At 44.7% G+C, this 72,089-nt stretch overlaps 1 protein-coding gene and 1 pseudogene across 2 annotated transcripts; one reads left to right on the top strand and one right to left on the bottom strand.

Moving 5' to 3' along the window:
* Positions 1–33,779: 33,779 nt before the first annotated feature.
* On the bottom strand, positions 33,780–55,869 carry MAPK6 (mitogen-activated protein kinase 6). Its single transcript, XM_082256675.1, has 6 exons — positions 55,729–55,869; positions 46,866–48,061; positions 43,836–43,980; positions 39,904–40,068; positions 39,604–39,805; positions 33,780–35,328 (listed from the first exon to the last, which is right to left on the bottom strand). The coding sequence occupies exons 2-6, from the start codon at positions 47,418–47,420 to the stop codon at positions 34,236–34,238; spliced, it is 2,160 nt and encodes a 719-aa protein (XP_082112801.1). The 5' UTR covers positions 47,421–48,061; positions 55,729–55,869; the 3' UTR covers positions 33,780–34,235.
* LOC309552526 (dynein regulatory complex subunit 4-like) lies at positions 50,728–51,686 on the top strand (annotated as a pseudogene). The gene has a single exon. The product of its transcript is annotated as a dynein regulatory complex subunit 4-like (transcript).
* Positions 55,870–72,089: the final 16,220 nt, after the last annotated feature.

Genomic DNA, 72,089 nt, shown 5'->3' with positions numbered 1-72,089 from the left:
AATGCTTTTTTATAGCTGTGTGAATGTGGCCCCCAGAAGAGGATGAAGAAGAATTTTATGCATGTGTATGCGCTCTATGCAAGGTCTTTCCAGAACATTTTACTCAGGATCTTTTCTGTCAACAAGATCCTGAGTATAACCATCAGTAAATTCTTCCATCTTTGTGCAAGAGGCCTAATAGAATCTTTATTTGCCTTGCACACACAAACACATATCCCCATTTATTATATATTAAGAGTTGTATACAGGTACAAGTTATGAGTCCACACAAAACTGAGCCATCAGCTGTATGTTTAACCACTTCCCGACCAGCCGCCGCAGTTTTACTGCGGCAGGGTGGCTCTCCTGCGCAAACCGACATAGACCTACGTCGGTCGTGCGCCAGAAAGCTAGGGAGAGAGCGCGGCAGCGGGGAAGCCGATGCACGGGTCAGGTGGCTCTGATTGCCGCCTGACACCTGCAATCGTTCCCCGCTGAGAGAGAACGACGGCCAGCTTTTTTAAACCCAGCCGACCGTTCTTCTCCCTCAAATGATCACAGAGCTCATGTGATCCTTCTATATAGGATCACAGGTCTCTATGGTCATTTCACAAGCCACGCCCCCCACAGTTAGAATCACTCCCCTAGGCTCACATTTAACCCATTGATCACCCATAGGGTTAACGCCTTCCCTGTCAGTGTCATTATTACAGTAACAGTGCATATTTTTAGCACTGATTACTGTAGTAATGTCACTGGTACCCCCAAAAGTGTCAAAAATGTCAGTTAGGGGTCTGATCTGTCTGCCGCAATGTCGCAGTCCCGCAAAAAATCGCAGATCCCCACCATTACTAGTAAAAAAAACAAACAATAAAAATGACATAAATCTTTCCCGTAGTTAGTAGTATAACTTTTGCACAAACCAATCAAAATACGCTTATTGCAAATTTTTTTTACCAAAAATATGTAGCAGAATACAAATTGGGCTAAAATGTTAAATTTTGATTTTTGAATTTTTGTTTTTGAGAATGTCCTATAGCAGAATGTGAAAAATATAGTTTTTTTTTTTTTTTCAAAATTGTCGCTCTTTTTTGGTTATAGTGCAAAAAATAAAAATTGCACAGGTGATCAAATATCACCAAACGAAATCTCTATTTGTGGGAAAAAAGGACATCAACTTAATTTGGATACAGCGTCGCACAACCACGCAATTGTCCGTTAAGGTAACGCAGAGCCGAATCGCAAAATAGGGCCTAGTCAGGAAGGGGGCAAATCCTTCCGGTCTTAAAGTGGTTAATCAACATTTGGCTTTTGACTCCACTGGATCCTCCATACTTTCTTCAATCTAAGCCTAAAAATTACTTTTTGCCTGTATTTAGCTGAAGCATGTTTTCCCAGAGCCCTTCAAATGTACAGGAAGCCACCATTGTGCCATCATCCACAAAAAAACTATAGTTTTTGGTGCCATTTTGTAGAAAAATTCCAGCCTGAATGAAAAATTGCCATAAACTTTCATAATATCAGGTTGCTTATTTGTGTACTTTTTTGCAGATTTTTCTTTCCTTTTTCCTGGTGATTCGGAGAATAAGTCTGTTATTTTTCAGCTTCCTTTAACCACTTTAGGACCAGGCCTTTTATGACATGTTTCATCACATTTAAAAACTAGTATTTTTTGTTAGAAAATTACTTAGAATCCTCAAACATTGCATATTTTTAAAACAGAGGCCCTAAAAAATAAAATGGTTGGTTTACTATTTTTTTTAGGTCACACAGTATTTGCAAAGTGGTTTTTCAAATGAAATTTTTTTGTTTTGGGAAAAAAAAAAAGGTTTAATGAATTGTATTGCACACAAGCATGATATAATACTCGTTTTTTTTTCTTAAAATATTAAAGATGGTATTACACCGAGTAAATAGGTACCAAACGTGTCACGCTTTACAATTAAAGCGGAGTTACACCCAAAAGTGGAACTTCCGCTTTAGGGAGTCCTGACCCCCCGACATGCCACATTTGGCATGTCATTTTTTGGGGGGGGGGGAGCGGGTACCTAGTTTTGACAGGTACCCGCTCCCACTTCCGCTCGGAGCGCCGCGGCGCCCTGAGCGGAAGTTCTCCTCTCCCCCTCCCTCCCTGCAATCTTCTGGGACACGTCAGAGGTCCCAGAAGATTGCCGGCCAATCACGGCGCGCAGCGCGACTCGCGCATGCGCAGTGGGTACCCGGCTGTGAAGCCGCAAACTGTAACAGCCGGGTGCCCACAGCAGTGATGCCGGCGCCGAGGGAGAGGATCGAGGCTTCCGGCGGCCGCATCGCTGGACCGTTGGACAGGTGAGTAAATGGCTGGAACTCCGCTTTAAGTATGCTTGTGGAATGGCACCAAACTACCCTATGGCAGTTAGAGTGTTGATACAAATCAGTTAACACTGAAGGGATGCTAACAATGATCAGCTTTTATTCATTTATGCAAAACCTTTATCCCATAAGGAAGTTCAAGTCTATTCAAGTCTATCTAAATTTGCTAGTCTAACACTTCCCTCTCCACAGATTGACAAGGGTGTCTGTTGTTAAATCTGAATAGAAGGGGCTTATTCATTATAATCATCTGATGTATTCTCTCTGGAGAATAAAGTGGTTATAAAGTCTAAACATTTTGCCTTATTGCATTCCTTGCATTAACCACTTCTGGACCGGAAGGATTTGCCCCTTTAATGACCAGGCCATTTTTTGTGATTCGTGTGACAGCTCACATCCATCTCTTTGCCTGCACAGTCATTACACTACATGATCAAAGCCTCCAGTGTTAACAACCCTCTTCCTCCCTCCCAGTCGGAGCTAAGCAGGGGAGCAGGAATGAGCAGAAAGATCACAACATACGGCACAGTATGCACCCCTTTGGTTATTTAGGAGCGGCATCTGCTTCACTGTTTAGAAGAGTGGTGCAAGCTTGTGCTTACCTTACTATTCATGATGAGAAAAGTTGCAGTGTCTGCAACACTTTAAAAGAAATCCCTCCAAAAAATGAAATTTCTGTTGGAGAAGATGCCTAAAATTGTATTTGTATCTTAATGTAGACTTTCAGGAGAATCGTTGAACCAATCACACAACAGGAAATTACATTTTGGAGGTGTTCTGTGCCCCAACAATGCACAGAGCACCTCTAGGTTGCCATTTGAAATTGAATTTTATAGAATATTACAGCGCTGCAGATTGAAATGGAAAGGTCATTTTTAAAAATAATAAATTACAATATGGCTTATGTAACAATTGTACTGTATATGTTTTTTTTTCTATTCTCTATTTTTTTCCCATGAAAGTAGAGTTACCCTTTAATAGTTACTGCAAATGAAATAAGACACGGACAGTATTCAACTGTGTTAATCCAGTAGAGCAAAACGTGCCAATCTGTAGCAATCAATCAGAAATCAATCAAAGCTTATTATTTTTTTATAGGTTTTTGCAGATTTAACATAACTGCTCTGTGCAACTATTAAAAAAAAAAAAAAAAAAAAAACGACTTATGTTGGGCAACATTATAGTTTTAGGGTTTTCTTTTTCCATAGATATCAATGCAAATGCCCAAAATGGAACTCTAATTATGTCTCCCAGGAAACCATATACAACATAATCATAGACAAAGTGTTAAAGTTTTACAATCTTTTATTGTAAAGAGTTAAAAACACTGAAAGAATTTACTTTCAACTAGTAAAAACTCACATGATTTAAATGGAATAGATATTGTAACGATGTGTGTCCCAACAATAAATTATCATACATGTTTCACGGGCATAGCTGCTTCCTCAGGACTTTAGATGCAGCACCATATACAGTATGTTTTCAATGTCTCACAGGCCGGGGGGGTCCCTGTTTTGGTTATGTTTTTACACAGAAGCTTGAGAATAAGAGCCCATTCACATTAGTGCGACTTGTCAGCCTGACAAGTCGCGCTCGGTCGCGGTCCATTGATTAGCACAGGACCCGTTCTAATAGGAGCGACACAAGTCGCTCCGACTTAGAAAAAGGGTCCTGTATTACTTTGGGGCGACCTCGGAGCGACTTGCATAGACTTCCATTATGTGAAGTCTCTGCAAGTCGCGCCGAAGTCGCGGTGCACACGACTTCACAGGTTGCCCCCCAAAGTCGTGTCGCGCTAGTCTGAATGGGCTCTAAGTCTTGGAATTGCATCCAAAGTCCTGAGGAAGCAGCTGTGTCCATGAAAAGCATAAACAGATATGACAATTTATTGTCAGGACATACACCATTACAAAATCTATGCCACATAAATATGCGGTTTTATATAGGTTTCAGTTTTTTTTAGCCTAATATTATACAGTATTTAGTTAGCACCAACAGTTTGCGCAGTGCTTTACACTGTTAGGGCAAACCGTGCAGTTACAATACAATTCTATTGGTATATATGATTTCCTGGGAGACATAATTAGATTTCCATTTTGGGCATTTGCATTGGTATTTATGGAAAATGAAAACCCTAAAACTTCTTTCAGTGTTTTTTTAACTGGTTTATGTGCAATGAGATTGTAAAATTTGAATTCTTTGTTTGTCTATGGTTATCCATTATTATTTTTATTATCCGTGCCCCGAACTATGCCACGGGTGACTAAATGAGTGGGGCGGAGCAGCATGCTGACGTCATTGCGTGTTCCAGGAAGTGCGGGACGCTTCTTTGCTATTAGCTGATCGGCATTTTTTATTTATGCGATTTATGGTACCTCTTGATGTAAGTGCAACCTTTACTTTTAATAAAATGTTTTGAAGAGTTTTACATTATGTGTAGCTTCTCCTTTCATGTTTAATTACGGTCATATCGGGATGCCATTGAGATGAACAATATAGTCTTCATCCTTGAGTGGATCCTGTAGGAGAGCCTAGGAATTCCCCAGGCCAGGGTGCATGGCCACATGCCCATCTGACTTCTCTTTTTAGAGGGTCCACTGAATTTGGTAAGCCTACATCTTCACTGAGGTGGTGGTGTCCCAATTTGGGAGACCTAAATGATGATGGATGCTCACTACTTACATAACTCCATAATTTGAAGAGAATCATTTCTAATCTTCATAAACTTCATATTTTAGACTTTTTATATCTTCACCTTTTCAATTTTTACTCCCTTATTATTTGATCCCCTGCAGACTTTGTAAGTTTGCCCACTTACAAAGAAATTAAAGGGTCTATCATTTTTTATCATAGCTATAACTTAAATGAAAGCTACAGAATATCAACCAAAAATCCAGAAAAAACACATAAAAAATGCTATAAGTTGGAGTTCAGTAAGTAAAATAAGTATTTGATCCCTAAAGAAAACATAGTGGAGAATCCCTTGTTGGCAAGCACAGAGATAAGACCAGGTTTGCACACATCTCAGGAGGGATTTTGGTCCAGTCTTCTTTACAGATCTTCTCTAAATCCTTAACCACTTACCGCATTCTAACGCACCGGTACGTCGGGTAACTTTGCGGGGTTATACCGGGATGATGCCTCTAGTTAGAGGCATCATCCCGGTACCGTGGTTTGAAGCCGACGGTCGGCTTTCCGTCGGTAATGACCGATGCGGCTCGGGAGCTGCTCGATCGTTACCCGGGGGGCGGGAGGGGACGTCCCCCCCTCCCGCCACCTTCCGTGGCTTTGCTCTGGGCTTCCGTCCCACCGGGAGCCCCGAGCACCCAGCCGGCATGTCCGCCGGCTGGATGGAGTCCCGATGAATGCCGGAAACGGCATCGATCGGGTCTCCGATGACGTAACCCGGAGGCGGCGTCCATGACGTCACTTCCGGGTTACTGTGCTGCAAAAGGCGGCAAATTTGAAAAACGGCTGTATGCAAAAATGCAGTTTTCGGCGTTTTGCATACAAGGAAGTGTAGTGAAGGGGTCTAGGGTCTTTTAGACCCTCGATCCCTCCATAAAGTGTACCTGTCACACATATTGGTGTCACAAGGGATGTTTACATTGCTTGTGACAGCAATAAAAGTGATCAGATTTTTTTTTTTTTTAAAAAAACCTGTAATAAAGTTTAAAAAAAATAAAAAATAAATAGGAAAAAAAAAAAAAACTTTAGCCGCCCCCGTCACCGTTAGCTCGCGCACAAAAAAAAACGTATACGCAAGTCGAGACGCGAATTAAATCGCTGTTCAAACCCCACATGTGAGGTATCGCCGCGATCGCCAGAGCGTGGGCAATAATTTTAAAAAAAGAGCTACACTCTACCTCTAAACTGGTAACCGTTAAATAAATTTAAAGCGTCGCAGATTGAGATCTCTATTGACCGTAGTTTGTCGCCATCCCACGGGGGGGGGGCGCAATTTTAAACCGTAACATGTTGGGTATCTATTTACTCGGCGTAACATCATCTTTCACAATATACAAAAAAAATGGGATAACTTTACTGTTTAGTATTTTTTAAATGCAGTGAAATGTGATTTTTCTAATTTTTTCCAAAAAAATGGCGTTTTAAAGACCGCTGCGCAAATACCGCGTGACCAAAAATTTTGCAATGACAGTACATTTTATTTTCCAGAGTCTTTGCTAAAAAAATATATATAATGTTTGGGGGTTCTAAGTAGTTTTCTAGGAAAAAATACTGGTTTTAACGTGTAAACAAAAAGTGTCCGAAATAGGGCTGGGGCTTAAGTGGTTAAAGTTTCTTAGCTGTTGTTTGGCAACGCAAAGTTTCAGCTCCCTCCAAAATCCCTTGCCGTGTTTGGAGGAAGAAACATGCTGACTATGACCCTAAGAACACCATCCCTACAGTCAATGCCGAAGAGGGAAACAGGATGCTTTGGGGCTGTTTCTCTGCTAAAGGTACATGCCGATTTTGCTGCATTAAAGTGGAGTTCCACCCAAAAGTGGAACTTCCGCTTTAGGGAGTCCTGACCCCCCGACATGCCACATTTGGCATGTTATTTTTTGGGGGGGGGGAGCGGGTACCTAGTTTTGACAGGTCCCACTTCCGCTCGGAGCGCCGCGGCGCCCTGAGCGGAAGTTCTCCTCTCCCCCTCCCTCCCTGCAATCTTCTGGGACACATCAGAGGTCCCAGAAGATTGCCGGCCAATCACGGCGTGCAGCGCGACTCGCGCATGCGCAGTGGGTACCCGGCTGTGAAGCCGCAAACTGTAACAGCCGGATGCCCACAGCAGTGATGCCGGCGCCGAGGGAGAGGATCGAGGCTTCCAGCGGCCGCATCGCTGGACCGTTGGACAGGTGAGTAAATGGCTGGAACTCCGCTTTAAGGGGCCAATGGATGAGGTCATGTACTGTAAAATCTTGGGTGAGAATTTTTTCCCTGAACACTGAATATGAGTCGTGGATGGGTGTTCCAGCATGACAATGACTCAAAACATACCGCCAAGGCAACAAAGGAGTGGCTCAAAAAGAAGCACATTAAGGTCATGGAGTGGCCCAGTCAGTCTCCAGACCTTAATCTTATAAAACATTCATGGAGGGAGCTGAAACTTCGAGTTGCCAAGAAACCTTAAAGGTTTAGAGAAGATCTGTAAAGAATAGTGGACCAAAATCCCCCCCGAGATGTGTGCAAACCTGGTCACCAACCACAAGAAATGTCTTACCTCTGTGCTTGCCAAAAAGGGTTTCTCTACCAAGTACAAAAGTCATGTTTTGCTTGGGGATCAAATACTTATTTTTCTCACTGAACTGCAACCTAATTTATAGCATTTGTTTTTTTCTGGAATTGTGGTTGATATTCTGTCTCTATCATTTAAAATACACCTATGATAAAAAAATATAGACACTTCATTTCTTTGTAAGTGGGCAAACTTACAAAATCTTTAGGGGATCAAATAATTATCTTCCCCACTGTATGCACTTTATTGCTGTATCTGTCTTTGGACATTGGTGTACACAGGTGTTATACAATAGATTGAACGATACTTTCCCTATCATTGTATCACTTAAACAAAAGTATATATTTCTACACAGAGGTTGCCCAGGGAAATTGGAAAGTGTGGAAAAGGTGGCTGGACACTTTTTTATTTAGCAGATACCCCCACCAATTAGAAAGAGGGGATAGTGGATTGGAGGAATATAATGGAAGTAAAGGGGGGGGGGGGGTGTTTTGGGTGGGGGGTTGGTTGGTTTGTTTTCTCTCCCTCTCTCGTTCTCTCAGAATATTTACTTATTATCATGTGTAATAATATGTACATGAGTTGTATGTGTGTTTTGTATGGATTGTGAACAAAATGAATAATAAAAAAAAAGGATATGATTAAAAAGCATTGTATCACTAAATTTACACTTAAAGCGGAGTTCCGGCCTATTTTGCAACTTTACACCGTTACTTAGATTAATATAACCTGAAAAAGAATTGGATAATTATATTTTTTTTTTGTTTCACTTACCTTATTTTTTCTGAAAATGAACTTACTTTCCTTTCACTTCCTCCCTCTGCGGCCGCAGTCCCCGACGTCACTTCCTCCTTTGCATTGACTCCTGGGAGATGAGCGTCATCAATCCCAGGAGTCAGTGCACCTGCACCGGTGTCCCTCGTTACTTCTGGTGCAAGCGCGTCCTTCTCTGCCGATGAATGGAGAACAGCTTCTGGACATGCGCAGAACCAGCTGTGGGATGACGCGCCTGCACCGGAAGTGACGAGCATGGCAATCTGGGACTCCGACATCCAGGAAGAGGGACGCTCCGGCTTCAGCTGCCCACACCGAAGATGGCAGCGCTGGAAAATAAATTTTCAAGGTAAGTTTTTCTTCTTACAGGTATGCTAAACAGGGGACAGTTCAGAGGCTGTCGTTGCTTAAATGCACTAGCCCTGATTGTCCCAGGGGTATTTTTATACCAAAAAAGGTTTTTGCCCGGAACTCCGCTTTAATTTTGATATATATGTTTTGATTATCACTGTTTATAGCGCAGCTCTTTTTGATATATATTATTATTATTATACAGGATTTCTACAGCGCCAACAGTTTACGCAGTGCTTTACAAATATAAGGGCAGACAGCATAATTACTATACAGTTTAATACATTAGAAATCAGGTGGCACTGAGCTTACAATCTAAGGCTCCATGTACACGGGACGTTGTTAAAAGTCCCTATGAATGCTGGAATTTTTAGGACGTTTGAAACGTCCGTTCGGTCGCGTTTGTACCCGCGTTTAGCGGGCGTTTAGCAGCGTTTGCGGGCGTTTGCGTTTAGAAGCGTTCCTAGAGGTCAAAAAAATTATTCCCCTTTAAAATGGAAAAACGCGAACGCTAAACGCGGGTCATCGCGTCCAGACGCGTTCGGACGCGTTCAGACGCGTTCGGACGCGTTTGTGCGTTTGAAACGCCGGGAAACACACGTTCGAACGCAAATAATTGCGTTCTAAAAACAGTCCCTGAACGCAACTGCCTGCAAATGACTGTAAACGACCTGGTATACATGGACAGATAAGATAAAATGTAAATGGGTTCAGGGGCTTCTGAAAAAAATGCCCAACTGCTCCTAAACGGCCATTTCCAGCGTCCCGTGTACATGGAGCCTAAGAGGAAAGGTCAAGAGATATAAAGGTCACACCTGTGGGTGATAAGCTAATGGAGAAGGTGGAAATACGATTATTAGGTGGGGACAGGGTAGGTCCCTCTGAAGAGAAGGGTTTTCAGGGATCGTCTTAAAGTGGACAGATTAGGAGATAGCCGGACAGATTGGGGTAGGGAGTTCCAGAGGATGGGAGAAGTATGATTTCCTTGGAGGCATAATTATAGTCCCATTTTAGGCTAATGCTTTAGAATTTATATATTTCAGGATGATGCCCCTAGGATATTATTATGGCTACATTTTCTAATTCCACCAGTTATTGAGATCTAGGTTTTCATTTTCCAGTGTCTCAAAATTGTCAAATTAAACCAACATTTTTGTAGAGAAATCTGAATCACCCGAAGATAAAATTTCACAAGTAATATTGCCCATGTCATGAAAAACAATCATTAATGAAGACTAACAGGAAAGGTTACAACAGTAAAACAACATGGCAATAATTCACAATGCAGTCTCTATATGAGAGAAAGCATCATTTCTATTCCATGTCTGTTGGCTGTTTGAATTCCACAGACCACGCCAGACATTAGTCACTTCCTGCATACTAAGCATTCTGATTCATACTGTGTGCAATCTTATCGGGGTTATCTTGAATTTTAAAAATATACAACAGTGACTTCTCAGCTGTACACAGCTTTTACTAGATGATCTCAGAAAAAAATGACCTTACACTGGATAGGATAAAACCAAGTGAGACATTCAAAACATCAGGTGATAAATGGGAGGCAGTGTGCAGATTCTGCAGCAATATGACTTTGATAAATGAGTCGGTGGCTAGTTTTTCTCACATTGGATATGGGTGCTGATACAATGAGCTTTTACTGGAACACGCTGTACGTTCTCACTTTTATAGTGCTGCCTCTAGTTCTTCTTGTACGAAATATGAATCATAAGCACAAGGTATTCAGTGAGTATTTAACCACTTAAGCCCCGGAAGATTTTACCCCCTTCCTGACCAGGGCCTATTTTGCGATTCGGCACTGCGTGACTTTAACGGACAATTGCGCGGTCTTGCGACGCTGTACCTAATCGAATTCGACATCCCTTTTTTCCCACAAACAGAGCTTTCTTTTGGTGGTATTTGATCACCTGTGCGATTTTTTGATCATGCGCTATAAACAAAAAAAGAGCGTCAATTTTGCAAAAATAACAATATTTTTCACATTTTTTTATATGAAATTCCCCCCAAAAAAATGTAAAAATCTAAATTTTTCAACATTTTAGGCCAATTTGTTTTATGCTACGTATGTTTGGTAAAAAAAATAGCAAGAAGCGTATTTTGATTGGTTTGCGCAAAAGTTATTGCGTTTACTATCTAAGGGAAAGAGTTTTGTCATTTTTGTTTTTTTTAACGCGTAATGGCGGCGATCTGCGATTTTTTTTGCGGTACTGCGACATTGCGGCGGACAGATCGGACCCTTGACTGACATTTTTTACACTTTTGGGGTTACCAGTGACATTACTACAGTAATTAGTGATACACATATGCACTGTTACTGTAAAATGACACTGGCAGTTAAGGGGTTAACTTTTTTTCAGAGGGAGGGGTTATGTGTGTCCCTAGGGGCGTGATTCTAAATGTGATTGGCTGTGGCTTGAGGTGTAGGAACAGTGATCAACGGTCCTACATAGTAGAACCGTATGATCACTATTCATACACAGGGGAGAATGACAGGCGGCTTGTTTACATCAGCCGCCTGCCTTTCTCCTGCTCTAATGGATGATTGCGAGTGACCGGCGGACATCGGGTCCACCGGGCACACGCGCGGGGGGGTCCGTGACCGCGCGGGAGCGCGCCTCCGGCGGCGTGCGCTCGCTCCCTAGACCCTCACAGGCTAACGACGTAGCCCTACGTCACATTGCCTGTGAGGGGCTGACCTCCACAGTAAATAGTCGTGCGGCGGTCGGCAAGCGGTTAAAGCTGAAAGTGTTCCTAAACCCAGGAGCCTGCATTCACTATGTCTGATCTCCCACAGTACATGGAAATGAAATTATTTAAAAAAAATATAATCTGCTTTGTCATCAGCAGTATATAGCAGTCTTGTGACTTCTATCAGTGTCTGGTTAAAGCTTGTAGGAGGATTTTTTATTCTTCACTAGGGGGAGAACCACAAGCACTAATTTAAGTGTAGCAGTGAAACACTTTAATACAGGATAAAAACATTCTTACTCACAAGAGTAATGTAAATGGAGCGTGGGATTATAGCAATCAATGGTCCTGTGCATCAGGCATCAAGGGGGTCACCGCTGTGCTAGGGAATGAAGGTCTCCTGTGTACTGGCAGGAGGCTCCCCTGGTCCGTAGACTACCAAGGCTCCGTCCCTCCAAGGCCCGTGACGTCACTTCCTAGAGGCTCAGCTGTAGACTAACAGGGACGCGTTGCGGCGCATATGCTGCTCCTTCAGATGGCCTGAAGAAGGAGCGCATGCTCCGCAACCCGTCGCCTTTAGTCTACAGCTCAGCATCAAGGAAGTGACGTCACGGCCCTTGGACAGGCGGAGCCTCGGTAGTCTACGGACCAGGGAAGTCTCCTGCCAGTACACAGGAGGCCTCCATTCCCTAGCAAAGCGGTGACCATAACCAGAGGGACCCCCTTGATGCCTGATGCCCAGGACCATTGATTACTATCATCCCACGCTGAATTTACATTACTCTTGTGAGTAGGAATGTTTTTATCCTGTATTAAAGTGTTTCACTGCTACACTTAGTTTGGCGCTTGTGGGTCACTCCCTTTTGTTTTGATGACAGAGCCGCTTCTCTGTTCACCGCCAGCAGCCGCCACAGTGTGCAGATTTCCCATTGGAACTTTTCTTGCCTTTTCCTTCCCCTCCACTTCTAATTGATTTACCACGGACTGCCTGAGAATTATTGTTCATCTGTCTTGCACCAATAGCCATTTGTCTGTTCATTCTGCACTGACTGTCCTATAAGGATGCAGGACCCCTGACTCTCTGTCTGGACAGTGCTGATAACATGCACCACAAGAAAAAAAAGAAAGTATCTAGCAATACACACCAAACTGAGCATGTGCAGCCTGTCCCCTGGCTCCGTATTATCAGGAAATATATTGGGGACAGTGGAAGGAGGAGAGGATCAGAGAAGACAGGATCAAACATCATTTTTATGCAATGCACACATTTAGAGAAAAGGGTTTTACGGTGAGTACAAAAATTTAATTTTTACACAATGCGGAGGATTAACCCCTTAGGCTCAACAGTGAGTATAACTAGCATGCTTTACTGCACATACAGACTGATTTTACTGTTGTGCGTTTAGTAACACTTGAACACGGGGCACAAAAACATTCATCTAAATACATTCCCCAACAGCCACAAACCATGTAAATCTACTTTGTGTGCACCCAATGCCTTTACAAACTCAAATATTAACTTGTAAAAAGTGACATCATCACTGGGCTGTACATTGCTTGTGCAGAGAGCAGAGCTGTGGGAGGGACCCAGCAGGCTCCACCCAGAAAACTACAGGAGGGGGTGGAGACATGACCAGTCTCCCTGCACAAGGAGAGAGAGCAGCAGTGACCGGTCTGCATTACAGGAAGCTCCTGCACAGAGGGAAAGTTTCACATTCTATTTCTGCACAGATATGGAAGAAATACACAAAGCACACCTAGGGTGAGATTTACTAAAACTGGTACACACAGAAACTGGTGCAGCTGTGTATGGTAGCCTTCTAACTTAGGCAGGCCATAGACGATTCAAATTTCGTTCGAAAATCGTAAATGGCAGTGTTATCGAACGATTTTCGTATCGTTAGTGTGGTATGTAAAACTTTCGATTTTCGTACGACAGCAAAAATTCACATATCCAACATGTTGGGTTTTTTTGCGAAAATCGGCCGAATTTCGTATCATTAGTGGGGGAGTTGTATGATTTCGCCTAACAAAACACAGAACAGTAGGGAGTGTGTAGAGATGTGGTTAAAAGGCACAAAAAATAGTGTTTTGTCGTACGATTTTCGGCTCACATTGATGGTACACTCGATGATGTGCACGAGTGCCGCTTTCGTTTATCGAACGATAAATCGTACAAAATTCGAATCGTCTATGGCCTGCTTTAGGCTTGGTCAATTAAGCTTTGACAATAAAACCTGGAAGCTGATTGGTTTCTATGCAGAGCTGCAACAGATTTTGCACTCTCCAGTGTTAGTAAATCTCCCCCCAAGAGACAAGCAAGATTACACCCTCTTGTATTTAGACAATATTTGCTTATCCTAGAGTTCAGCTTTAACAATGTATTGGAACTCCTCTCACATAATACAGGCAATTTAAGAAAAAGGGGAAAAATAGCTTTCCAATAAGCTCACTTTCTTTATTAGGCTATTATCCATTCATAAAAGCTGTACTATAGCTTCCATGAATGAAAAGCGATCTATGAATGGAGGAAGCAGACTTTTCATTCATCCTCCCATCCTCTATTCATGGATCATTTTTCATTCATGCATGCTAGAGCTACAACATCAGCTTCTATGAATGGAGGAGGGGGGGAGAAAGGGCGGGTATAGTCTGCACCAGACTTGTATAAAGTACTCGAAATTTCTACTTGAGTAAAAGTACAAGTGCTCGATCAAAAAGTGACTTGAGTAGAAGTGGAAGTGCTCGCAGAAAAAGTTACTTAAGTAGAAGTACTAAAGTATTCAACATTTTTTTTACTTAAGTATTGCAAGTAGTTTTTTCAAAAAATTTGCTACTTAAGTACTAAAAGTAAAAAGTACCAGTAGTTTTGAAAAAAAAATTCTACTCAAGTACTGAAAGTAGAAGTACAAGTACTGTGTTATGTAGTTATTAAAGAAAGAAGTCAAAAGTTTGAACATCATATTGTTTTTTATTATTTCAAATGATTTATTCAAATGATTAACCTGTGTTTGTTAGTAGTTTCTTGATGCACTTTAAGCGCTGTAGCACCATTTATTTGTTTGTTTCATATTTTCTTTTTATTGGAAAGATTTGGTATAGCAGCTTTTATTATACACAGCCTTTATTTTCGTATGAGCTGATTTACAAATGACATTATACACATTTTTTTGAGCTTTATGCAACCTGCCATCTACTGTTCTGGCAGTGGTAATTTTTTTAAAAGTAACGAGTAACTATGCAGCACAAAAAAAAAATACTTGAGTAGAAGTATCGAAATCATCGAAAAAATGTAGTGAAGTAAAAGTAGAAGTAGGAGAAAAAAATTCTACTCTAGGAAAGTACAGATACCGCATTTCGGTACTTAAGTACAGTACTTAAGTAGTTCTACTTCGTTACTATACATCTCTGGTCTGCACTCTTTATGAGTGCATGTCTTACAGAGTATGGGGGATGACACCATGACAGCCAGCATCAGCGCATGGGAAACTTTGCAGTAAAGGTAAGTAAAGTCCCTTGTGCTGATTTTTTAAATGTTTTACTTAACACCTTCCCGAAGGCGCTATTGCAAAATGATGGCTACAGTGCCATCGTCCAGTTTTGGAAGAGCGTCCATGGACAACCTCCCAGAACCCGGCCCTCTGCTCATCTCCTGCGGTATGCCCATCAGTGCCAACCATCAGTGCCCATCAGCGCAGCCTTATCAGCGAACATCAGTGAAGAAGAAAAATGAATGACTTATTGGCAAAATTGTATTGCAGAAACTAAGAGAAATCTTTTTTTTTTTTTTTCGGCCTTTCTTCCTTTATTTAAAAAAGAAAAAAAAAAGAACCAGCAGTAATTAAATACCACCAAAAGAAAGCTATATCTTTTTTTAAAAAAAAATGGTAAAAATTTGAGTACAGTGTTGCATGACTGCACAACTGTCATTCAAAGAATAACAGCGCTGAAAGCTGAAAATTGGCCTGGGTAGGAAGGGTGGCGGGGAAGTGCCCAGCATTGAAATGGTTAAACTTTATAGTAAGAATCTTCAACAGAAAGAAACAAGTTCCACCTCAGTTATTCAGGATTAGTCATTGCAATTAAAGCCAAACTTCAAGCAGTTGGCAGGTTCAATCGATCTCACGTGTGCAGTATATGTCATGTATGAAATTAGATAAAGGATTTGCATCTCTGTCCATCAAGTCTTGAGATTTACACAGCCATGCCACATAACATAGTCTGCTTTCTCCTCCTATCAGGATTTCCCTTGCTAGCACATGAACACTGCTGTACAACTAAATGGCTCCCTGAGGTGTTTCTCCCTCTTCTATTCTGAGCTCTACTTTACAGGGGATTCCTAGAGGCATATACCAAATCCCCGTAGTGATATATTCATATAGAGCTGCATTAATGTGCGTTTTTGATATCTGTCTGGAGTTATGCTTTAACATGAATGCTTCAAGCTGAACTCCTGGTAAATAGCTGAATACACATTTGAAAAACATCAATGGAAGCTGCTTTTCATATTTTTATATTTCTGTCCAACCACTCAGAAGATTTGGACAGCAGAGCTGGATTAGTGACCTGACTTTCCTCTACTGCAGTTAGCAATACAGATAGGTCATGTCCCTACCTCCAGCCTGTGATTGGACAGTGAAAGAGCAACAGGAGACTGAGAAGCACATCCTTTTGCTCTCTTAAGCTGGATACACACTATCCAACTTTTGTGGTTAGGCTGGCCATACACTATACAATTTTCTTGTTCAACTTTCCTTTAGATTTACCAAAACCATATAATATAAGTTCAAACCTGAACACTTTCAATTTGTATGCAATCAGGCAGGCCCTTGCACTACATAGTTGAAGGTAAATCTAAAGGAAATTGAATAAGAAAATTTTATGGTGTATGGTTAGCCTAATAAGATTTCCTTCAGATTTACCTTTTCTATGTAGTGCAAGGGCCTGCCAGATTGCATACAAATTGAAAGTGTTTAGGTTTGACCTCATATTATATGGTTTTGGTAAGTCTAAAGGAAAAAGTCTTCAGAAAATCTTATAGTGTGTATGGCCCATTACCCTGTCAGCCTGTTCTTTTTCACTTCATATGCATGTAGCATACCTGCTTGGATTCAAGTGCTTTTCCACATGGGATGTGATATCAACTCAAACTCAGGGACTTACGCCAGTTGCATAAAAAAAATACAACCCTAATTCCAATAAAAATTGTGTCCATTTTACACCACGTGCCAACATTTTAGGAATTGGGGTTGAAAATTGAAGGCCTATTTACACCACGGAGTGTGCTCTAGGCACACGTAAACAAAGTGTTGACTTGCATGCTGTATTGCACTGCATTTTAAAATGCGCTGCAATACTTTACTTTTTTTTTTTTTTAATTTTACTAAGCTTCATTGTAAAGGAAACTTCAATCAACTGTTTTGACTGTTGCATTTATGCGCTTTGTGGTGTGCTTACATGTGCTTCCAATATTGCATTGTATTGTGCTGAAAAAGTAGGGCATGTTCTACTTTTTTTTTTTTAACTTTGAGCAACACAAAACACTGATGTGAACCGCTTCTACTGAAACGTATTGGTTTTACAAAGTACAATTAGGTCCATATATATTTGGACACAGGCGCAATTTTAGTTTTTTCAGGTATTTACCAAAACATATTCAAGCTATAGTTATATAATGGATATTGTGTGAAAGTGCTGAAAGTGTACACTCTCAAGCTTAATTTGAGGGTATGTACATCCAAATCGGAGAAAGGGTTTAGGAATTACAGCTCTTTAGAATGCACCAGAAGTAATTGGACAACTGAATCCAAAGCTGTTTCATGGCCAGGTGTGGGCTACTCCTTCGTTACTTCATCAATTAAGCAGGTAAAAGGTCTGGAGTTGATTCTAATGCCTCGTACACACGCATCGATAGTTGGCCGTGAATTTTCGATTTTCGGCTTGTTAGTATGATGCTTTCGATAACCGACTCCGACTTTTCAGCCGAACAAAATCTGGTGTGCAGGCTATAAAATTTTTGTTGGCCGTCAACAGAACGACCGATTTTTCCGTCAGTCAGTACAGATTTCGGTAGACAAAAATCTGATGAGCAAGACTGGGCATGCTCAGAGAAGAAAAAACACATGGAAAGTAAACCAGCACATGACATCACTTCTGAAGTAGATTTTTGTTGGCCGAGAAAATTCGTGTGCAGTCTAGGCACATTCCAACCAACAAAACACCACTCTGGACAAAAGTCGGACGATCGGTCGGCTGATAATCGTTGCGTGTGTATGAGGCATTAGGCCCCTTTCACACATGCGGACCGTTTGTCCATTTTTCATCTATCCATTGACGGATGAAAAACGGACATCAATGCATTCCAATGGAAAAACGAATGACAGCAGATGATCATCCGTTTACATCCGCTTCCGTCCATATCTGTTTTTTGAACGGATGAAAGCCCTATTTTTCTTCCGTTAAACAGACAAACGGTCTGTTTTTTATCCATTTTTGCATTGGTAGTGGATGTAAAAAAACCGGATGAAAAACTGATTAATACTTCATCCATTTTGACGTGACTGAACTGATGAAATGAACGGTCCGTATGTGTGAAAGGGGCCTAAGGGTGGTATTTGCATTTGGGATCTATCACTGTGAACTTACACGAGCCTCAACTGCATTCAAAGGAGCTGTCCATGCAAGTAAAACAGGCCATTGTAAGCCCTAAAAAAACAAACCAAACCATCAGAGAGATAGCAGCAACATTAGGAGTGGCCAAAGCAACAGTTTGGTACATTTTGAGGAAAGAAGAATGCACTGGTGAGCTCAGAAACATAAAAAGGCCTGGATGGCCACAGAAGACAACAGTGGTGGATGATCGCAGGATCCTCCCTATGGAAAAGAAAAACCTATTGGCAACATCCAGACAAGTGAAGGCCACTCTCCAGGAGGTGGGCGTATAATTGTTAAAGTCAACAATCAAGAGAAGACTTCACGAGAGCAAATACAGAGGGTTCACTACAAGGTGCAAACCATTTATAAGCCTGAAGAATAGAAAAGCCAGATTAGACTTTGCCCAAAAAAAAAACATTTAAAAAAAAAACAGACCAGTTCTGGAAAAGCATTCTTTGGACAGATGATACTAGGAATAATCTGTACCAGAATCATGGGAAGAAAAAAGTGTGGAGAAGGCTTGGAACAGCTCATGATCCAAAGCACACAATGGCATCTGTAAAACATGGTGGAGGCAGTGTGATGGCATGGGCAAGCATGGCTTCCAGTGGCACTGGGTCATTGGTGTTTGTTGATGATGTGACAGAAGCAGCCGGATGAATTCTGCAGTGTTTAGAGATATACTGTCAGCCCAGATTCAGCCAAATGCAGCAAAGTTGATTGGAAGGTGCTTCACAGTACAGATGGACAATGATCTAAAACACACTGCCAAAGCAACCCAGGAACTTTTAAAGGAAAAGAAGTGGAATACTCTGCAATGGCTGAGTCAATTACCTGATCTCAACCCAATTGAGCATGCATTTCACTTGCTGAAGGCAAAACTAAAGGCAGAAAGACCCACAAAGAACAACTGAAGACAGCTGTAGTTAGAGCCTGCCAAAGCATCAGAAAGGCGGAAACCCAGTCTTATAATGTCCACGGGTTCCAGACTTTGGGCAGTCATTGTCAGTAAAGGATTCTCAACAAAGTATTAAAAAACTAACATTTTATTTATGATTTTATTCATTTGTCCAATTACATTTGAGTCCCTGAAAATGGGGGGACTGTGTATAAAAATGGTTACAGTTTTGTACACAGTTATTTGTACTTGATATTTATGTTCAACCCCTTGAATTAAAGCTGAAAGTCTGCACTTCAAATTCATTTAGATGGTTTCGTTTTATTTCTATTCTGGTGGCATACAGAGCCAAAAGTATTAAAGATGTGCCTGAGTCCAAATATATATGGACCTAACTGTATATATACGCTGGCATGTGTTGATTAACGCAATGCCAGCACATCTGCTGTGAATGAACCCTCAATGATTTATTAATGCATACTGTATATATAAGGCCCCTTTCACAATAACAGCAGTGTTAACTATACCCCCCCATTCCAAAGGTGTGCGCCTGCCTATTGCATTAGGGTGTGCATTCCAAAGCTCAAACACACATGCTTCAGGAAGAATGGTGAAACATCCCCATAGACCTTCTCCTAAACCTTGTGGACAGCCTTCCCAGAAGAGTTGAAGCTGTTATAGCTGGAAAGGGTGGGCCAACTCAATATTGAACCCTACAGACTAAGACTGGGATGCCATTAAAGTTCATGTGTGTGTAAATACTTTCAGTAATATAGTGTATGTGTGTGTGTGTGTATATATATATATATATACACACACATATACATATATACACACACATATATACACACACTAGGGATGCACCGAAATGAAAATTCTGGGCCGAAACCGAAAATGCAGGATGCCTCTGGTCGAAAACCGAAACCGAAAATGACTTTTTTCCCCCAAATGATTTTAAAATAGATAGAACAGGGGCATAAACCAAAAACAGGCAGGCGTACACCTGTAGCTGCCACCCTGTCGCAGTATAGTGGTTAATTTAATTACCAATGGTATTTGTATTATGCAGCATGAGGGGGTTAATGTATTGCCACTGCTGGTCACTGCTGCATTAGTGACCGACCAGTTGCAGTTAATTAACCCCTTTGTGCTGCATTAGTGCAACCAGTACCAGTGTTAATTAACACTAATGCAGCCTCAGCGCCCCTCCCCCCCCCACTGCCTCAGCGTCCCTCACCATCCCAATGCAATCTCCTTACTTTCACTCGGCTCCTCCTGTGTCCTTCCTTTCAAAAGACCTCTGGCCGTCGGCCCGCCTCCCGGTGATGTCACTACTACTACTATGATGTGCATGAATGAACTAACACACCGGGCGGGCGGGCGAGCGGCCACTAATAGCTATAACTATGTGAGCGCTTCGCTGTCAGCGGAGATACCCGCCTGATAGGGAAGTGAAGCGCTCACATAGTTACAGCTATTAGTGGCCGCTCGCCCGCCCGCCCGGTGTGTTAGTTCATTCATGCACATCGTAGTAGTAGTAGTGACATCACCGAGAGGCGGGCCGTCGGCCAGAGGCGGGTCTTTTGAAACCTGCGCCATCTTTAGTATCGGCATCTTTAACCCATTTTCGGCCGAAATGGAATAAGCCCATTTTCGGCCAAAATTTCAGTGCACCACTAACACACACACTATTATAGATAAATGTAAACAAACATTTTAAAGCGTATTAAAACATGGATGGTGTCAGTAGGGCAGTGGACATGTAAGTAGCACAGAGGATGGTGGCAGTAGTATTTTATTTTTATTCTTTAATTTTTTTTTTTTTTTTACGTTTTACATAATTTTAAAATAATATTTTTATTATTCTTTATTTTTTTACAATTCCTTAGGAGCCCTATTTGGGGGCTTTGGTAAAATATCAGGGGCCTAAACAGGGATCCCCAGTCCCTTTCTCTGCAGCCTCATCTACACTGGAGAGTGAATGAATGGGAAGTGCTCCGTGCTGAGCGCCATCCTGTTCAAATGAAAGCATAGTAAACACAGTTTACTATGCTTCAGCCATGAATGAACACAGTGAGCGATCGCTACGGATTCATTCAGACAAGGAAGAAGAGTCCTTCCCCACTCTCCTGAAACATCCCTGTGTGCCCGCAACAGAAGTCAGCAGCACTGCGGGATGGGGGGGGAGCACAGGCAGCAGGGGGAATTAGCGCTGCAAGTGCCCCCCTCCCCAAAAAGTGATGTGCAGTGGATCGCTTTTCAGAGACTGTGAAAGGAGGTTTGCAGTGTACGAAGCGATATAGCCACTTCCTAATGAATGTTTTTTCGTCTTTTTTTTTTTATTACACTTTGCATTGCAGGACCAGACAAACTGCAAGACAAGCATTTCGCACACAGTTGTAGTGTGGTCCCATTCACTTACATGGGAAAATCTGACAGGTGGTACTGCTTGTCAAACTCTACAGGTGAAGTTAAAATTGTCACAATGCAAAGCATTGGGGGCTGGGCAATTATTATTATACAGGATTTATATAGCGCCATGACTTTACGCAGTGCTTTGTGTATTTGCTTAAGCAGCACCGAGTCTGCTTGTATGTGGTTTTAGGATCCCCTGGCAGCCTATACAAAAGGAGCCAAAGGATTACATTATCATATGCAGATGAAATTGTATACAGAAATAGAATTAACCTGAACTAATTATCTAGCCATCTGGACAGAAACAATATGCGAGTTCATTAACAATGAACAATGGGACAGACAGGATTGACAGAAGACACATACCACCTCAATACACAGACAATAAGAAAAGAATGCCAGTGACAGACTGCCTGTCTCTGACATTGAAGTACAATACACATTATCATAAGTGTAAACACAGAACCCATTTGAAGCAATCCAAACCATATCCTCAGTGCCCATTCAGTATCTGTCTTTCACTCCCAGTGACGGTGAGTACCGTCACAGCGGTATCTGCTAGTTTTTTTTTTTTTAATATTTGAAGAAAAAAAAAAAAAAAACTTCTCGTCTATGGTCAGCTTAAGGCCTCTTTCACACGGAGCGGACTGTATTGCGATCTGCTCCGGCACTTTTTTTTTTTTTTACAGACACGGATGACACTTGTGTCATCCGGTCCGTATATCCGCATATCATCCTATCTGTTTGCGGATGATATACGGACATAATGTATGTCTATGGGATTGCGGATGTCAGCGGATGAAACCGCTGACATCCGATTTTGCGTCCTTTCCGTTTTTTTAACGGAAGAAAAAATAGGGTTCTGTTCCATTCCAAAAAATGGAACAGAACTGAAAGGACGCAAATCGGATGTCATCGGATGGTCATCCACTGACATCCGCAATCCCATTGACGTGCATTATGTCCGTATATGACCCGCAAACGTATGGGATGATATACGGACATACGGAACGCCCGTGTGAAAGAGGCCTAACTGGGTCAGTTCTGTTTTTTTGTAAATCTGCTTGTAGTTTAGCTTTAACTAGTCTCTGTGACTTATTATTGACAAAATTGCACATACTTTGAATTAAACAGGTGAGCAGGCACTTGCAAGCTATTGACTTTCATGGCCCAGAAAGTACATTTTTCGCATTGCTGCTAAGCCTGGTTAAACCCGCAGCTGTCATCAGGTTTCTTTAGTGTGCAGGGCACACGGCCCACATTGACAGCGATACAAGGCTTTTGATCTAGGACGCTCAGATAAGTGTTTGAAAATGATGGCTTATCAATCCAAATTAGTCAGCTTTGACTTTTGTCAGGTATCTAGTCATCATGACCTTTGCTAAACAACTTGATCTGCGTCATCTTTTGCTCAATCATTAATGCAGCGTATAAAACTCTATATAGTTTGAAAAGTTTATAGGGAATTACAGACTTTTTATGAAGCAACTTGTTATCTAGGACACTCTACAAACCAGCGCTGAGCACTGACCTACATAACACAACTCTTTCTTCATGAAAAAAAGCAGCTCTGCTATGTTTTCCTAACCAGCATGTGTCTGCAGCAAGTTTAGTCTGGAATAAGAACATAGACATGGTTTTAGGAACAGGGGGAAAGAAGTGGAAACTATTGTCCATAGCAACCAATCAAAGACCTGCTTTTATTTATCTATCCTGCACTAAATAAATTAAAAGAGAAAATTTGGAGTCCGACAAGTTGGAATAACCTCGTTTTTGTAAATCAGCTTTCCACTGTTGCAGCAAATTAATGTTTTACTTTTTTGGAGTTTCTCCTATTATTGCACAGGATTTACATAGCACCAACATTTTGCACAGCGCTTTACAAATTGAAGGCAGATTGTAACTGTACTATTTGTATCACTAGATCAGCCTTTTTCTTTGAGGCTTCTTCAGGGGTGCCTTGGCAAAATGCCCACGAATTGATCAAAATTACATATATACAAGCCAGCTGGTGGATGAAGCCTGCCTTTTAGTTATACAAAGCCAAAGGTTTTCTTGGGCACCACTATGACTTTCTAGACACTGGCATCCTAACAACCAATGTTGTCATCAGTTGATAAGGAGGATGTCAGTCGCCTCAACACTGTCCACAGCATCCTTGTTTGACCCTTCTCTGCCTCTCTCCCTCAGCACTGGGGTCACATTAGCTTACTGATGGAGAGAAATTGAGGGAGAAGAGAAACATTGGAATACAAGTCAGTACTAGTGTGCAAAAGTGTATTTGCTTTGGAAGGAAAAAAAAAAACACGCCAACGTTGGGTGTCCTACAGGTGTGGATGTTTCTGCATGTATTAGAATAGTTTTAAAGCGGAGTTCCAGCCTAACACACTCACCTGTCCAACGGTCCAGCGATGCGGCCGCCCGAAGCCTCGCTCTTCTCCCTCTCTGCTCTCCGGCACCCGGCTGTGACAGCACTGCGAATGCGCGAGTTGCGCTATGCGTCGTGATTGGCCGGCAATCTTCTGGGACCTCTGACATGTCCCAGAAGATTGCAGGGAGGGAGGGGGAGAGGATAACTTCCGCTCAGGACGCCGCGGCGCTCCGAGCGGAAGTGGGAGCGGGTACCTGTCAAAACTAGGTACACGCCCCCCCCCCCCCAAAAATGACATGCCAAATGTAGCATATCAGGGGGTTAGCACTACCTAAAGCGGAAGTTCCACTTTTGGGTGGAACTCCGCTTTAATATATTTTAGTAAAGGATGCCTTGAGATTCTCTATAATTTTAAAGGGTGCCTTGAGACTGTCCATAATTTTAAAGAGTGCCTTGACTGACGAAAGGTTGAAAAACATTGCACTAGATGGTAGAGGGCAGGGATCACACACTGCAAAGCATACGGAGGAGTAAGCTAAGACCTGAGTGGACAGAATGGACACACGCTTATAGGGAAATACACACAGCTGTCAATCACCTGCTGTGTGTGGGGTGGGGGTGGCAGAGCTGTCTCCTGATTGTCTAGTGTTCAGTTAGACTGTTAGAAGTGACTCATGCAGATAGTAGAGGAAGGAGACCGCTAGAAGGGGCATATCATGCAGATGTTCGAGTACAAAGCACCAAGATTTGGACAGTGATTGGATGATGTGGGGCTGAAAGGAGAATTCAGAGTCCAGGATTACCTCTAACATCATGGCATCTGGGGATGGACAGATAGTTGTGCCATCAATCTCGAAATAGAAGTTAGAGGAAAGGGCAAGTGAAGGAGGAAATAACTGGATTTTTGACTTACCGTAAAATCCTTTTCTCTTAAGTTCATTGTAGGACGCAGTTCCTGATGGATATCAGTAGGGTTATACTGCCCCTTACAGGAGTAGGACACTAGACAGAAAAAAAAAAAAGTTCTGGCTATGCTTAGGGGCTGTCCCGTAGGATACACCCTCTCTCCTCCTGCATAGGATGTCAGTTTTTTATCAAAGCAGCGTCAGAGAAGTAACACCAACCCAACTCAAAATACAGGGGCAGGTACTGCGTCCGTCAATGAACTTAAGAGTAAAGGATTTTACGGTAAGTCAAAAATCCAGTTTTCTCTATCGTTCATTGATGGACGCAGTTCCTGATGCATATCAGTAGGGAACTCCCAAAGCAGTGCCATAAAATGAGGGGTGGGGACAGCAGAAAAAAACAAGTCCCCAAGGCTAAACATAGCCAACCAGGCAACATAGGACTCATCAGAAAAGCAAGATGAAGCCCACCTGAAACAGAGTAAACACCCTCACGGAAGGCCAAAAAGCCCTCCAAACAGCAGCCTGCAAAACTTGCAGCCAAAAGAGGCATCTGCAGATGCCAGCACATCCACCTTATAAAATTTGGTAAAGGTGTGAACAGACGACCAGGTAGCCACCTTGCAACCGGAAGCACAGATGCCTGCATGGCGAAAAGTCCAGGAAACACTAAGCGCCCGAGTAGGATGCGCCGAAACAGGGAAAGGCAGAACCTGACCGTTAATTGAATAAGCCTGCACCACTGTCTGAATGATCCATCAGGAAATAGTCGCAGCAGACGCAGGCAGCCCTTCCGTGAATCTGACTTACGAAAATACTCAGTAGTCCCCAAGTACACCTTAATTGCCCGAACTACATCCAGAGTATGCAGTGCACATTCCTTAGGATGTTTGGGCTTAGGACACAAAGTTAGTAACACAATGTCCTCGTTTAAGTGAACACTAGGAACCACCTTCGGAAGGAAGGACGGATCCAGACGAAGTACCACTTTGTCTCTATGAACCAACATATAGGGAGGACAGGACAATGTCGCCAGTGCCGACACCCTGTGCGCAGAATCGATAGCCACCAATCTGGCATAAGGTAGGCAGGAGAATCTCCCAAATACTTTCAAAAGGAGGTTTTCAAAGAACGGACAGCACCTACTCAAGGTCCCAAGGTGGTGAGGGAGGTCGCACCGGAGGTACCAACTGTCGCACCCCCTGGTTGAAGGTGCTCACCAAGGAACAGGCGGCCAAAGGCCTTTGGAAGAAAATTGCCAAAGCCAAAACCTGACCCTTGATAGTACTCAAGGCCAACTTTTGATCAACTCCCCGTTGAAGGAAGCCAAGATCCGGGCCACCGAGTAAGAGCGAGGGGGAGCCCAAAGAGACTCACACCATGCAATATACGACTTTCACGTACGATAATAAATCTTCCTAGAAGTCACTTTCCTCGCTTTTAAGCGGAGTGGGAATCACTGAAGCAGACAATCCCCTGTCCTTCAGCACCTGGCTATCAACAGCCAAGCCGCCAAAGCCAGCGACAATAAAGCAGGATGGAAGATTGGCCATTGAGACAGTAGATCCTCCCTGAGAGGAAGTCTCCAAGGAGCATCTGCGACTAGCCTGACCAGGTCGGTGTACCAAGCTCGGCGAGGCCAGTCCGAAGCCACCAGAATGACCGGAATCCCTTCAGCCTTGATCCTGTGAAGAAGTCTTGGCAGCAACCTAAGAGGAGAAAAGGCAGACAGCAGCTGATACTGACCCCATCTGCCAGAGGGTCCCAGGAACGGGCCACAAACCTCTGCACTATCCTGTTGATCCGACGCCAACAGATCCACGTCTGGAGTCCCCCAATGAAGGCACAACTGCCGGAACACCTCAGGATGCAGGGACCATTACCTTCATCTAAGGCCTGTCGACTGAGGTAATCCGCCTGCCAATTTTATACATCTGGAATGTGAACAGCAGAGAGAGCTGGAACAAGGCGCCAATGAAGAATGCCTGTCACTTCCAAGTCTGCAAGGACATTCTTGGTTTCCCCTTCGTGAATGACATAAGCCACGGCTGTGGCATAGTCCGATTGATTGCGCACTGTAACAACCTGCAGTTGCCCGGTCCAGCGGACTAGGCAAAGCCAGATCACTCTCAGCTCCAGGACATTGATCGGTAACCTAGATTCCTCCAGGGACCATACTCCTTGAAAAGAGAACCTCCCGAGGACTCCTCCCCACCCGGACAGGCGTACTTCCGTGATGACAATTGTCTAGTAGAAAGGTAGGAAGGATTTTCCTGCTTGGGCATCGGGGACCAAGGCCACCAGATCAGGGACTCCCTGGATCCTAATGTTCAGAGAGTTTGGATTCTTGTTCCATTTGAGAAGGATTTCCTTCTGGTGGATCCTCGTGAGGGATTGAGCGAAAGGGACCGCCTCGAAAGACGACACCATCAGTCCCAGAACTTGCATGCAGGCTCGAAGGGATGACCATGTGCTGGACAGCAACAGCTGAAACAGTCTGAAGTTTCAAGAGTTGTTCCGGAGGGAGAAACACCCTGGCTGAGGATGATTCCAAAGTAAGGCCCAGATAGTCCAGTCTCATGGAAGGGACCAGGGACAAAATTCTGAAGGTTCAGAACCCATCCGAACTCCTCCAGAGTTCTCATGGTGATTTGCAAATTCATTGTCAGTACCATAGTGGACTCTGCGCGGAGAAGCAGATCGTGCAGGTAACCCAGGACCGATATCCCCCGCTGTCGCAACAGCACCAAGACCGGAGCCAACACCTTTGTGAAGACCCAAATAGCAGAGGCGAGACCAAAAGGTATTGTCACAAACTGATAGTGATCCTCTCCCACGGCAAAGCAGAGAACCCGTTGGTGTCCTGAACAAAACAGAATGTGAAGGCAGGCATCTTTGATGTATATGGAGGCCAGGAATCCCCCTGATGTAGGGAAGCCACCATCGTGCAAACCGATACCATCTTGAATTTTGGATTCGCACAGAACCATCCAGGGCCAATAGGTCCAGCCTTGTTGAACCAGATCCTGTACTGCCCCATAGAGCGCCAGCAAGTGATCCGGGGACAGCCATACATTGGAAGGGAAAACCTTACCGGAGAAACAAATCGAAACTCGATCTTGTAACTGGACCGTATGACCTCCTGAACCCAGCTGTCTGGGATCCAAGCCAGCCGCAGGTCCGAGAACCAGCAAAGACGCCTCCACCCCAGATATGGGTAAGGACGCACCTTCAGGCCTAGTGGGCCTTTTCCGCAGGTCTGGAAAAACCAGACTTTTTTTCCCAGACCAGGGTTGCTTGGAGCAACCTGAGAAAGTCTTGAAAGACCTCGCCTCATCTACTGTCCCCGAGGGACAAAGAAACAGTTTGTGAGCCGAAAAGGAGGGACCCCATCTGAGACGAGGGTCCTCACCCTTATTAGCCTGTGGAAGTACTCTCCCCCCCCCCCCCCCCCGTGAGACCCTTATATAATGTCATCCAGGGCACCGCCAAACAGGCAATCCCCTTGAAAAGGGAGAACCGTTAAGGCTTTCTTAGAAGTTTGATCCACAGACCAACACTTCCGCCAAAGTATACGCCGGATAACCACTCACTAAACCGATCGGTGACCAATAAAGGAGCCGTGTCTAGCGCGGCATCACAAGCAAATTGCAGCCCCTGCACCAGCTGGTCCAACAGCTCCCCCAAGGCAGGAGGGACTTGCTCCCTCACCAAGTCACAGTGTTGGAACTCCACCCATCAGCCAGAGTCTGCGTGACAAGGGCAATCGTAAACACTGTTCTCAGTGCAGACCCCGCCAGGGAGTACAGCTCGTGGGCCACAGCCTCCTCCCATCCCCCAGGTCCTTAAAGGATGGGGATTCCTCCACTGGAATAACGGTAACCTTATTCAGTCTGGAGACCGGTGGGTCCACCTTAGGTGGTACAGTCCACTTCTTATCAGAGACTCCTCAAAAGGGTAACGTCTAGCAAGCCGCTTAGACACCCCAGAGAACGTCTCGGACTGTCCCATTCTTTTGTGAGCATGCTAGCAAAATAAGCTGGGAAAGGAAAAATCTTTTCCGCTCCAGATGGCATGCAAGTGCCAAATGCAACCTTGTGACCCAGGCATAGCCGCAGCTGCGTCCTCCAAATTTCAGGGTGTCAGGCACAGAAACAACCAGAGCATCCACCAGCGCCTTATCTCAGGCAGCAGGGGGAGGTAGAAATGTCATCCTCATTATCCGAGGAGGCAGGGAGCGAGGTAACAGACCCGGCAGGGAGACCCATGTCTGCAGGGGCTGAATCAGACTCAGAATCCGAGACATCAGATGAGGCAGAGGTAGGTGGAGGTAGTTTCTAAACACCTCGCCCTCACAAGGCCACCTCCACCCAGGACACAAATGCTTCCAGAACTGCCAAAATTGCATTGGTGGACAGTTGAGATCCGGAAAGCCCTGCGGCCTCCGTGAGGGGGTCAGGTGGGGACACATGTTCTGCAGGGTCCATACTGCACCAGAAGAACCCGCAAAAACCAGTCCAACTGCGATACAACGCCCCCCGGTTCAAGCACACGCTGAAGACCCCTAGCCGAGAGAGACCCCCAGAACTCACTGTCCCAATAAGCATCAGCCGGTCCCAGAACGTCTGCAGGTGTCAGCAACAGCTCTCCAAAAGGAAGTGAGCTTGAAACTGACCAGGGTGAAGGGAGGGGCTCGACCAACCGAAAAACGCCTCCAGGCACTCCCACCTAGATTCCCAGCGAAGAATCCACCGCAAAATGGCCAAAACCGGGTGTACCAAGATGGCCACCGATCACTGTAACACATGTGGCTACAAGAAAATGGAGGCCCCGCGCAGAGCGACCGAGGCCTACAGGGGGACCCCCCAAGACTCCACCACGCAATCGAGCAGCAGGTAGGCCCTGGAAGTACAGACTAAAGCCCCCCTCACATGATCGCTCGTTCGCCGGCACACCCCCGACCTCCCATGCGGCCTGCGAACGTGGTTCCAGCCCCCGGGAGTAGGCCCAAACAGTCCCCTGCGTGGGGGGAGGTAGAAGAGGGGGTGCACAACAGGACAGAGGGGAACCCGAGATTGTGAGGGTTCGACCGCCCCAGGGAGAGGCCCACGTGCACCTCAAAATCCGCTAGGGGGAAAAGGGGGGGGAACATTTATTCACCATACCAGGAACACCACCTCCCGACAGGGCCCCTCTCCGCCAAAGTGGGGGGGCTGTTGGCCAAATAGGAACACTGCGACTCAGGCCTAGGCCCTATCGTGTGCGACCTGGCGAGACATTTAACTTGCGGGGCCAGTCCAGTGGGACTATGTTGCAGCCGACGCAGCGCGGAGCTAAGGTCTGCGCGCGCTCGTTGGCTGGCTTGGGTGACCACTGGATCTAAACATCCAGCCTGTCGCCCAGATCTGGTATAGTTGCTTGTAGATCTCACAGGAAAAAAATGCGAACTAAAAAAAAAAAAAAACTTGCCAGGACCAGAGATCCCAGCAGAGAACTGGGCCCTTACTCCCGACTAGACAGATTAAAACTGACATCCTATGCAGAAAGAGAGAGGGTGTACCCTCTGGGACTGTCCATAGGTGCAGCCAGAACTTTTTTTCTGTCTAGTGGCCTACTCCTGTAGGGGGCAGTATAACCCTACCGATATGCATCAGGAACTGCATCCGGCAATGAACGATAAGAGAAATTCTGAGCTTAGTTTTGGATTGACTGAGTTTGAGGAAGTGGAGTAACATCCATACTAATATGCCAGTTAGTAAACTAGTAATGTGTGAGGAGACTGATGGGCGAGCGTTGAGGCTTAGAAATATTTGGGTGTTATTAGCATAGAAATGGTATTAGAAGCCACGGAAGGCTAGCAGCTGACCCAGGGAGGAGGTGTAGATAGAAAATAAGATGTCCAAGGACAGAACCTTTAAGGCCCACAACTAAAATGAGATGAGAACAACTAAGAGTATGTTCATGGAGTTTTAGAAAAGGAGGAGGTGGTGGTGGTCAACTGTATTAAAGGCAGCAGAGGTCCAAGAGAGTACAGAACACTGACCGTTGCTCTTAGCTGTTAGTAAGCCATTCTTAAGTCTTAGGAGAGCAGTTTCTGTGGACTGTTGAGGGTGAAATCTAGACTGAAGGGGGTCAAGAAGGTTATTCACAGTGAAGGTATAGCTCAGGCAGTTGAAGACTAAGCATTCAAGGAATTTGAGGTAAAAGGGAGCGTGGAGTCCTCAGTTTTTAAGATTAGTGGGATTCAGTGAGGGCTTTTTAAAGTGATTGTAAAGTCTTGGTTTTTTAAAAACAAAACATGTTACACTTGCCTCCTCTGAAGCTGGTTTTGCACAGGGCAGGCTAAATCCTCCTCTTCTCAGGTCCCTCCTTCCTATTCAGTGCCCCCACAGCAAGAAGCTATGGGGGGGCACCCTAGCTGCGACACTGTGTGCATGCAAACACAGGGCTGCCATTCGGCCCCACCCCCTCTTCTGATTGTCTGACTTTGATTGAAAGCAGCAGGCACCAATCAGGAGGGAGAGTCTTGGACGACCAAGGGACCTGTGGACATCACTGGACAGAGATGGGGCTCAGGCAAGCATGAGGGGGGGCTGCTACACACAGAAGGCTTTTTAACTTAATGCATAAAGAAAAAAATAACCTGCCTTTACAACTCCTTTTAGGTATGGGGGTGTCCAGTGCCTGTTGTAGAGGGCCAGGAAGACACCAGTAAACAGGAAGAGACTGAAGATGTGAGTTAAAAGTATAGGACAGACCAAGAGTGTGACCTCAATATTTTTGAGGGAACATGGTCCAGGGTACAGGGGATGAGCATTAGAAAAACGTTTAGAGACCTCCTCTATAGTAACATGGCTTAATGAGAGAAGTATTGAGTGCGCAGGTGGACAAGGAATGTTAGGTGGGAGAGATATGCAGGCAGTGGAGATATCATGAATTGCATCAATCTTTCTTTTTAAGTGATTTGCGATCTCCTGAAAAGAAAATATCCTGACGCACTGGGGCTGGACAGAGATTGAAGAATAATGTTCAGGATGGGGTAGAATGCCAAAACCACTCATTGGCAGGGGAAATGGCAAACTAGTCTGATAATGGAAGGTACAGGGAAACAGACGTACTACATTACATTGCTTGTCCCCCAAACACTGCAGTTGAAGGCCTTGAAAACCGAAGAAAATAAGAACTTTCCTGCAAAAAGAAAACCAAGGAAGATTCCCAAACAGTTCCCAGTGGTCAGCTTAGGTCCTTCTGCTCCTTGACACTAGGCAAAAAAAAAAAAAGGGGGTGCTGCCTCTAGCAGATGAGGGTTTGGCCACCCCTAGGCTGTGCTTCTGTATTTTGTCTAGTGTTCTACTACTGAAGGTGGCACTATAACCCAATGGTCAGATTCAAGATACCCACTGTGTCCTTTAATGAATAGAAGAGACCAGATGGTTATAAGTACACTCCTACTTAACACTATACCTTGAAATGCATGCAATAAATACAGTCTACTTGCTTAGTATTTCATTTTTTTTTATTCAGGTTTCACTAAAGTTCACCAGTCCTTGCTACCTAATGCAGTGATTTGAAAACTTCTGCATTACTTTGATGCAGGCAGAGGGGAAAGCAAGAGGTATGCTGTGCTACAAATGCGCAGTCAACACATCTACATTGTTTATATGTGGTACACACAAACCACAACTGACATTTGCAAAGTCTGTTCTCCTAAAGCAAAAATAAAAATGTTACATTATACTCACCTCCTCCAACGATCCAAGTCCCTTCACCCCCCCCCCCCCCGAGTGCCATGCCATCTTCAGACATCCCCGATGGATGGCATGGGATGGTGTAACCCCTGTGCAGTAGTCAGCCATCTAGGTACACGCACAATTCAGTTTACATCCCACAGAAGGCAGGCAAGTGTATTTTATCACAGCACAGACTGCATTTCTCTTGTGCGATGATAGTCTGCCTAGTGCTTGCAGTCTATTATAAAAAGACTTCTGTTCCACTTTAAGAAATTATTATAGCAGTGCAGTTTTAATAAAGACACAAAATCACATTTCTTGCTGGCCATGTTTTATTATTCTTAAATAGGGGAAATGATAGTACATAAATAGTATGCAAAATTCAGAGGCAAAACAAGTTTCCAGAGAATTGAGATACTACATGCTATTCTCATGCAGGTTGGAAAACAAAAAAAATTATAATAAAAAATAAATTTTCAGTAAAAACATACAGTAAAAGCAAAAAAAAAAAAAAACAAAAACACCTTACATCAACTCTTAAACTTACAGTAATGTTGTACCATAATTCCATGCACGCCTTTAACATTGCAATAAAAAAAAATTTAAAAAAGTTTCTAGGAGTATTTAACTTTTACAAGGTTCCTATGTTTTGTAGAGATCGGTCAAGCACTTTGAAAAAAACAAAAAAAATTCCTATACACAGTGAGCACTTTCCTTGAAATGAAAAAGTGAGAAAAAGAATGAAGCGAGAATACAACGACCTGTTAATATGCAGGCTAACTGTACAATGTAAACTATAAATTAAATTTCTCCACTAGATCTGGACAACCTTTAACAATCCAGCTGCCATATTCCAAAGGGCTTATTTAATTAGACAAAGAGCAGTGTGCATCGGGCAGCATTTCATCACAACCCATTTAGAATGTTGTATTGATATGACCATAGTAAGCTAAAATCTGATTTCTTATTATGAAGTACTGCAAATCATTACTGCTCTTCCCAATGTTTTACTCAAGCAATTCTTCAACCCATGCCTGAATAATATGGCATGCTTGTGTTTTGAAAGCTGGATGCTAAGATGTCCATTTACCAATCTAAGCCATTTTTGAGGTGCCGATTTTCGACGCACATGTTGTGAATTTAATAAATAAAAATACTGCATATTAAAAACACTTCATTACATAGGATGCAGTCAAGAACATTTATAAATATTTCTGTAATTTTCTCATTTCAAGAATAGCTACTACAATAATGCTGGCTTAAAAGAGGTGCGTGATGGATAGCACTATTGGTGGCAAATATACAGCCACAAACTGTTGTTACCTTGAGGTAGATAACACATGCGTACCAAAATCTGGCATTCTTCAGTTGCTGCTGGTATCATGTGTTTCAAGAAATGGATATGAAAAAAAAAAAAAAGCTAAAACACGATGACCTAGCTTAGAAAAGAAATATAAAACTGACATCTCCATGAAGGTAAGTAACGTCTCACTGTGTTAACATCAAGGCAAGATAATATTTAGAAACATAGCAACCGATTTTAGGTTTTTCTTCAGTTAGTGCATATTTCCTGTCTCCACCTACATTGCATCATTTTTTTTTAATTTTTATTTTTAATCCTTGTGTGCAAATGTCATGCCAGTTTAAAATTAATATGTAGAAAGTAGTTTGAAATTGTAAAAACAATGGTAAACAAAACTAAAATTTAAATACATACTAAAATACAATTCAAGTAAGAGAAAAAAAAAAAATTAAAGTAAAAGGGAGGAGGAGAATGAGAGAAAAAAAAAAAAAAAACCACACACAACACACAACGAATGAAGAATACAAAAAAGAAAACTGAAATCAAGAAGAGAGTGTTTTAGTTTAAATGTTTTAGAATGCTGCTGTAGGCTTTGTGGGGGATCGGAGGAGAGGATTTCATTGCAGAAGGCGTCAATGTGGCTTGTACCGATTTGAGGGGTGAGCCAACAGGATTGTGAAACTGGGGAATCCCTATGCAATCCAGCTGCTTACTAAGGATGATGTCTCCACTAAAATTTGGTAAGCCTTCCTCATTTTCCTTGCTGCTATCTTTTTCTTCTACTGGCTCAGGGTCTGACTCTTCTGGCTCTTCCTTCCTACTAAACAAGTTGTCTAAGTAACCCGTGTAAGTGTTTTCCTTCTGATTATGATCATCCTTCCTTACTTCACAACAAAATTGATCTTTTAGGAAGCAGTCTTCACCAGTTACGATTGGACTGTCCCAAGAATTTTGGTTTCGTGCACCCAATTGTGCTAGGTTGACCATGCCTTTCTCTTGTTTTTCCAGGCTTACAGATTTCGATATTAAGGACTTGTATTCAAGTTGTGTTACTGAGCTATTCAAGTCGTTGAGCTTGTCAATACTGGAAGAATCCTCTTGCTGACTAAGCTGAATGGTACCTGCTATGAATGAATCAAAATCAAACTCCTTGCGTTTTTCCCTTTCTTTTTCAACTAGCTGTTGTGATGCTTCTTCAAGGGCAATCTGAGCCTTCACTAAGCCATTCTTTTCACATTTTGATTTCCCCTTCTTATCTAGCTTCTCCTTATTTTGCTCCTTCCAGTTGGAAAGATCGATAATAAGTTTTGGCTCATAATAATGGTTGACCTCACTCTCCCTCCACACTAAGTTATCTAGGTAAGATGAGGACCTCATTTTGTAGTTACAGGTATGGCTGCACTCAAGATCACAATATTTATTTTCATGGTGATTTGGGTAAGGCCAAGAAGGCTCAGCAGAAAAGTATGGATCAAATGCAGGATCTTCTAGATATTTTTCTCGCTCTCCATCCAGATATTTGCGAGGATCCACCTGGACCTCTTCCTCATCACTTCCATCCGAAAGAGCCCTTGGATCACGCTGAACTTCATCAGCTTCAAAATGATTATGGATATGCCAATCATGGTCAGAATACTCGCTGTCATGATATCTAGAATAGGAAAAAAAATGCCATCATAAACTACAGCTTCCACTGCAAAAAACACCATCCAGAGCGCGATTTCAAAAGGAATTAAACTACAAGCCCTCTGGCTGAGTTTGCAGTCTACAATGGACTACATAGTTACATAGTTAGTGAGGTTGAAAAAAAAAAGACACCAGTCCATCCAGTTCAACCTTTGATGTGTGTGTGTGTGTTTGCTGTTAACCATACATTGTATACCCCTGTACGTATGCTTTCAGTTGCCTCTCCACCACAATAGCTTCTGCTTACATCTGTGGGGCTGGGAACCTGATGTGTGACTGGCCAGACAACCACCAATTTATGTAAAATGATGTCTCAAGGCACCTTCCCTTGTCAAAGAGAGCATACTATAAGCAAAAGACATTGCGCTGATTTACTTAAAATCAGAACATTACCCATAACTTAATAAAAAAGAATGTTCTTTAGCAAGGAACATACATTCCACATTAATAATTATGCTACAAAAATTAGTGTGTGCGGTAAATTGCCTCCAACATTGCTCCTGTTTCTTGCTGGAGGCTGCCAGTTTGCTGAAGCCCAGAGCCCCTGAACAGCATGATTAATGATTTAAAAAAAAAAAAACAAAAAAAAAAACATATTCCTGGATTTCCAGGATTACCAACTGTTACTTTTGCTTATGTGCTCAACCAAACTGTCAAATGGCTGGTGTCATAACCGATCACATGTGCAGCACCATGGCAGGTGCGGATGAAACCGAAGCAGGTTCTGTCGCTGTAAAGGATGGGAGGGTTTAACTCTGCTTTAAGGCTGTCAGCAGATTGGCCTCTACAAACTCAGCAGTGCCTAAAAACAGGGAGCAACTGAGCATGTGCAGAGCAGGGGCAAGACAGTATTACTGGATTTTAATGGGTTAACGGTGCCGAAATTAATATGGCCGCCGTGAGGAAGGAGGAGGGCGCAGCGCAGCGCAGGTTTTAAAAGTCCCGCCTCTGGCCGGCCGCCCGCCTCTCAATGACGTCCCTGTTACTAGGATCTCTGCATTAGTGAATGGACATACCAGGCAGGAGGGCGGGGCGAGCGGCCGCTAATACATAGTACTATGTGATTCTTCCTGTCAGCTCAGCGGGACTATGACTATGTGTGAATGAGATCTGATCTGACCTGACACCGGGCGGGTTGGAGCGGCCGCTATTAGCTGTAACTATGTGAGCCTTTCACTTCCTTGTCAGCGGAGATACATGCCTGACAAGGAAGTGAAGCGCTTGCATAGTTACAGCTAATAGCGGCCGCTCCAACCCGCCCCCCCGCCCGGTGTCAGGTCAGATCAGATCTCATTCACACATAGTCATAGTCCCGCTGAGCTGACAGGAAGGATCACATAGTACTATGTATTAGCGGCCGTTCGGACTGTCAGGGAATTGAAGAGAAGTGAACGGCTCATAGTGACAGCTATTAGAGGCCGCTCGCCCGCCCGGTTTGTCAGTTCATTCATGGACAGATCGTAGTAGTAGTGACATCACCGGGAGGCGGGCAGCCGGCCAGAGGCGGGACTTTTGAATAATGGACACAGTGACCGGAGGAGCTGAGTGAGTTGGAGAGGGACGCTGAGGCTGAGAGAGGAGGGGGAGGGGGGGGTGATAGCTGAGGCAGCTTACCATTGGTATTTGTATTAATTATGCAGCATGAGGGGGTTAACGTATTGTCACTGATGCATTAGTGACCGACCAGTGGCAGGTAATTAACCCCTTTGTGCTGCATTAGTGCAACCAGTATCAGTGCAACCAGTGTTAATTAACACTGATACTGGTTGCACTAATGCAGCACAAAAGGGTTAATTACCTGCCACTGGTCGGTCACTAATGCATCAGTGACAATACATTAACCCCCTCATGCTGCATAATACAAATACCATTGGTAATTAAATTAACCTCTTGCCAACCCGTCACAGTACATATACTGTGACAGGGTGGCAGCGACAGGTGTACGTTGCTGCCTGTTTTTTGGTGTATGCCCCTCTTCTATTTTAATTTTTTTTTGGGGAAAGTCATTTTCGGTTTCGGTTTTCGGCCAATGGCATCCTGCATTTTCGGCCCAAAATTTTCATTTCGGTGCATCCCTAGTATAGACACTTATTTTTTAATTTTAAATGTTTTACATCGCTATACCTGCAAAAGAGGTCTGCCTGATGTGTTCTAGCAGGACTTCATTTTCTGAGTAAAGTTCCACTTTAGGCCCCTTTCACACAGGCGGACTATTCAGATCCTCCTGTCAGTTTTTTTTGGAGGATCTGAACGGTCCCCCCCCCATGCATCCCTATCGGATGTCAGCGGAGACATGTCCGCTGACATCCGATCCGTCAAATCTTGACAGATGGAAACCTTATTTTCCATCCGTCCAGCGGATTGGATCGGATGGGATTGGATAAGAACGGACCGTTCCCATCCGATTTCCCCATAGAGATGTATAGGGCTCCAACAGCTGTGTCTCCGCACACAGTACGGAGAACAGCTGTCATTTTCATGCTCAGCAGGGGATTGGCGGATCGATCCCCCGCTGAGATAAACGGAGTCCGACGGACATCCTGTGTGAAAGAGCCCTAACTGACCAGATCAATATCCCAGGAGTTTAATTGACTTGATGCTATACTCTGATTAAAAAGTGTTCCTTTATTTTTTTTTTGAGCAGTGTATACAATATATATTTTCATGTGCCTTTACACGCACATAAACTTTAATGGCATCCCAGTCTTTGTTGAGTTGGCCCACCCTTTGCAGCTATAACAGCTTCAGCTCTTCTGGGAAGGCTGTCCACTCATATGCTTAGCAGAACAGTACACTTGTGGCAAAAATTAGAATTTTGCTAAGAATGAAGATCACGATTCTCTCACAAAAATATATATATTTATTAAAAAGTATGTGTTTCAATTAAATAGAAAAATTAAACAAAAAAAAAAAAAAATAAAAAAGTTATATCTAATTTTTTTTATTTTTTATTAACCATAACCATTAGAAATAAAGCTGTGACTAGGATTACACCCCCACCCCCTCCGTCATGATAATAAAGGGTCCCTTCATTGCAGTTTTAGCAGAGGAATCTGCAGCCTGCAAACTTCTCCCATGACCGGAGTGATCTTGCTATGAGGAATTGGTGATCCTTATTGACAAGCCCATTTCAGGACCTGGATGTGAATCGCCATTGGGAGGTGGATGATCACTGGATTTTCTTAAAGCGCTTGATCCTTGCATTAAGGGTACGTTTTTACTACCTAGGGGAAGCACGGCGGTGTGGTGAAGGCTCTTTGTGTTATTCTGGGGAATTGAAGAGGACCTGTTTTGGGACTTACACTACTCTATTTTTCCCATTGCTTATAATAAGAGACTTTAATAACCACTCTTTACATGCTGGTCAGCAAACAGGACCGTTCTACTTATGCCGATTGATCATTTTCATTTTATTTTATATAATATATATATATATATATATATATTTATTTTTCGAGGCTCTTGGCAGCAAGAGTGTATTAGCGCTGCTAGTGCATGTATAGGCCTTGGTTTTATATAAGCACCTTTTGATATTCTTTTATGGTATAGCGGCAGCTCATTCGAATATTGTGTGGTTATCATTAACAGTGTTTCTCATCCTCAAGTGGTGATTGCCATTTGTTTGTGATTGCATAAGACCCAAGCACTGAGTGGGTGGGACAGGGCTTGCGTCCTGAGTTTGCTCTTCTTTTTGATATTTTTTTACTATGTGTCATTTTAACCCATTATGACTGCACTGAAATCGTGCGGGGAGACGAGATTGCAATTATTATACGATCAATCGTGAAACTCTAATGCTTAGCAATGCGTTTTTCCACAATCCAGATGCGTTTCATTAACAATCCAACATGTTCTACTTTTGTTGACTGCACTGGAACGCACTGAACGGTGTGAAATAGGACCATTAGAATCCATGCGTTTTTAATACAGAATAAAAACGCACTGGACTGCATCTGGCCTGAACCAGCCTTAAAATCTAACTGTGGGTAACAGCGAAGATTGGAGTTATGGCTTCCCGGGGCTGTGGCCCCCCCCCCCCCAACTTGTATCCGACATTTTGGGGTTTATTAAATATCCCATCTCTCGCTGTGGTTCTACCCACCTGCCAAACAGGTAAGTATTGGTAATTTCACTTTGTGGAGTACTTGTAGTTGAAATTCTTTGGACCAGCAACAGAGCCACTAATTAAAAACTTTACAAAATGTGCTGACAGTTTATTATAGCATTTTATTAATATTACCTTTCCCAATTATAGACATGGCTGTGGTTGTCATCCATCAATATTATATCATCTACCTCATCTTCAATGTGAAAAGGATGGTGTGAAACTGGCTCATCCAAAGGGAAAGAATAGATGCTCATATATGGGTGGGACAAAGCTTCTTCTGCCGTTAGTCTGTCCATAGGACTAAATGTCAGAATTTGCTCAAGGAAGTCTAGAGCTGTGAAAAGGATTGGAGGAGAAAATTACATTTGTGGCACTAAATGAAAAAGTGTACTCCAGCTAAAAATAAAAAAAAAAGTGATTAAAAAAGTTTACCTTCAGGACTGATCCCTGGAAGTAGCTGTGTTAAAGGAGTATGTGGCTCGGTCATATCATTTTTGATAAAGATTGGGATTACGTTGAGAAGCTCCTGTCTATCTTCTTCATGAACAACAGGTATAGACTCCAGAATTAGCTGCATCTGCTCAAGTTCATGTGCACCTTTTAAAAGAAAATAAAAAAATAACACGTCGTTATGGCTTACACAAAACTCACTGTACAACTTAAAACTGGTAAACTGTACAGCGCACCTTGGCACACACCAATGGTAATCCCTGAACTGAGCAACGGTTTACCACTTTGTTAGCTAAAGTTTACAGACCATCCTATTTTTTTTTTTTAATATTAAATTTGGTAAATATGACATTTCTCTACAAATATACGTATCATATGTAGATAACTCAGCTACTTTGTACATGGCACAGGGTTATAAGCTATGCCTAACATGCAGGTTTAAAGAAAAAAAAAAAAAAAAAAAAATTGGGACGCCTGCCTTTACATACAAATGAACTTTAATGGCATCTCAGTCTTAACCCGTAGGGTTCAATATTGAGTTGGCCCACCTTTTGCAGCTTATGCCCCGTACACGTGCAGATTATCTGAAGACTTGTCTGCAGACTTACCAAAACCATATAATATGAGGTCAAACCTAAACACTTTCAATTTGTATGCAATCCGGCAGGCCCTTGCACTACATAGAAAAGGTAAGTCTGCAGACAAAAGTCTTCAGATAATCTGCACGTGTGTACGGGGCATAACAGCTTTAAAGGAGTTGTAAAGTCAGAAGGTTTTTTTACCATGTGTGTTCCAGCCTCCCCAGCACCCCCTAATAACTATCTGAACCCGATTCTCTGTCCAGCAATGTCCATGAGTCCCTCGGCCGCCCAGGACTAATTGTCTGGCGCCATTAGCTCCAGTGGCTGACGCCATTAGCTCCCGCAGCTGTCAAAGTCAGTCAGCCAATCGGGAGAGAGAGGGGACGGGGGTCCAAAGGCAGTTTTGTGTCTGAATTGACAGATGGAGCTGCAGCTCGGCTCAGGTGCCCCATAGCAAGCTGCTTACTGTGGGGCACTTGACTGAAGGGAGGAGCCAAGAGCTGCAAAGAGGGACCCAAGAAATGGAGGATCTGGGCTGCTCTGTGCGAATCCACTGCAACAGAGCAGGCAAGTATAACATGTATGTACAAAAAGGAACCCCCCCCCCCCCCACACACACACACACAAGACTTTACAATCACTAACTTCTGGGAAGGCTGTCCACAAGGTTTAGGAGTGAATCTATGGGAATATAATTCATCCCAAAAGGTGTTCCATCGGGTTGAGGTCAGGACTGTGCAGGCCAGTCAAGTTCCTCCAAATTCGCTCACCCATGTCTTTATGGACCTTGCTTTGTGTACTGGTCCAAAATATTTGGTGGAGGGGAGAATATAGTGGGGGGGAGTGGTTCTTGGCCCCTTAGTTCCAGTGAAGGGAACTCTTAAGGTGTCACTATACCAAGACATTTTGGACAATTTCATGCTCCCAACTTTGTGGGAACAGTTTGGGGATGGTCCCTTCCTGTTCCAACATGACTGCACATCAGTGCTCAAAAGCAAGGTCCATAAAAGATATGGTCGAGGGAGTTAGGGGTGGAGGAACTTGACTGGCCTGCACATAATCCTGACCTCAAGCCAGTAGAACACCTTTGAGATGAATTAGAGTGGAGACTGCGAGCCAGGCCTTCTCATCCAACATCAGCGCCTGACCTCACAAATGCGCTTCTGGAAGAATGGTGAAACATTCCGATACTCTCCTAAACCTTGTAAACAGCAGTCACAGAAGAGTTAAATCTGTCATATGTAAAGGGTGGGCCAACTCAATATTGAACCCTACGGACTAAGATGGGATGCCATTAAAGTTCCATGTGCGTGTATAGAAAAATGAGAAAATTTATATACATACACACACACACACACACACACACAATATAATTGTATATATATATATATATATATATATATATATATATATATATATATATATATATATATATATATATATATACACACACATATATACATACACGCACTAGGTACACCTTGCTTGTACCAGGTTGCCCTTTTTGCCTTCAGAACTGCCTTATTTCTTCGTGGCATAGATTCAACATGGTGTGGAAACATTCCTCAGATTTTGCTCCATAGTGACATGATAACATCACGCAGTTGCTGCAGATTGTTGGCTGCACATCCATGATGGGAATCTCACGTTCCACCACATCCCAAAGGTGCTCCATTGGATGAGATCTGATGAGTGTGGAGGCCATTGGAGTACAGTGACCTCATTGTCATGGTGAAGAAACCAGTGGTGAGATGATTTGAGCTTTGTGACATGGTGCATTATCCTGCTGGAAGGAGCCATCAGAAGATGGGTACATTGTAGTCATAAAGGGATGGACATGGTCAGCAACCATACTCAGGTAGGCCGTGTTGTTTAAATGATGCTCAATTGGTACCAAGGGGCCAAAAATGTGCCAAGAAAATATCCCCCACACCATTGCATTACCAGCCTGAATCATTGATACAAGGCAGGATGGATCCATTGCTTTCATGTTGCTTATAGCAATTTCTGACCCTACTATCTGAATGTCGCAGCTGAAATCGAGAGACTCTTCAGACCAGGCAACATTTTCCCAGTCTTCTATTGTCCAATTTTGGTGAGCCTGTGTGAATTGTAGCCTCAGTTTACTTTTCTTAGCTGACAGGAGCGGCACCTGGTGTGGTCTATTGCTGCTGGTGCCCACCTGCTTCAAGGTTTGATGTGTGGTGCATTCATTGATGGTATTCTGCACACCTTGGTTGTAACAAGTGGTTATTTGTGCTACTGTTGCCTTTCTAGCATTTGCAATCTGGAAAAGGATTTTTAATACAGAAATGTTTGCTTACTGAAAAGTATGTCCAGACACAGTATAGTATGCAATCAATACGAGGTCAGGGCTCCTTTTGCATGAATTACTGCATCTATGTGGCATGGAGACGATCAGCCTGTGGCATAACTGGGGTGCTATGGAAGCACAGGTTGTTTTGATAGCAGCCTTCAGCTCATCTGCATTGTTGGGTCTGGTATCTTCTTCTTGACAATATCCAACAGATTATTTTAGGTCAGGAGAGTTTGCTGGCCCAGCAAGCACAGTGATATCCAGATCATTAAACCAGGTATTGGTAATTTTGGCAGTGTGGGCGGGTGCCAAGTCCTGCTGGAAAATGAAATCCCCATCTCAGAGGGAAGCATTCAGTGCTCTAGAATTTCCTGGTAGAGGGCTGCGCTGACTTTGGACTTTATAGAACACAAATCAACACCAGCAGATGTCATGGTTCCCCAAATCATAACTGACACTAGAAATTTTTGATTTTCATTTGGAAATCAAGATCCCAGAGTCTGGAGGAAGAGTGGAGAGGCACAGAATCCAAGTTACATGGGGTCCAGTGTGAAGTTTCCACAGCCAGTGATGATTTGGGGAGCCATGTCATCTGCTGGTGTTGGTCCACTGTGTTTTATCAAGTCCAAAGTCAGCGAACCTCTAGCAGGAAATTCTAGAGCACTTCATGCTTGCTTCCCTCTGCTGACCAGCTTTATGGAGATGCTGATTTTTTTCTTTGGTCTCATGTAATATTCAAATTTTTTGAGATACTGAATTTTGGGTTTTCACTAGCTGTAAGCCATAATCATCTTAATTAAAAGGAAATTTAAATATATCACTGTAACGCAGCTATATAAATATATGAGTTTCACATTTTGAATCGAGTTACTAAAATAAATTAACTTTGAGGATAATACATACATACATACATACATACTTTTTTTTTCTTTTTTTAAACCATATCAATTTTTGTCTAAAAATTCAATAGCAAACAATTTTGTTCCAAGAACAGATCAAACCAGTGTAGTACTAACCTGCAAAAAGGGTTTTTCCAGTCAGCATTTCAGCAAAGATGCACCCAGCTGCCCACATATCAATAGCCTTAGTGTAGTTATTTGGTGAAAGCAAAAGGCGTGGAGATCGGTACCATTTGGTAACAAGTCCTTCAGAAAGGTGTCCCTATGTAGGTGTAAAAACAGGAGACGATTACCTACATGCATTTTAAGCACCCATATGCAAACAAATTTTTTGTTGTGGTTCCCTTGACTGCTTTCTTCCCATTCTGCGCTCACGAACCAGACGCTATAATGTTAACAATTCTTAACTAGTTTACATTAACAAAGTTGACATAGGGGCAGTGATCCAATCCAAAAACTTGCTTTCTGGAGTGGGCCACTGTCCTTAAAAGGGGTTATATAATGCCAAAAAGTTTTTTTCTTTTTACAACCTTAATGCATTATCTCCATTAAAAAAAAAAACAAAACAACACCTTCCACTAACTGTCTCCCCCCCACCCCAATATGTCCTGTATTGATCCAGCACTGTGCCAGTCTGCAGCAGCGTTGGTCTCTCTCCCAGCTCACAGGGAACAAAAGGCAGCAGCGGGAGCCATTGGCTTCTGTTGCTCCTAATCAAATCCTGCGAAGATAGCATGAGGCTGGGCCGAGCCTCTCTGTATCTAAGAACACACACTGACCGACTCTGGGTGCACCTGCACAAGATCCCCCTATACCAAGTGGCTTGTTATGGGGGCACATAGAGGAACAATGACTAGAAATCCAGCATGCTGATTGAGATTCGATCCATCGATTGAGTACAGCCAGTCCCTGCTGAACAGGCCAAAAATCGAATCATCTATGGCAGTGGTCCTCAACCCTGACCTACAGGGCCCACTAACAGGCCAGATTTGCAAGATAACTGAAATATATCCCAGGTGATATCATTTGCTGCTCAGTGATTGCAGTACTCTAGTCTGCATCTCCAAGGTAATACCTAAAATCTGGCCTGTTAGTGGGCCCTGTAGGCCAGGGTTGAGGACCACTGATCTATGGCCAGCTTTAGATGTCCTTTTAAATTAACAAACTGCTGTATCTAAAAATGCTCCTGCAAGGCTAGCCATAGATCAGATGCCTTTCCCTCGTGGGGCTGAATAGAAGAAATCAAATGATTCCCTTATCCATGTTAAACAGCCTGGATGGAGGAATCTCCCCTGGCAGCTATTACATTCTGACAGCTGCTGCTTTCAGGGTTGTCAGGATACCCAAGCAGTGACTGCATTTGCAGTTACTGTTCAGCTGAGAATTTCCTACCAGATTCTGTCAATTTTCAGATCAAAGCTTGTGGAGCTGTGTGGTGCTAACATGCAATTCTGCTGTATTGGCCAAAATGTGATCAGTATGTGGCCAGTATAAACCTGCCTTAGTCAAAGGATGGACTTGGCTCACCACTTTTGGCTTTACCCGAAATGAACAGTGGGGGTCTATTGATGAACTTCTTATATTTAGGTGACTGGTTGGTGTATTTTTCACACTTTACTTTTACTGCAACATATAGCCAGGGAACATTTTAATACATAACAATAAAGATCATATAAGTGATTACACCACTAACCAACCAAATCTGTTTTTTTTTTTTGCATTTAACCAGCAATAAATAAAATATGAGATTTATGAAATCTGAGTAACAAAACATTAGCTTTATCTTTAACCAACAGGTTGCACTGCAGCACAAATCCCCATTGAGACAACTGCAATTACAGTATAGAACAGGATGTGCGCACAGCTCACAATAAATCTCTAAGCTCCCATTTGTTTGGAATGTATTCACACATAGCTTTGCTTTAATCAATGACAATTGCCCATCATGGAGACAGGTCCATTCATTTTATTATAACAAACACTATTTACGGAGAAGCTGCAACCTAAATACCAGTTATACCTGTTCAAATATATTATTAAATTATATCTGTCTTTGCGTCTCTCTGGAGCCCATAAAAATAAATACATTTGCTCACTATACTTTACACATCAAGTCTTCATTTCCCACAATGTAAAATAAAACCAACAGTATTTGGCAGGCTATAGATGGTGCCATTTTCTTTTTCAACCACAGGTGACAGGAAAAAAAAAAACACAACAACTCGATTCCCCCATCAATACAGTCCGTGTTTATGGGGGAATCCCTCCCATGGAGCTCTGTGTTCTCCTGGTGGGGGGGTGGGTGATTAATCAACTTGGGTACAATCAGCGTGGGAATCCAACACTGGTACACGTCTAAAGCTGGCATCCAACAGTACTTGGTCCAATACTGCAATAGCACCATTTAATATTTCCTGAGTCAGTGACTGATCGGTGTACAAATTAGGAAATCCAGCTTTACTACATTATCTCTTCTAGGGCATGACAGGGAACTAGCATTTTCAGAAGGAAGAGGAATAGAAAATAGGAGACCCTTTGCTTGCTCCAATCCGGCCCTTAGGGCACCATTTTATATACGAACAACAATGGGGCCCGATTCCTCCTCACTGACAATGGGGCCCAATTTCTCCCAATTGACAAACTATGGGGCATGTTTTTTTTCCCCCACTGACAGTGTGACCTTGTTATTTTAAATAGTCCGAATCCGACCCACTGGCAATGGGGCCAGAATCCGACCCACTGGCAATGGGGCCAGAATCCGACCCACTGGCAATGGGGCCAGAATCCGACCCACTGGCAATGGGGCCAGAATCCGACCCACTGGCAATGGGGCCAGAATCCGACCCACTGGCAATGGGGCCAGAATCCGACCCACTGGCAATGGGGCCAGAATCCGACCCACTGGCAATGGGGCCAGAATCCTCCCAATTGACAAATGAGGCATTTTTTCTTCCCCCACTAATGCTGCCCCCTCTTAAAGTCTGAAGGACAGTAAACTGGCCCTTTGTTTAGAAAGTTTGAAGAATCCTGGACTACCTGACCAGTCTTCAGCAACTCCTTAGCTGTCATATTTAGAACTGATCAGAACACACAATGAACATCACTATCGTTATAACTTAAAATACACAAACAACAAAAACACCTCACCTTGTGGGAATAATGGGGATCCATGATTCGTGCAAGACCGAAATCTCCGATTCTTACCACCAAATCTTCAGTGTTTATGAACAGGTTTGCTGGCTTAAGGTCTCGATGCAGCACATTAGCCGAGTGGATATATTTAAGCCCACGTAGCAGCTGGTACATAAAGAGCCTAGCATGCTCTTCACGAAGTTGGCCTTGCTCTAGAAGCTTGGCTAGATCGGTCTCCATATATTCCTGAACAATATGCACACAGTTCAACTCGGTTAACGAGCTCACATCATCCGTCAAGCAACTTCCACTGGGGCCGAGAATTTCAAATACTTTAACAATATTTTCATGATCAAGTCTTCGGATAATTTTGATCTCCCGCAGAGCATGTTTGACGCTCTGAGGGTCAGTCAGGACAATTTTCTTCACAGCCACTCGCTTATCACAGTCATTATCAACAGCAGAAAAAACTAAGCCATTACCACCATAGCCGAGGGGTTTTAAGTCCATGTATCGAGAGCCCAAATCAAACCCATGAATGTTCATGAGGCTTTCAAACTTTTCTGCCATCTTGGCTACTTTACTTCCTTGTCCAGAAATTTTCAATTTTTCCTAAACACGTGATGATAAACCACTGCTGGTATCTAAAGAAAAGATTTCAAAAACCTTACCAAAAATAATAAAAATAAAATAAGCTCTTCTTTAGACCGGTCAGCTCCAATTCTCATTGCATAACAGCCTGCCAGGCCTGGTGGATCCCGCGAGCCACAACGCTAAAGCTCAGTTTGGATATTATAAAAACGACTGTAGGCATAGTTCACAAGAGATGCAGCATTCCAGCAAACATCAACAAAAACACTCAATGGAAGTGAAACGGAATGAAATGACATACTATGCACGCGGCTCTAGTGTGCAAAACAAATTGACATGGAACAAAAATGTGAATAAATATGAAAGATATAGGCTTCTATCATCATCCTCCTCACAGTGCAGATACATTCAGTGTTGAACTGGTCCTGAGCAGCGTCATTCTATGGTGCTGGTAAGCACTAGAAATGATTTGTAATTTGATGTTATTTTGTGTACAGTGCATCCGAAGAGGAAACCGTGGCAGAACTTAAATTACAGAAGAGTTCTTCCTTTAATGATCAGGTGGCTCCAGCTCACCACAATCACAATCAAAGCTGCTATCCATCTTATTTGCAGAACACCTGAAAGGAAAAGAAAAAAAAAATATTGCCAATTAATTTAGAGATCCAATAAAAAATAAGACATTTTCTACAAATTAAATCTAACACTAATGGTTACGAAGAAGAATAAAGCTCTACCACTAGTCTGACACTCGGGATGTAACTCCTCAGTCCACCAATAGAAAACCTTCCCGGCTGCAGTCAAATCTGTAACATCCTTAGTGAAAAGTTAACCATGAATGATCAAGCTGATAAAGCTATCCAGAATAATTCAGAACTAACAAGTAAACCTGGAGGACTGATCACCTGGTCTGTGCCAGCTGTGAATGTTCTAGAATAAATTGAAAAATTCTGTTATATACCCAAAGGCAAGCAAAAAAAAAAAAATAATAGGAGGTGCCGATAGTCCTTGGAGAATGAAGTAGAAAAACAAAGAATAAATGAATGTACATCACAGGAAGAGGGGCAGGGATGTACTTGACTTAAAGTGGAAGCTCGGGCAATTTTTTTGTGTTATTTAGGCTGGTGTGAGAAACAGTAACTGTCAGGTTATTAACCACTTCAGCACTGGGTACTTTCACTCCCTTCCTGCCCAGGCCAATTTCCAGCTTTCAGAGCTGTCACACTTTGAATGACAATTGCGTGGTCATGCAACACTGCACCTCATGTTTTATTCACACAAATAGAGCTTTCTTTTGGTGGTATTTAATCACCACTGTTTTTTTACTAAAATAAAAAAAAGAATGGAAAAAATATAACCTGTTTCTGTTATAAAGTTTTGCAAAGAAGTAATTTTTCTTCACTGATGTGCGCTGATGAGGCAGCACTGACGGGAACCGATGATCAGTGCCCTGGTTATCAGTGTAAAGAATGTACCGAGAGCCTCGCCGGTTATCGGCCCTCCTTTCCTCCGAGAGCCTCGCCGGTTATCGGCCCTCCTTTCCTCCGAGAGCCTCGCCGGTTATCGGCCCTCCTTTCCTCCGAGAGCCTCGCCGGTTATCGGCCCTCCTTTCCTCCGAGAGCCTCGCCGGTTATCGGCCCTCCTTTCCTCCGAGAGCCTCGCCGGTTATCGGCCCTCCTTTCCTCCGAGAGCCTCGCCGGTTATCGGCCCAGTGAATGGAGGACAGGCAAATGAATGACAGTATCTGCCTTCTCCAACGACAAAAAGATTAACATTCTAACAATGAATAGTAGAGTTCTATGAAAGGAGGAGCGAGCAGTGCAGCAGATGTTACTACGCAGTGCCAGGAGATCAACTCTGTGGGGAGATTTCCATACTACACTGCTGCCAGCAGGACAACATGGGAGACACTTCATTACAAGGAAGCCATTTCTTGCTATGTAGCAGCAAAACACAAAAATAAATAATTTAAACTTTTTTTTTAACCAGCAAAGAGGGTGGGTGGCCTGAAATGTGAGCTTTAACACTTTCACTGCAGGAAATCTGCCTGACAAGGCCTACACCCTGTATGGGCATTAGGGGCGGCCCGTCCATTGGAGGCGCAGTCCCCCCTAATCTACATGCAGGGCGCCGGACACATTTTGAAGGACGTGATTAGAGCCAGAGGCGCGAATAGGCTTAAAAAAAGGGTGGGCTCAGAGTGCAGTGCCCACCCAGTTGCGAGACAATAGCGAATCAATATTCGCTGCTGCCGCACTGATTCCTGAGACCTGTTTCCTGATTGACTGAAAAAAGAAGGCATCCTATTGACCAAAAAGTAGGGAGGAGATGGCTGACAAGAGGGAACATGGAGATTGAGGGGGAAGCCGCTGCCGCTGGCTGTCAGTCCCGCGGAGCAAGGTAAGTAAACTAGCGGGGGGAGGGGGAGGGGAATATGGTGGTGCGGGTTGGAGTGATGAGGGGGGGGGGGTCTGTCTGCTCCCCCCCACTGATGGAGCACCAGCCACCACTGATGGGCATTATGAAAGTGTATCTGGTCCAAACGTGTCATTTCTTTTCATTACTGCCATGATATTTTAGTGCAGGAAAGCTGTACTGCATTAATTTCATCGCTGCACAGGCAAGACCCTCTGATCTATTAATAAAGCAAACCCATCATCAGAAAAATTAGAGGCCATTTTACCCCCTATATGAGAAAAAAAATAAAAAGTTTAGTAAAAAAGGTTTTAAAAAAAAGAAGTGTAAAAACTTAAAGTTGCACCCAAGCACTTAACACCCCCCCCCCCCCCCCACACAAAAAAAAAAAAAAAAAAAACACCACACTGACGACCCCCACACGACCGTAAATGAACATGTCAGGGGAGACTGCACGAAAATATTGATTGTGCAACATGTTACCACGCATGAGAGAGAGCAATAATTATACGCCTATTATGACAGGGAAAGGGGTGGGGCAGTGGATTTCCTTATTTGTAGGGATTTCCTCTCCGTTCCAGTTTTGGTTATTGGACAGGAAGTGAAGGTAAATCTCTCTAATGGGATTTAGATGGCAAAAGAAAAATAAAAACAATTCTTCTTTAAGGCTCGACATGTTGGGTATCTAATTACTCGGCGCAACCTTGTCTTTTATATTTTACTAAAAAAATTGGGTATTATATTACATTTAAAATGACCTTTAATGTGAGAGTTCGTCATCTCTATCCGGTGAGTGAGTGTGAAGAGTCCGCTCCGCATACAGTCTGGGAGTTCCCGCCGCCCCGGGCCGACTCAGCACGCAGCCTCCAAGATGTCAGCCAAAGGGAAGAAGAGCCCCGGACAGGTGAATGGAATGTCCACTGAGGACTTGAGCAAAGAGCAGCTGGAGGAGCACATAGTGCGCCTGCAGGAGCAGCTGGTCAGAGAACGGGACGTGAGGAACTACTACCAGCTAGAGGTAGAGCAGCTCCACACCGTCTGGGAGATCACCCGCTGCCAGCTGGAGGAAAAAAAATCCGAAATGCGGAACAAGGAACGGGAGATGGAGGAGACGGAGGAGAGGCATCAGGTGGAGGTCAAGGTATACAAGCAGAAAGTGAAGCATCTCCAGGATGAGCATCAGAAGAACATCTCGGAGCTGAGAGCGGAGGGCAGCGTTGCTATGAAGCTGGCACAACAGGGTCACCACTCTCAGGAGAGCCTACTACACAAAGATATGCGAGGACTGCGGGTGGATATCAAGGAGCAGGAGCTGGCCAATGAGATGGTGTTGAAGGATCTCAAAATGAAACATGACGAAGAGATAACATGGCACAGGAAAGACTGAGAGACAAGTGAAAGAAAACGAAAACGAATATGAGCAGAAAATGCGCATTCTGCGAGGAGCGCTGGATCTGCGCAGGAAGACGGAGATTCACGAAGTGGAGGAGAGAAAGACCAGGCATATCAACATTCTGATGAAAAACCACGAAAAGGCCTTCAGTGACATGAAAAATGACTACGATGACCTCACACGGAATAATCTGGCTCTAATCAACTCACTTAAGGAGCAGATGAAGGACATGCGGAAGGAGGAGGACCGCCTGGAGAAGGAAAAGGCTGACCTCCAGTTACTCAATCTCAGACTTACTGAACCTCTCAGAAGGCTCGGGGGTGAGGTGGCAGAACTCCAGACAACTGGCCAACTATAATAAGGAGAAAACATCCCTGGCTGAGCAGATGAGGGACATGCGGAAGAAGGAGGACCGCCAAAGGCTGACCTCCAGTTAATCTCAGACTTACTGAACCTCTCAGAATAAACATAGGTTGAAAAAAGACACGTCCATCTGGCTCAACAAGGGCTGGGCGATTTTGCCTAAAAAAAAAAAAATCTTCGATTTTTAAAGAAAAATTTGAGTTTCGATTCGATTTTTTTTCCAATGCACTTAAAAAATGACTGCAGACATCAGATATAGTGTCAAAAGTGCAACTTTATTGCTATTTTAACTCCTCAAGAGTTAAAATGCGTAGAATTTTTTGACTGTGTTGTTCTTTTAATAGACTACTAGACATTAGAGAGTAAAAGAAGACGCGGGGGCGTCGCGCTGAGCGGGGAGGGAGGAGAGCTCACGGTGTTGAGGGAGGACTGAGGAAGGAGAAGCGCTGTATATGTGTGTCTGACTCTGACGGACCACCGCCGCGCCTGGATGTTGTGACGTCAGCTGCGGGCGGTGCGTGTGCGATGCGGGAACAGGCTGCGAATTCGCAGCCTTCCCGCATCGCATAAGTGTGAACCGGACCTAATGCGATGCGGGAAGGCTGCGAACTCGCAGCCTGTTCCCACATGGCACGAGCACCCCCGGCAGTTCACACTGCCATATGCGATACGCTGGGGGTGTCAGCCTCGGTTCACATTTATGCGATGCGGGAAGGCTGCGAATCCGCAACCTGTTCCCGCATCACACACGCACCCCCGGCAGTTCACACTGCCATATGCGATACGCTGGGGGTGTCAATGTAATCTTAACGACACCCCCAGTTTGATCGCATATCGCAGTGCGATCGTGCAGTTCGCACAGGATCGGATTGCACAAGTGTGAACCGCTGTGCGATCCGATCCTGATGCGGCTTCCAAAAAGGGTCCTTGTGCGTGTTTGCTGCGGGGGCAGTGCGAATTTAGCCATACAAAGTGTATGGCTAAACTCGCACCGCACAGCCGATCGCATGAAATGAAGGAGCAGTGCGCTCTGACATTACATGCGAACCCGGCACTCGCAGTAGTGTGAACCGGGGCTGAAACGTTTTTTTTTTAATTAAACTTGACCTTTTTTTGGTTTGAAACGTTTTTTTTTTTGTTTAACTCGAGTTTTTTTTTTTTTTTTTTTTTGAGTTCTACTGCTTTTTATTTAGTATGTTTGTTTGTTTTTTTTTTTAAATGCTGCAGTAAGAAGAATTCAGACTTTATTACATGTTTTATATTCAATGTCCATGTCTTATTACAAGTTATCTTGGTGTCTTCAGCTTTAGGAAGATGCAAAGTGTGTTCATATCACTGGGAATATTGGTTCCAAAATGGGATTACCACTTCAGTTTTAGCCGACCTAGATAGTTTTCACTCATTTCCACCATCCCTGGTTGTCCACATTGTATGCCACGTCATATGCTGTTCTCCATACAGCCCTGGCCTGTACAGACGCACCGCCCACCCCGCAGCTGACGTCACATCCAGGCGCGGCGGTGGGGTGTTCGGTGGCTAGTATTGTACAAAAAAAACTTGAGTTTAGCAAAAAAAAATCGTTTCCAACCCAAAAAAAAAAAAATCGATAAATCGATTAAATCGATTTATCGCCCAGCCCTAGGCTCAACCAATAAAAACATAACACTCGTAACATAACATTTAGGAGTGTTTCATGAAAATAGTATAGCAATGCCACAACAAAATAAATGTTATCTATTGGCCAATTATTGCTAGCAAGTGTGCCTGCATCCAAAAAAAATAAATATGGCATGTATGAAATAAATTTAAGAAAATGTATTGTAAAAGAAGAGCACTATTTCTATTTTAATTGCTGTATATTTTTAATAAACTATTTTTAAACTCTTTCTGCCCCATAGCTGAAAGACGGCTAAAGCGTGGGCCCACATTGCCAGGAGGGCATCCATGTACCTCCTTGTGTGCATGTCCTGCCTGCTCAGCCCCTGCAGGGTGCAGGCGGCATGCTCTTATCAGCGAGTCAATGAGACTTCGCTGATCACAGTTTGGAGTAAAGGACCGACCTTAGCCCTTTTCCACGTGATCAGCTGTCAGTCAAATACAGCTGATCACGTGATGTAAACAGAAGCCGGTGTTCTGTGAGAATTACCTACCCCTCGTGCACGGCACTGTATGTAATGCGGCGGTTACATTAAAATAACTGTGCTGCAATATGACTCATCTCCGCTCCTGTCCCTGTCACTTCCCTGCTATCGGCAAGTAAATATAAAAGCGGCGGCGGGTGTATGAAAACATAAATCACGGAGCCGAGAGCCGCTTTTATGTTTACTTGCCGAGAGCAGGGAAGTGACAGGGATAGGAGCGGAGATGACTCATAATGCAGCCCAGCTGTTTTATGTAACCGCCGCACGGGTAGGTTTTGTTCACGGTACACCGACATATTTCCATACTAGTGCGCATGCGCACTAGTCAGCTTCTCAGTTCTTCCATCAGGTATCCGGAGCTCTGAGCATGCGCACTGCTGCGCTGCTCAGCTGTTCCTGGCCGGAAGTGACGAGGGTAGGTTTTTCTCACGGGGTAGGTAATTCTCACGTTACACCGGCAATCGGCTTTTTTCCCCTTACAAGCTGATTACTTAAACGGGACATTGACCGGACACACAGACACCAACTGCTGCTATACAGTGCCCCCCTACCAGTGCCCCCCCATCACCAGTGTCACCCACCAGTGCCCCCATCAGTGTCACCCATCACCAGTGCCCCCCCCATCAGTGTCACCCACCAGTGCCCCCATCATCAGTGTCACCTACCAGAGCAGGAGAAAAAAAAAAAATACCAGATTGCAAAATACGAAAACCTTTTTTTCTCAAATTATTTTTTTTTGTTTAGAAAAATAAATATAATAACCCCAGTAGTGATTAAATACCACTAAAAGAAAACTCCATTCATGGGGAAAAAATATATATATAAAAATGTAATATGGATCCAGTGTTGCAGACCGTGTAATTGTCATTCAAAGTGTGACAGCGCTGAAAATTGGCCTGGGTAGGAAGATGGTATAAGTGCCCAGCAAACAAGTGGTATATATTTTCTGTATTCTCAGATCTAGGAGTGATGCAATGCCCGGATGATGAGACAAAGCAGCCAGCAGCAGAGCTCGCTCTCAGCAATCAGCTGACGCGTCGGTGACGTTGCAGTGACGCGCTCCTTCCGGCCAGTCTGCAGGGAATTCCATACACACATCTGCCGGAGGGGATCTATTGGCCCTGGGCACAGCTGAGAGAACACGGCTTAGCCAATGGGAAGCCGGCAGCCCACACACGTGGGGGGGGGGGAGTGACAGCACACAATAGCGGAGGGAAAAGCCCGAGCCCTCCGGTGGCGGACCATGTGAGTCACCGTATGACAGTTATGTTCCAGTAACATGAGTCACCCCCGGATAAAGGAGGAATCATGGGACAGCCGCCATAGATGAGCAGCACGCCGCCTAGTCCACCCTCTCCCCTTTCTCTAGTAAATGCAAATGAGGCTGCGGCGTGTGTGTCACCCTAGCTCAATCAGATGACTGGAGAGGGGGATGCGAGGCTCCTATTGGATGTGCCGAGCGAACTCCCGCCCCTTCAACCCGGCTCCATGCCGAAGCCGCCAGCTGGGCCGGCCACACGTCAATCAAAGCCGCTACGTACGGAGCTCCCGATTCACCATCGGCGCTACGCCGGGAATTACGTCCACGTAAAGGCTCCGTACGCTAAGAGCGCAGGTCTCCCCCTACACACTGCCGCGTCCCCTCTACTACAAAGTGAAGGTGATTGGAGGGATAGGGGGCCGAGAGAGGGAGACACACAGGCGGCGGGGGGTGATAGACCCGGAGGGAGGAAGTAGCCGGTATACCGGGGGGAGGAGAGGCCGGGCGGTCACTAGAACCCCCGCCGGTCCCGGTATATAGAAGAGTGAGGCGGTTCGGGGTGTAGGAGAGGCTCGGGGGGTGGCCGGTGTGTATAGACAAGGTTCCGTCCATTGTGTAGTAGCCGGACACATTATGGTGTCACACAATGGAGACGCCGGGCACAGGGATCGCCTCCCTCCCCCGGGGGCACAGCGGACATCAGCGGCTACTTACAGCTCTCGTCAGCTTCATAGGGAGAGGGGACAGGGCTCGGCCACTCCGCTCAGCTCCGCCGCTGCTCCTGCGTCTTCTCTATCGCTCTTTGCCGCAGTCGCCATGTACGCTGACTGACTACTGAGGGGGAGGAGCTTCGCAAGACACCCGATCTGCCGCCTACTGCGTCACCCGGAACGCCCCCTGCAGGCCACTGCGTCACCCGGCGGGAGAATTTAAACAGCTTCCGGCGCGTCAATCAATCGGCGCCTGTCAGTCAGAACGTGGGGGAGGAGCCAGGCGCCGCTAACTGGGGAGGGAGGAGCCAGGCGGTTTACTCATCGCAGTTCTATAGATAAATTGGGCCATGTGCTGAGGAGAAATCACTACTAGTCACACACTTCCTATGGAGCGCTACAGTTTCCTACCTCCTTATTACAGGAAAACACTACAAGACAGACACAGTACAGTATAAATCACACACCTAATGTAATGCTCAGCATAAGAGCCCAGTCACACCAGAACACAGCGAGCGTTAGAGCCCAGTCACACCAGAACACAGCGAGCGTTAGAGCCCAGTCACACCTGAACACAGCGAGCGTTAGAGCCCAGTCACACCAGAACACAACAAGCGTTAGAGCCCAGTCACACCAGAACACAGCGAGCGTTAGAGCCCAGTCACACCTGAACACAGCGAGCGTTAGAGCCCAGTCACACCAGAACACAACAAGCGTTAGAGCCCAGTCACACCTGAACACAACGAGCATCAGAGCCCAGTCACACCAGAACACAACGAGCGTCAGAGCCCAGTCACACCTGAACACAGCGAGCGTTAGAGCCCAGTCACACCTGAACACAACGAGCGTCAGAGCTCAGTCACACCTGAACACAGCGAGCGTTAGAGCCCAGTCACACCTGAACACAACGAGTGTTAGAGCCCAGTCACACCTGAACACAGCGAGCGTTAGAGCCCAGTCACACCTGAACACAACGAGCGTCAGAGCCCAGTCACACCTGAACACAACGAGTGTCAGAGCCCAGTCACACCTGAACACAACGAGTGTTAGAGCCCAGTCACACCTGAACACAGCGAGCGTTAGAGCCCAGTCACACCAGAACACAACGAGCGTCAGAGCCCAGTCACACCTGAACACAACGAGTGTTAGAGCCCAGTCACACCTGAACACAGCGAGCGTTAGAGCCCAGTCACACCTGAACACAACGAGCGTCAGAGCCCAGTCACACCTGAACACAACGAGTGTTAGAGCCCAGTCACACCTGAACACAGCGAGCGTTAGAGCCCAGTCACACCTGAACACAACAAGCGTTAGAGCCCAGTCACACCTGAACACAACGAGTGTTAGAGCCCAGTCACACCTGAACACAGCGAGCGTTAGAGCCCAGTCACACCTGAACACAACGAGTGTTAGAGCCCAGTCACACCTGAACACAGCGAGCGTTAGAGCCCAGTCACACCTGAACACAACAAGCGTTAGAGCCCAGTCACACCTGAACACAACGAGCGTCAGAGCCCAGTCACACCTGAACACAACGAGTGTTAGAGCCCAGTCACACCTGAACACAACGAGCGTCAGAGCCCAGTCACACCTGAACACAACGAGTGTTAGAGCCCAGTCACACCTGAACACAGCGAGCGTTAGAGCCCAGTCACACCTGAACACAACGAGCGTCAGAGCCCAGTCACACCTGAACACAACGAGTGTTAGAGCCCAGTCACACCTGAACACAGCGAGCGTTAGAGCCCAGTCACACCTGAACACAACAAGCGTTAGAGCCCAGTCACACCTGAACACAACGAGTGTTAGAGCCCAGTCACACCTGAACACAGCGAGCGTTAGAGCCCAGTCACACCTGAACACAACGAGTGTTAGAGCCCAGTCACACCTGAACACAGCGAGCGTTAGAGCCCAGTCACACCTGAACACAGCGAGCGTTAGAGCCCAGTCACACCTGAACACAACGAGTGTTAGAGCCCAGTCACACCTGAACACAGCGAGCGTTAGAGCCCAGTCACACCTGAACACAGCGAGCGTTAGAGCCCAGTCACACCTGAACACAGGGAACGTTAGAGCCCAGTCACACCAGAACACAGCGAGCGTTAGAGCCCAGTCACACCAGAACACAACAAGCGTTAGAGCCCAGTCACACCTGAACACAGTGAGCGTTAGAGCCCAGTCACACCTGAACACAGCGAGCGTTAGAGCCCAGTCACACCTGAACACAACGAGCGTTAGAGCCCAGTCACACCTGAACACAGCGAGCGTTAGAGCCCAGTCACACCTGAACACAGCGAGCGTTAGAGCTCAGTCACACCTGAACACAACAAGCGTTAGAGCCCAGTCACACCTGAATACAACGAGTGTTAGAGCCCAGTCACACCTGAACACAACAAGCGTTAGAGCCCAGTCACACCTGAACACAACGAGTGTTAGAGCCCAGTCACACCTGAACACAGCGAGCGTTAGAGCCTAGTCACACCTGAACACAGGGAACGTTAGAGCCCAGTCACACCTGAACACAACGAGTGTTAGAGCCCAGTCACACCTGAACACAGCGAGCGTTAGAGCCCAGTCACACCTGAACACAGCGAGCGTTAGAGCCCAGTCACACCTGAACACAACGAGTGTTAGAGCCCAGTCACACCTGAACACAGCGAGCGTTAGAGCCCAGTCACACCTGAACACAGCGAGCGTTAGAGCCCAGTCACACCTGAACACAGGGAACGTTAGAGCCCAGTCACACCTGAACACAACGAGTGTTAGAGCCCAGTCACACCTGAACACAGCGAGCGTTAGAGCCCAGTCACACCTGAACACAGCAAGCGTTAGAGCCCAGTCACACCTGAACACAGCAAGCGTTAGAGCCCAGTCACACCTGAACACAACAAGCGTTAGAGCCCAGTCACACCTGAACACAACGAGCGTTAGAGCCCAGTCACGCCTGAACACAACGAGCGTTAGAGCCCAGTCACACCTGAACACAACGAGCGTTAGAGCCCAGTCACACCTGAACACAACAAGCGTTAGAGCTCAGTCACACCTGAACACGAGTGTTAGAGCCCAGTCACATCTGAACACAGGGAACGTTAGAGCCCAGTCACACCTGAACACAGCAAGCGTTAGAGCCCAGTCACACCTGAACACGAGTGTTAGAGCCCAGTCACATCTGAACACAGGGAACGTTAGAGCCCAGTCACACCTGAACACAGCAAGCGTTAGAGCCCAGTCACACCTGAACACAGCGAGCGTTAGAGCCCAGTCACACCTGAACACAACGAGCGTTAGAGCCCAGTCACACCTGAACACAGCAAGCGTTAGAGCCCAGTCACACCTGAACACAACAGGTGTTAGAGCCCAGTCACACCTGAACACAACGAGTGTTAGAGCCCAGTCACACCTGAACACAGCGAGCGTTAGAGCCTAGTCACACCTGAACACAGCGAACGTTAGAGCCCAGTCACACCTGAACACAGCGAACGTTAGAGCCCAGTCACACCTGAACACAACGAGTGTTAGAGCTCAGTCACACCTGAACACATTGAGTGTTAGAGCCCAGTCACACCTGAACACAATGAGCGTTAGAGCCCGGTCACACCTGAATACAACAAGCGTTAGAGCCCAGTCACACCGGAACACAACGATCGTTAGAGCCCAGTCACACCTGGACACAACGAGTGTTAGAGCCCAGTCACACCTGAACACAGCGAGCGTTAGAGCCCAGTCACACCTGAACACAGCGAGCGTTAGAGCCCAGTCACACCTGAACACAGCGAGCGTTTTTTTCTCATCTCATCTTCTTTTTTATTTAACATATTTTTTTTTTTTTTTAGATTTAGCAGGAATTATGCGAGTGTTAGAGCCCAGTCACACCTGAACACAGCGAACGTTAGAGCCCAGTCACACCTGAACACAGCGAACGTTAGAGCCCAGTCACACCTGAACACAACGAGTGTTAGAGCTCAGTCACACCTGAACACAATGAGCGTTAGAGCCCGGTCACACCTGAATACAACAAGCGTTAGAGCCCAGTCACACCTGAACACAATGAGCGTTAGAGCCCGGTCACACCTGAATACAACAAGCGTTAGAGCCCAGTCACACCGGAACACAACGATCGTTAGAGCCCAGTCACACCTGGACACAACGAGTGTTAGAGCCCAGTCACACCTGAACACAGCGAGCGTTAGAGCCCAGTCACACCTGAACACAACGAGTGTTAGAGCCCAGTCACACCTGAACACAACGAGTGTTAGAGCCCAGTCACACCTGAACACAATGAGTGTTAGAGCCCAGTCACACCTGAACACATTGAGTGTTAGAGCCCAGTCACACCTGAACACAATGAGCGTTAGAGCCCGGTCACACCTGAATACAACAAGCGTTAGAGCCCAGTCATACCTGAACACAATGAGCGTTAGAGCCCAGTCACACCTGGACACAACGAGTGTTAGAGCCCAGTCACACCTGAACACAGCGAGCGTTAGAGCCCGGTCACACCTGAATACAACAAGCGTTAGAGCCCAGTCACACCTGAACACAATGAGCGTTAGAGCCCAGTCACACCTGGACACAACGAGTGTTAGAGCCCAGTCACACCTGAACACAGCGAGCGTTAGAGCCCAGTCACACCTGAACACAGCGAGCGTTAGAGCCCAGTCACACCTGAACACAACGAGTGTTAGAGCCCAGTCACACCTGAACACATTGAGTGTTAGAGCCCAGTCACACCTGAACACAGCGAGCGTTTTTTTCTATTCTCATCTTCTTTTTTATTTAACATATTTTTTTTTTTTTAGATTTAGCAGGAATTATGCGAGTGTTAGAGCCCAGTCACACCTGAACACAGCGAACGTTAGAGCCCAGTCACACCTGAACACAACGAGTGTTAGAGCTCAGTCACACCTGAACACAATGAGCGTTAGAGCCCGGTCACACCGGAACACAACGATCGTTAGAGCCCAGTCACACCTGAATACAACAAGCGTTAGAGCCCAGTCACACCTGAACACAATGAGCGTTAGACCCCGGTCACACCTGAATACAACAAGCGTTAGAGCCCAGTCACACCGGAACACAACGATCGTTAGAGCCCAGTCACACCTGAATACAACAAGCGTTAGAGCCCAGTCACACCTGAATACAACAAGCGTTAGAGCCCAGTCACACCGGAACACAACGAGTGTTAGAGCCCAGTCACACCTGAACACAGCGAGCGTTAGAGCCCAGTCACACCTGAACACAACGAGTGTTAGAGCCCAGTCACACCTGAACACATTGAGTGTTAGAGCCCAGTCACACCTGAACACAGCGAGCGTTTTTTTCTCATCTCATCTTCTTTTTTATTTAACATATTTTTTTTTTTTTTAGATTTAGCAGGAATTATGCGAGTTATGTTATATTTGTGTCTGCTGATAGTGATTTTGTTGTAATTTTAGCTAAATATATCTTTAACCACTTTAACTCCGCTCACATTGCTGCTACTGCGGCAATGTGGCTCGTTATCGTGCAGCGATGTAGACCTACGTCGCTGGACTCTGCCCTTTTTGGGCGGCGCGCACGCGCCGCCGGAGGTTCGCTCCCGCTGTGTTCAGTCACAGCGGGAGTCGGGCCAGGGGAGGAGCGGCGGCCATCGCCGCCGCTCTTCCCTGATCGTCGGGGAATCTAGTTTGGAGATCCGCCCGCTTGTGTAAACAGAGCGGGCGGATCTCCTAAGTGACAGGGAGTGACAGATAGCAGTGTTCAGCATAGCTGAGCCTGCGATCTGTCCCTGTGTCACACAGTCACCTCCCCCCACACGTTAGTAAGCACCAGGCATACATTAACCCCTCCCTCTCCAATAAAATTAACCCCTTTCCTGCCAGTATCATTTTTACAGTAACAGTGCATATATATAGCACTGATTACTGCAGTAATGTCACTGGTACCCCCAAAAGTGTCAAAAATGTCAGTCAAGGGTCCGATCTGTCCGCCGCAATGTCGCAGTCCCGCAAAAAAAATCGCAGATCGCCGCCATTACGCGTTAAAAAAAAAAAACACCAAAAATGACAGAAATCTTTCCCTTAGTTAGTAAACGCAATAACTTTTGCGAAAACCAATCAAAATACGCTTATTGTGATTTCTTTTACCAAACATAGGTAGCAGAAAACAAATTGGCCAAAAATTTCAAAAAATGTTGATTTTTACATTTGTTTGGGGGGAATTTCATATAAAAAAATGTTAAAAATATTGTTATTTTTTCAAAATAAACGCTCTTTTTTTGTTTATAGCGCAAAAAGTAAAAATCGCAAATACCACCAAAAGAAAGCTCTGTTTGTGGGGAAAAAAGGACGTAAATTTCGTTTGGGTACGGCGTCGCACGACCGCGCAATTGTCAGTTAAAGTCGCACAGCGCCGAATCGCAAAAAGTGGCCCAGACGTAAGACAGCAAAATCCTCCGGTGGTAAAGTGGTTAATATTTTCTTAAGGGGGCCCTGCCAGGTAGTCTGTACGGGGCCCCGCGATTTCTAACAGCAGCCCTGCTCATAGGGCAGTGTGGGAAGCCCAATCAGGGGACACATCCAGGCTTGTAACTACCCCAGAAGGCAGATTATGCTGCAAAGGATTCTGGGAGTGGGTATAAGTTTGGGGGAAGTGCGTGGCACAGTGTCTTTGGCGGGAGCAGAGTCCCAGGACGGAGAGTGCGGCTGTCTCTCTTCCTGTCTGAGGAAGGTGGATGTCTCGGGGTGTCACCTGAGTGTCCATAGAGTGCTGAGTTGAGCTGAGGGGATCCGGTGTGCCGTGAGCCTGCGGAGAGAGAGAGGGGTCCAGTCCCAGGAAAGCCTACACAGGTCATGAGTACTGAGGATTGCCCCTGGGGGTCTGCCTGAAGTTTGAGGGGACCACTCCGGAAGAGGTTCTGGGATCCAGTGTCAGCTAGCTGTAAAGGGGGTACCTAGGTTGGGGACCCTGAAGCCACAGATGGGGTACATAGTCAGTGGACCCTGAAGAGTTCGAGGTCAAAGGGGGCACCTGCAGTTTGGGCCCTGAATTGCACAGAGCATGCCAGTTAAAGTGACTGCTGTACAGAGTTCTACTATATACTACCTCAAGCTGTGCCAGGCATGGGAAAGTATTCAGTGACTTTCACAGTACAACAGTGTCAGGAATTCTACAGTTCTCAGTCTTGGATCTTCTGGACTATAAGTCGAGGATTCAGCACTTCTGTTCTACAGAGTGTTCTCAGTGTCAGTGAGCGTTGTCTGGCGCCAGCTGGCGTCAAGAAAGTGCCAACGGGCATTTCAGAAGTAAAGTCCCAATTGTAATTAGTTTAAGCCTCAAGGAGTATCCCACTCATTACCTTCCCCCATCCCCTAATTCCAATAAAAACCACAAACAAAGATGCCGGAGTTGTCTCTGCTTCAGTTGTCACATCCAGGGTCACAACTCACATGGGCTGGAGAGATCACCGGTACTAATGGCAGACCCACATCATGCCACAGGCCTGGAAACCTTGCTACACATGTAAACATTTGTGCTAATATACTCTTTTGGAGCCGCCTGCGTCCTAGCAACCAAGGACATTAGGTGGCGGGAGCCTAGCAGCCAATAGGGTACATTTTCCCTATACTCTGTATGCATATAAATGTTAGCACAAGCTTTCCAGAAAGCTGGCCAAGATTATACATAGGATATCACTGCCAGCAATGTAGTCATATGCTCCAAGGGCATCTAGTCTAAGTGTGTTTAAAGGCTCATTTACACCATATTTATTCAGTTGTGTTACTCAACATAGGCCCACCGTAAAGACAATCCAAAACCTTTCATTTCCCTTAGGGCTGGTTTACAGCTATGTGTTGTGCTGATGTGTGCTAGTCATAGATGGAAAATCCTCCATTTAAGTGCAACCCACCAGAACGTGTCAGAGCATGCTGCAATGCATTTTAAGAAAAACAGTATAAAGCATTATAACTTCTGCTGTGAAAAACAACGCACATCAACATATTGAATAAAAAAAGCATATGAATGCATTTCGTTTCCAAAATACTTTTATTAGGATATTCAGAAAAAACTGAAAATACATGGGCCCAGCGGCCTAAAGGTATACATGAATACCATAACAGTGGTCGATCGATTTAACCATATGTAGTGGTAACACATAACAAAACGGTGGTGCGAAGAATACAGAATGTGAGCATAAACTTTGTGTCTCAGAGGCCAAGAAGGCCTGGATCCTTAGAGAAGTCAAGTCCATGTTGGAGCCAACAAAGGTGTGTATTTAGCTGACAGGAGGGGATGGTTAGGTATATTTTTGTAGAGTAGAAAAGGGATGATGTTTTCGGGGTTGCAGATACTAAAGGCTGAAAGATACTGTCTAGAGAAATCATAAAGGCTGACAGTCCTTCTGGCAGCCTTGGCTAATTCCATTAATTGAGTAAAAATGAATGCGTTTCAACTCAAGTGCATTTGACGTTCATCAGCACACTCTAAACGCAAAGCACGTGGTGTTTATCCAGCCTGATTTACTGAAAACAGGATCTACTCAGCCTCTGAAATGTTTCCCGGTCTGTGGTTACCCCTGGTAAACCCCTAGTGCTGGTAAAAAAAGATAAGAAAGATCTGTGTATATGCCCTATTTCAATCCACTTCAGTTTCACAATGCAGAACCTCCAGCTCCTCTGTGTCATGGAGCAGTCAACAAAGGGGCAGATCTCTGGGAGGGCATGATGTCACTCACCAGTTTCCTTTGCCTATTTTCGGCACTTCCTCTTGTCCCCTGCAGCAGCTGCTCCATGACACAGGAGCAGTGTTGCCAACCTACTAGATTGAAATTTACTGACAGGACACTCAAAAATTACTGACACGGTCATGTTTTTACTGAGAAAATTACTTTAGTAAGTAAGTAGCTTAGGAACAGGACAGGAAGGCAAAAAATGATTATGGGAAGGTGCACACACACATGAAAATGACTACAGCACTGTGCAGCAGCACAGATGATGATGACTCGTCTCTTCCTGAGTCACAGTGAAAGTCTCTCTCCACACCAGGTGACGCCTTCAGACCACTCCAGTCCAAACAGCTCCTGGATTGCCTTGCTCCCATTCTGCAGATCTTGCCACTTTTGCACCATGACATCAAAAGACACGCTCAGGCACCGCCTCTGCCAGACCTTCCCCCCCGCTGGCGTTGCCTGAACACACTGTAGCAGGCACTTGGATGGTCTCGGCCAGGTCCAGACCGGAACATCTCATGCGCAGTTCCGAACTGAGCATCACAGCCATATTTTCTACTGGCAGCCTTTTCCTTTCACTGGCATCTACTGGCAGGAGAAAAGTGCCCATTTTTTACTGGCTGCCAGTAAAAATACTGAAGGTTGGCAACACTGCACAAGGGAGAGGAGGGAGCACAGACTATGGATAGGCAATGGAAGCCAGTGGGTGACGTCATGCCTCTGGAATTCAGTCTTGTTGTCCAGCACTACATTACACAGCAGAGCTAGAGCTTCTGCATCACAAGACTGGAGTGGAGTGAACTGAAATAAGGTATATGTACAGATCTTTTTTACAAGCAGTATACAACATAGGTAGGAGGAGGGCGGAAGTAGTGGTTTCAAGCATATTTACAGTATAAGTGGTCTTTACTTTCACTGTAAGCATTCCACACTCTATCCAAAAATACAGCAAAAAAATGACCTTTACATGCACTTTAACCACTTTACCACCGGAGGATTTTGCTGTCTTACGTCTGGGCCACTTTTTGAGATTCGTCAATGTGCGATTTCAACTGACAATTGCGCGGTCATGCAACGCCGTACCCAAACAAAATTTACGTCCTTTTTTTCCCACAAACAGAGCTTTCTTTTGGTAATATTTGATCACCTGTGCAATTTTTTGATCATGCGCTATAATCAAAAAAATAGCAACAATTTTGCAAAAATAACAATATTTTTCACTTTTTTATATGAAATTCCCCCCCAAAAAATGTAAAAATCAAAATTTTTTTTACATTTTCGGCCAATTTGTTTTCTGCTACCTATGTTTGGTAAAAAAAAATCACAATAAGCGTATTTTGATTGGTTTGCGCAAAAGTTATTGCGTTTACTAACTAAGAAAAAGATTTCTGTCATTTTTGGTGGTTTTTTTTTAGCGAGTAATGGCGGCGATCTGCAATTTTTTTTGCGGGACTGCGACATTGCGGCGGACAGATCGGACCCTTGACTGACATTTTTGACACTTTTGGGGGTACCAGTGACATTACTACAGTAATCAGTGCTATACATATGCACTGTTACTGTAAAAATGACACTGGCAGGGAAGGGGTTAATTTTATTGGAGAGGGAGGGGTTAATGTATGCCTGGTGCTTACTAACATGTGTGGGGGGAGGTGACTGAGTGACAAAGGGTCAGATTGCATGTTCAGCTATGCTGAATCCTGCAATCTGCCCCTGCCTGTCACTTAGGAGATCCGCCCGCTCTGTTTACACAAGCGGGAGGATCTCCAGGGTCGATTCCCTGACGATTGAGGAAGAGCAGCGTTGATCGCCGCCGCTCCTCCCCTGGCCCGACTCCCGCTGTGACTGAATACAGCGGGAGCGAGCCTCCGGCGGCACGCGCGCGCCGCCGAGAAAGGGGAATGTCTGGCGACGTAGGTCTACGTCGTCAGACGTTATCAAGCCACTTTGCCGCAGTAGTGCTCGAGTGAGCAGACGGCAAGTGGTTAAATTGTATGTATAGATAAGTATATTCTGCAGCAGCGGAACTAAACCCTCCTATCCTTTTCAGCCAAGGAGGCTGCCATCTTAGCCTCTGTGTGATCTGTAACTGCCATGATGCTGTACATGTGATCACTTACGACCCCGGTCATTTGATGGTTTGACAGTTTGGTTGAGAGCTCAAGGAAATGTGACAGTTAGCAGTCCCTGCATGCCGCCAGTGTAACTGCTTTTTAAAACCGGTAAATTTATGGGTTTAGTTCCATTTTAAATAGTCCCTTGTGTTTCATATTCCGTTCTCTTGCTGTATCCGAATTATGCAAACAGTGGGAGCTAAAAATAGATTTTTAAACATCATTTCATATCAACAAAAGATGTTTAAGGATCGGTAGGAAAAAGTCACACAGTTTATGCATTGTTGGCAAACTGTCAACTGCCAGTGAACAACTCTCATACTCCCTGTTTCAAAAGAACAGTGTTTTATGTAGCTGTGCAATACCAATCCTTTTTAGCAAAAATATATAGAGAAATTGAAGAGCTTGTCTTTATTTAGGAGAGATTCATGGGAATTTTTTTATTTATTTTTTAATCATATTTACCTAGGTGGATGCAGCATCGCCCCCCCCCCCCCCCCAGCTCTAACACTGAGAACCGAGCGATCAAACACCGCTGATTGTTAATTTTATGTATACCCATGCAATGGACATACATTTCCTATAGGCAAATGAAATTTGTGAATACCTCAAAATGAAGATGTCCAACGGGAGGGCTAAACGCATCAAGCGAGGGAATAGTAGTGACATAATTTCTAGTAACTGGAACGCACGCCAAGGCCGCGCTCCAATCACAGCTGAATGCTTGAACTTTTTATCCTTTTGTAGGTGTAATTGCTTTTATCTTTTTAAATACATTTTACTGAATTACGCTAGGGAGCTCTCTCTTTGTATTACATTCTATGCGATGAACATATCCATCCTATGCGGATGTCCATCCGCTGAGGACCTGGTAATTGGTGAGTGAGGAGTCACACCTTTCCAAATCACATTGGAATATCTACATGTCTATTTGACCTTTAGGTCTCTTGCACATGATACTCCTGTTTGAGCATCTACTTTTCAGACATTTTTTTTTTGTATGTAGTTGTGTGTATTTTGCACAATTTTGCGTGCACGCGCGCATTTTTGCGCAGATGAGCAAAAAAGCATTCTCGCATTTTTGTTCTGCACAATATGTAAATAGAATTTGCACACATTTGTGCACAATTGGGCGTATTTGCGCACATGAGGCGTAAATTACTGACCAAAATTGCAGATTTTTATATTTTTTTTACTGAAGAATGCACGGCGCTTGTTTACGCACCTGTGTGCATAGGCACATTACAGGTATTGGACTGTATTTTAGCTCATTAAAAAAAAAAAAGCTGTACTGAGCTTATTCAAACTGCAGTGTTCAAGAGGCTTTATTGTTGGTGAGTGGGGAGGCAGGGAGCTCAAAACCACGGACACACGTTTGAAGAATCCATCAGCACTTTCAGTTTGTTTGCACTTATGAAATATATGGATTATATTAATTAGGATCCTGAGGATATTCATATTTTGGATTCATCATCACTTGCAGTTTATCTGCACAAACTAATTATTGATTGTGTCCTTGCACCAGCACTTTAAGACCCCGTTGACACAGGGGCGACCCGACTTGCTGGGTGCACCGCGACCTCGGAGCGACATGCACGGACTTCATATAATTGCAGTCAATGCAGGTCGCCTCCAGGTCGCCCCAAAGTAGTACAGGACCCTTTTTCTAAGTCGGAGCGACTTGTGTCGCTCCTATTAGAACGGGTCCTGTGCTAATCTATGGCAGGCGACCCACCGCGACTTGTCAGGCGACCAAGTTGCCTGACAAGTCGCGTTAGTGTGAATGGGGACTAAATAAGATTGGTTGTTGATTATTTGTATAAATATGAGATAATCATATCCTGAGTTTATTTTTGAGATATGATATAGAAGCAGCGCTTGGTTCAATTTTGATAGATCAAACACCGCTAATCGTTTGGTTCTTAGTGCTCTCTGAGCAGAGAGCCGGTGACTGACAGTCACCGGCTCTCTGCTCTGCCTCCCTGTGCTCACTGGAGCACTGGGCTGTGGAGGGGTGGGAGCAGCCAGCTCAGGCTCTCAGCGGCTTGCTGAGAGGCAGAGCCAGGTGCCGGTCCAGGCATGTGGGTGGATCCTGACCATATGGTCGGGATCTTTCCCGAGCCTGCGCTGGCTCTGTGATGTCAGCCCGCTGTCTGCTGAAAATGGTTCACAGGAGTGAAAAATTATCTGCACAGGAAAAGTGCAGCCAAGCAAGCCTTGGCTGTATTTCTCCTTTAAAGCTCCTATCCAAATATATCCATGCAGTGGGCCCCTCCCCCTACACTGCAAGGTTTTATTGCTCGATAAATCTGGCCATACACTGTACAAATTTTTGCCAGTTTCTTAGGAAATCTGCTCAGCGGATTGCTCCATTGACACCCTGCCGCCTGACATCCCTTGATTAAAAAATTGAAGGAACCAGGAGTAATCCAAGCAAATGCAGCTTCGCTTAGGACATTTTGACAGGCGACAGGGCCGGTGTTCTAAAATTTTGTCGGACCCATGAAAATTCGGGACCTCGTCACTTCTGGCTGGTGCGAGCCCCGGTGCGCATGCGCACAAGACATTTTCAAGGTCCGATGAAATTCTAAGACTTAGCGAACAGATGATTGAGAGGAGGAGGGGCTGAGGTGGGACGCACACACAGCCGCAGGAAAATTGCTGTCACGGGCGAACCAAAGGTGCTGGAGACTCCAAAATTATATCATAGGTGGCCAAGGCCTTTCCCTACAGCTGATAAAAATTTTGGGTCTCAGGGATGAAAGGGCGCGGAGCAGTGACCCCAGGGCCCGGTTCTCGGGGTCACTGCTCCACGCCCTTTCAGCCCCAAGACCCCAAATTTTTATCAGCTGTAGGGGAGCGTCTTGGCTACCTGCGATATAATTTTGGGGTCTCCAGCACCTTTGGTTCGCCCGTGACAGCAATTTTCCTACGGCGGTGTGTGCGTCCCACCTCAGCCCCTCCTCCTCTCAATCAGCTGTTCGCTAAGTCTTAGAATTTCATCGGACCTTGAAAATGTCTTGTGTGCATGCGCACCGGGGGTCGCACCAGCGGGGTATGACGTAGCGTCACCGGAAGTGACGAGGTCCGGAATTTTCATGGGTCCGACAAAATTTTAGAACACCGGCAGCTGCTGTCTTGGTATTTTGACAGGTGGCAGGGCTGGCTGTCAAAGAACATTAGATACAGCGAAAGATTCATCCTCGCTGTACAGTATAGTTGGAGGAATCTGTTAGTTGCCTTTCCATCAGCCTGCAGGCTGAAGGAAAAAAACACATCAGTGTATAGCCAACTACTGTATATCTTTTTCTTATCTCCAGCAGGATCCTTCTAGTGGTGTGACTGGTCCCATTTGCCCTCCTCTGTAAGGTGCCCCCAGCCGCAGTTACATTCCTGCCTCTTCTACGTACAATGCAGGGTTGCTTGGTATATCATGTCTGCTATTCATGTATTTATTTTGAAGGACATTACTAATACAAAATACTCAATTTATTTAGGTTATGTTGGGGTGGGAGAGATTTGAAGGTAAAAAATAACTCAAGATTCAAATAAAAAACAAGACAGGACATTGCAATTGTAAAAGATTAGCTTTGCATCAGAATGAGTAGTTTCCCTTTGTATTCATAAACAGTCTGCTAATTGGAGAAGATAGACTCTATTCTAAGAAGCAATTAGGTGTGCTAAGAAAACACAGAGCATAGGAAGAAGGTGGCCTGGCCTGATGAATTCAAGAAAGGTTTGAGGAACATAACGAGTTTGAGGTGTTGACTTGGCCTGCAAATTCTCCACATCTCAATCCATTTGTGCTTCTGCGAGAATGCTGGAAAAATGAGTCCAGTCCATGTAGGCCTCACCTTAAAGCGGTAGTATCCCGCTTTTTGACACTTTTACCTGCAGTTAAGCCTATAATAAGGCTTACCTGTAGGTACAAATAATATCTCCTAAACCGGCACGGTTTAGGAGATATTTACAGTGCATGCAGCCGCTCGCGCGAGCGGCGCATGCGCTCTGAAGGTCCGGGGGGACCTTCAATTATGTTTGCCGGGAGCTTGCCGGAAAATCACTCCCGCGCGCATGCGCGGGAGTGACGATGCGCGTGGGAGTGACGTCATCGCGGCTCCGGCCAATCATCGTGCCGGAGCCGTCTCTTCCGGCCAATCACCGCGCCGGAGCCGCCGAACCCGGAAGAGACGGCGAGGGATCATGGCAGCGCCCGCAGCGATGTCCGGGGGTCCGTGTCGGGGCTTCGTTCTAAGGTAAGTTACACATAATGGGCTAGTATGCGATGCATACTAGCTCATTATGCCTTTGTCTTGCAGGTTTTTTTATTTTTTTTATTTTAGGGTTTACAACCGCTTAAAAACTTGCAGGACTTAAAAGATCTTTCCTTGACTGCTTGGTGCCAGATACCACAGCATACCTTCAGAGGTCTAGTGCATACCTCCTAACTTTTTGAGTAGGGAACGAGGGATACCTACTTGCAAAAGTATGTAGACATAGGACACCCCCCTTGTCACGCCCCCTTAAAGGAGAATTTTACAAAAAAATTATTAGGTAAACCCACAAGTGCTGATTTTTCTACTACTATTACGTTATATTGGCTTTTAAAGTTTACAAATGCAGTAATGTAGAAATTGGATGGAAGGTTTAGCACTGGGAAACATTTTTGAAAGATAGAAAGTGCATTTAATATACAACTATATGGTATAGATTGAAGAGAACTTGTTAAAGTGATTTTTAGATTGTAAGCTCTAACGAGCAGGGCCCTCTAATTCCTCCTGTATTGAATTGTATTGTAACTGTATTGTCTTCCCTCATATTGTAAAGTGCTGCGCAAACTGTTGGCGCTATATAAATCCTGTATAATAATAATAATTGTAAAGTCTCCTTTAAAAAAAAAAAATAAACATGTTATACTTACCTGCTCTGTATAGTTGGTTTTGTACAGAGCAGCCCCTGATCCTCCTCTTCTGGGTCCCTCTTCTGTGCTCCTTGCCCCTCCCTCCTGTTGAGTGCCCCCACAGCAAGCAACTTGCTATTGGGGCTACCGAGCCGAGTCACAGCTTCATGTATCCATTCAGACATGGAGCCATGAATCGGCCCCACCCCTCTCTCTCTCCTGATAGGCCGACTAATTTTGATTGACAGCAGCAGGAGCCAATCGCGCAGTTCTGCTGTTTTAGCCAATGAGGAGGGGAGTCCTCAGCAGCTGAGACACTCCTACAACATCGCTGGTTAAAGATGGGGCTCAGGTAAGTATTAGGGGGGCTGGGGGGGGGGGGTGCTGCACACAGAGGTTTTTTTTTTAACTTAATGAATAGAATGCATTAGGATAGAAAAAACCTGCCTTTACAATCCCTTTAGGGAGCACCCCTTGTGTGCTCCTAACACAGAACTAAATGGACCCAAAGATAACAAAAGTATGTAGACCTAGGACATCCCCCTTGTCACACCCCCAATATTCAATTTTATTGATCCATAGTAAAAGCAAAGACACATGTCTATAAAGATAAGGTATAACAATTACCACTTGCCGACCAC

Source organism: Pelophylax lessonae, assembly GCF_965119305.1.
Source record: "Pelophylax lessonae genome assembly, chromosome: 4".
In the NCBI taxonomy this organism is placed as follows: Eukaryota; Metazoa; Chordata; class Amphibia; order Anura; family Ranidae; genus Pelophylax; species Pelophylax lessonae.
This window is presented reverse-complemented; position numbering and strand designations above follow the sequence as displayed.

Coding starts and splice junctions, on each gene's coding strand:
- MAPK6 (XM_082256675.1), bottom strand. CDS start 47,420: ATGGCAGAAAAGTTTGAAAGCCTCATGAACATTCATGGGTTTGATTTG. Junction 43,981..46,865: donor ATCCCCATTATTCCCACAAG/GTGAGGTGTTTT, acceptor ACACCTACATAG/GGACACCTTTCTGAAGGACT. Junction 40,069..43,835: donor TGGAAAAACCCTTTTTGCAG/GTTAGTACTACA, acceptor TTCTTTTAAAAG/GTGCACATGAACTTGAGCAG.